Below are 72,089 nucleotides of genomic sequence, written 5' to 3'. Positions count from 1 at the left end.
TCCAGCTGCTCCAGTATATCCACAAAAAATACTCTCTGCATTCTCCTCTCAACTCTACCCTTTCCAGCCTCAGGTAGCCACTATTCTACTCACTATTTCTATGAGATCAACTTTTTAGTGTTCACATGTAATTGAGAACATGCAGACTTTCTGTGCCTGACTTATTTCACTTTACATGATGTCCTCCAGTACCAACCATTTCCTGAAAATGACAGGTTTTCATTCTTTATATGACTGAAGAACAATCCCCTGTGTGTATATACTACATTTTCTTTATCCATTCATTGGTTGATGGACATCTTGGTTATAGTAAATAGTGATACAATAAACATGGGAGTATGGATGTCTCTTCAACATACTGACTTCGTTTCCTCTAGATATATAACCAGCAGTAAGACTGTTGGGTCATATGGTAGTTTTATTTCTTTTTAAAAATTTTTGTTCTAATTAATTATATAAGGAGAATGCACTTTCACACATCACGCATAAATGGAGTATAAGGTCTCAATTTTCTGGTTATACATAATGTTGAATCACACCAGTTGCGTAGTCATATATGTACATAGGGTAATAATGTCTGATTGATTCTCCTATCCTTCCTACCCCAATACCCCCTACTTTCCCTTCACTCCCCTATACCTAATCCAAAGTATCCAAAGTAACTCTATTTTTCCCTAGCACCCTCCCATTGTGAATTAGCATCCACATATCAGAGAAAACTTTTGGCCTTCAGTTTTTTGGGATTAATTTATTTCACTTAGCATGATAGTCTCCAGCTCCATCCATTTACCTGCAAATGCCATAATTTCATTCTTCTTTAAGGCTGAGTAATATTTCATTGTGTGTGTGTGTGTGTGTGTGTGTGTGTGTATGTATATATATATATATATATATATATCACATTTTCTTTATCCACACATTTGCTGAAGGACACCTAGGTGGGTTTCATAGTTTAGCTGTAGGGAGTTGAGATGCTATAAACATTGATGTGGCTGTGTCACTAAAATATGCAGATTTTAAGTCCTTTGGGTATAAACCTAGGAGTGGGAAACCTGGGTCAAATGGTGGTTCCACTCCAAGTTTTCTGTGGAATCTCCATATCACTTTCCCTAATGGTTGCACCAATTTGCAGTCCCACCAATGTATGAGTGCACCTTTATCCCCCCATCCTTGGCAACATTTATTGTTGCTTGTATTCCTGATAATTGCCTTTCTGACTGGAGCGAGATGAAATCTTAGAGTAGTTTTGATTTGCATTTCTGTAATTGCTAGAGATTTTGAATATGTTTTCATATATTTGTTGATCAATTGTATTTCTTCTGTGAACTGTCCAGTTTCTTAGACCATTTATTGATTGTGTTGGGTTTTTTTTATGTTAATTTTTAAAAATTTCTTAATATATCCTGGAAATTAGTACTCTATCTTAGGCGCATGTGGTAAAGATTTTTCTCCCACTCTGTAGGTTCTCTCTTCACATTTTTGATTATTTCCTTTGCTGAGAGGAAGCTTTTTAGTTTGAATCCATCCCATTTATCGATTCTTGATTTTACTTCTTGCACTTGGGAATCTTGCTAAGGAAGTCAGATCCTAGGCCCACATAGTGAAGATTTGGGCCTACTTTTAAAAAAAAATTATTTTGATTTATTGTACACAAATGGGGTACAACTTTTTATTTCTATGGTTGTACACAATGTGGATTCACACCATTAGGGTAATTATACATGTCATAGGGTAATAATGTCTGTCTTAGTCCACTCTCTTTCCTTCTCCCACCCACTCCAGCCTACTTTTTCTATTAGATACAGAGTCTCTGTTCTAGTTCCTAAGTCTTTGATCTACTCTGAGTTGATTTTTGTACAGGGTGAGAGATAAAGGTTTAATTTCATTTTGTTACATATGGATTTCCAGTTTTCCCAGCCCCATTTGTTGAATAGACTCTTTTCTCCGGTGAATGTTTTTGGCACCTTTGTCTAGTATGAGATAACTGTATTTATGTGGGCTTGTCTCTGTGTTATCTGTTCTGTATTATTGGCCTACATGTCTGTTTTGGTGCCAGTACTATGCCATTTTTGTTACCATAGCTCTGTTGTATAAAGTTTGGTAGTGTGATGTCTCCTGTTTCACTCTTCTTGCTAAGGATTGCCTTGGCTATTCTGGGTCCCTTATTTTTCCAAATGAATTTCATGATTGTTTTTCCTAGTTCTATGAAGAATGTCATTGGCATTTTAATTGGAATTGCATTAAATCTGTAAAACGCTTTTGGTAGTGTGGTCATTTTGACAATATTTATTCTACCTATCCAGGAGCATGGGAGGTCTTTTCAACTTCTAAGGTCTTCTTCAATTTCTTTCTTTAGTGTTATGTGGATTTCATTGTAGAGGTCTTTCACCTCTTTTGTTAGATTGATTCCCAAGTATTTTATTTTATTTTATTTTATTTTTTTGAGGCTATTGTGAATGGGGTAGTTTTCCTAATTTCTTTCAGTGAATTCATCACTCATGTACAGAAATGCATTTGATTTATGGGTATTTGTTTTATATCTTGCTACTTTGCTGAATTCCCTTATGAGTTCTAGAAGTTTTCTAGTGGAATTTTTTGGATCTTTTAAATATAGAATCATGTCATTGGCAAATAGTGATAGTTTGAGTTCTTCTTTTCCTATTTGAAGCACTTTAATTTCTTTCTCCTAATTTCTCTGGCTAGAGTTTTGAGGATGATGTTGAATAGAAGTGGTGAAAGAGGGCATCCTTGTCTTATTCCAATTTTTAGAGGGAATGCTTTCAATCTTTCTCCATTTAGAATGATGTTGAACTTGGCTTCAGAACAGATACATTTTACACTGTTGAGGTGTGTTCTTACTATCCCTAGTTTTTCTAGTGTTTTGAACACAAAAGGGTGCTTCACTTTGTCAATTGCTTTTTCTGTATCTATTGAGATGATCATATGATTCTTGTTTTTAAGTCTATTGATGTGATGAATTATGTTTATTGATTTCTGTATGTTAAACCAAACTTGCATCCCTGGGATAAACCCTACTTGATTGTGGTGAACTATCTTTTTAATATGTTTGTGTATGTGATTTGCTAGAGTTTTATTGAAAATTTTTGCTTCTATGTTTATCAGGGATATTGGTCCGAAGTTTTCTTTCTTTGATTTGTCTTTGTCTGCTTTTGGTATCAGGGTGATTCTAGTCTCATAGAACGAGTTTGGAAGAGTTCCCTCCTCTTCTATTTCATGGAATAATTTGAGGAGTATTGGTAGTAATTCTTCTTTGAAGGTCTTGTGGAACCTGGCTGAGAATCCATCTGGTTCTGGGCTTTTCTCAGTCGGTAGATTTTTGATGGCGTCTTTAATTTTATTGCTTGAAATTGATTTGTTTAAATCATGTATGTTCTCCTGATTAAGTAGTTCATATGTCTCTAGAAATTTGTTGATGTCTTCAATATTTTCTATTTTATTGGAGTATAAATTTTCAAAACAATATCTGATTATCTTTTGTATTTCAATAGCATCCATTGTGATATTTCCTTTTTCATCACATATTTTAGTAATTTTAGTTTTCTCTCCCTCTTTGTTAGTGTGGCTAGGGGTTTATTAATTTTATTTATTTTTTCAAAAAACCAACTTTTTGTTTTATCGATTTTTTGAATTGTTTCAATTTCATTGATTTTGGCTCTGATTTTAATTATTTCCTGTCTTCTGCTTTTGGTGTTGATACACTCCTCTTTTTTTCTAGGGTTTTGTGATATAACGTTAGGTCATTTATTCACTAACTTTTTATTCTTTAATGAAAGAGTTCAATGCAATGAACTTTTCTTTCAGTACTGCCTTCACAGTGTCCCGGAGATTTTAATATGTTGTGTCAGTATTCTCATTGACCTCTAAGTATTTTTTAATTTCATCCTTGATTTCTTCTGCTATTCATTTGTCATTCAATAGTGTATTATTTAGTATCCAGGTGTTAGAGTAACTTTTATTTTTAATTCTATCATTGATTTCTAATTTCATTACATTATTATCTGATAGAATGCAGGTTATTATCTATATTTTTTGCATTTACTAAGAGTTGCTTTATGGCATAAGATATGGTCTATTTTAGAGAAGGATCCATGTGCTGCTGAGAAAAAAGTGTATTTGCTCATTGATGGATGAAATATTCTATATATGTCTGTTAGGTCTAAATTATTGATTGTATTATTTAGTCCAATAGTTTCTTTATTTAGTTTTTGTTTGAAATTGAGAAGGGTTTGTTTGATGTACATAGATGCTACATTGTTTAGGACATAAATATTTACAATTGTTATGTCTTGCTAATGTATAATTCTCTTAAGTGGTATGAATGCCCTTTTTTGACCCTTCTGATTAACTTTGGCTTGAAGTTCACTTTATTTGACATGAGGATGGAAATCCCTGCTTATTTATGTGATCCATATGAGTGACATGTTTTCTTCCCATTCTTTCACCTTCAGTCTTTGGATGTCTTTGCCTATGAGGTGAGAGTATCTTAGAGACAGCGTATTTTTGGCTCTTGTTTTTTAAGTCAGTCTGCCTGTCCATATTTTTTGATTGATGAATTTGGGCCATTAACATTCAAGGTTGTTATTGAGATGTGATTTGTATTCCCAATCATTTTCATTTATTTCTGGTTTTTAATTTGACTTAGTTTCTCCTTTGAGTGAGTATTCCTTCAGTGTAGCTCCTCCCTTTGGTAGTTTTCACTTTTTTTTTTTCATTTTATTGTCATGGGATATTTTGCTGAGAATGTTCTGTAGTGCAGACTTTCTCAATGTAAATTCTTTAACTTTTGTTTATCATGGAAGGTTTTTATTCTTCAAATCTGAATCTTAATTTAGCTGGATATAAAACTCATGGTTGGCATCCATTTTCTTTTAGAGCGCGAAATATATAATTCCAAGACCTCCTAGCTTTGAGAGTCTAGGTTGAGAAATCAGCTGAGATCTGAATTGTTTTTCCCCTATTTGTAATTTCACTTTTTTTTTCCTCTTACAGCCTTTAAGATTCTATCCTTATCCTGTACATTAGTTATTCTCATTATAATGTGCCTTGGGGTTGGTCTGCTGTAATTTTGTACATTTGGGGTCCTGTAAGCCTCTTGTATTAATTTTTCATTTTGTTCTTTAGGTTTGGGAAATTTTCTGATATCATTGAAAAGATTGTACATTCCTTGGGTTTATTCCTTCCTCTATCCTGATAAACCTTGAATTTGATCTTTTCATGTTATCCCACAATTCTTGGAAGTTCTGTTCATGGTTTCTTACCATCTTCTCTGCATGGTTAACTTCATTTTGAAGATTATGTATTTTGTCTTCCTTGCTTGAGGTTTTGTCTTTCAAGTGGTCTAGTCCATTGGTGATTCTTTCCATTGAATTTTCTTTTTCTTTTTTTCCTTAATTTTATTCATGTAGGTCTGAGAATTGAACCCAGTGCCTCACACATGCTAGGCATGTGCCCTACCACTGAGCCACAACCCCAGCCCTCCATTGAGCTTTTAATTTGGTTTATTGATTTCTTTATTTTGAAGATTTCTGCTTGTTTTTTTTTTAAGAATCTGCCTCTTTATTGACATGATCTTTCACTTTATGTATTTTCTTTTTCACTTCTTATACCATCCTTTACTTCACAGATCAGTTTAACTATGTACATTCTAAATTCCTTCTCTGAAATGTCTTCTATTGTGTTGTTTATGGATTCTATGCTTCAACAGGAGCATCTTGGTTTGTTTGAGGTGCTTCATTTCCTTGTTTTTTCATGTTGTTTGTGTGTTTTCCCATCTAACAGTATGGATCTGAGGCAGTACAGATTCTACCCTATAGATTTATAGTATCTCTGAAGGTTTCCAGTACCTTACTTTTAAGGGTAAAACCAATATTAACAGCACCCAATGTAATCAATATACAGCCTTAAACTTACTAGCTCCAGCAATAAAAAGAAATGATGTGTTCAATTATTGTCTACTATATAAAGAGTAAATTTGCTAAATGGGTTTACAATTTCAAATGATGGATAAAGAGAAAGCAGAAGTGATGTAGATATGATGCTTATGAGAGAAAGTAGAAATAAAAATTTTAGGAAGAGTGAAAGAGAAATTGATAGAGATCGACTATTAGCAGGAAAGAGAAAGAGACTCCAAGGAAACAGATAAGTGAGGGAAAATTATATACAAACTAAAAAAAAAAAAAAAATACACAACAAAACTGTAAAATACTATTCATGTAGCCTAGTCCTCAATACTTGGTTTCAAATGTGGTAGAGATGTTAGAGTGTAATAAATCTTGATGGAAAATGTAACAATTGTTTCCATTGATTTTCAAAATTTTCTCAGCTTCCCTTCTCCACCCATAGGTGGGGTTGTCTGGAATGTGATTGTAAGCTCGGATGGGCTGGGGGCGGGGGGGGGGGGGGCGCTCAACGGAGGGACCAAATGTAAACTCGGCGGGTCTTGGTGGGCACAGTTAGCAGCCAAATAAGAGGGGACAGAAAAGTGGCCAAAGAGAGCTTTATTGAAATTTGGCTCTCAGGTGAAATTCCCAGACCCCCGGGGGTATAGGGACCCAGAGAAAATTGCGTGTGGCCCTGGCTGTCCAGGGTTTTTATAGACTGGGATGGGAGGGGGTCCTGTTGAGTTATAGGTGGGTGTAAAGGGTCAGTGGAACTTTCCGTCCACCTTGCTGCAAACTTTCTGGTCACCTTTGGTGGGCTGGTCTTTGTTCCAGCTGCTCAGCTTTGCCCCCTACAGTCGCCTAATTTCCGACCTAACAGTGATGATTGCTCCAGTCTAGAAGGTGCTGGGCTTGCTGGCTGGGCAAGCTGGTAGCAAGATGCCCTCACATCCTCTTCCAACCTTTGAACCTAATGTAGCCAGCTCTGTTTGTCCCCATGCACTTCAGGACTTCCAGCTCTCTCCAGCCTCCAACCTGTGTACCCCACTGAGAAAAATCCTTGTGTCTGACTTTTCCCAGCATTGCTAGACCCAGACTGGCCCATGCAGACCCAGTCACTGTCTGATGGATCTGGGATTTAGATACCCCAGGTTTGGCCATGATGCGGTCCCAAGATCTCAGTTCCATTTCAACTTGCAGAGAGATCACCAGTGATGTGCTCACACAAAGGTGTGACCCTGTGAAGAAGCAGTAAGATGGCAGCCACCAGCATGCCAAGCAGGAAGATTTCCAGTGCAGCCAAACCCACAGGCATACTGACACTGGACCTCTAGGTCCTGGCCAGTGTCCCCAGACAGAGGCGGCTATGCCCTGAGATGGCAGTGGTGGCAAAACTGTAGGCACCCTGGTTCACTAGGCCCTGACCCATTCCCAAGATGGAGGTGGCTGTGTGCAATCAAACCTGCAGGCACCCTGATAATGGACCTCCAGCTGGTGGCAGCAGTGGTGGTGTCAGGGTAGTGGCGGCTACAACTGACTCTTCTTTTACCTTTTAAAACCTGCTAAAACTCTCTCATGAAATGTTATTCATTTCAGATATTGTACTTTTCAACCCCAGAATTTCCATTTGAGTCATTTTTATAATTTCTCTTTAAAGGCATTCTGTGTATTTATACATTGGTTTCCTAGTTTCCTCTACTTCTTTGTGATTTACTTTAGATCTTTGGGAATATTTAAGTCAGTGGATTTAAAGTCTTTGTCTAGTAAACCTACTGTTTACCCAGGGATGACTTTTGTTCATCTCTTCTATAGTGGGCTATGCTTTCTTAATTCTTCCATGCTTTGTATTGGAGAGAACTGGACATTTTGAATGTTATAATGTGATGACTCTGTAAAGCAGATTCTTTCCTATCTTTAGCACTTGTTTTTGTTGCTGCTATAGCCTGTAGTTGTTTGTTCAGTGAGTTTTCTAAATTATATTTCTCAAGTGTGTATTTGTGTTTGTTTTTAATTTTTGGAGAGAATGAAGGGCAGTGACACTAGTAACTACAACTTCTTAGGATCTATAATGATGAGATGACTCTATTGTCCATTCATTTTAATTCTCACAGCAAACACTTTGCAATGAACACCATTATTTGTTTTACAGATAAGAAAACTGAGACTCAAATAGGTTAAGTCCCTTGAACAAAGACAAGTCTAAATAAAAGTCCCATCCAACTCTATTTGACTCTAAAGTCTAGTGCCTCTGTGTTATGCTATCTTTATTTTTGAAAAATTCTTAGTAGAGAAGCCTATTTACTTGTGAGCTAACAGGAGAGTGGGAAGCCTATTTGGTTGTGAGCTGACAGCAGGTGGTCAGCACCAGGGACAAATAACCTTTGGTGTGTTTTTTGTACTATGCAGTTAGTTTTCTGTCACTGTGACCAATATATCTGACAAAAACAACTTAGAAAAGAGAAAGTATATTTTGGCTCATGGTTTCAGGAGTTTAGTCCATGGTTTTCCAACTCCATTGCTCTGGGCCCAAGATGAGGCAGAACATCATGGTGGAGGGGCATGGTAGAGGGAAGATGCTTACTTTACTGCAGACTAAAGCAAAGGGTGGGGATGGGCTGCAGGGAAGAAGGCCTTTGTTGGGCATGCCCCCTATGACCATCTTCCTCCAGTCACACCCCACCTGCCTGTAGTTAACACCCAGAGCATTCAAACTAGGATGTAGCTTTCACAATCCAATCCAATCATTTCATCTCCAAACATTCCTGTATTACCATAGGTGCTTTTGGTGCTTTCTTTATCATGTCCAAACCATAGCATATACATTCTTAGGGACTGTACTGAATTCTAGTAGAATTGATTTCAGAGATAAGAAGAGTCAGTGTAACCTTAGATAGGAGTTTCTTCATTTAGCCTAGGTAATGGGAACAGTCAGAAGGATGCAGAGGGGAATGGTTCTGGCATATTCCAGAAGATGCCCTGTTGACTTCACCTACATATATTATTTAATGACTCTCACCAAGGTGGACCAAAAGCATAGAACTCAGGTCAACATTCCCATTTCCTTTTGGAATGGAGGAAAGCCAATTCTTCCCAGATTGTCCCATAGAAACCTCATTTTCATCTCCACATTCCCCTGGGAAAGACTTTGTCGAAGTAGCTGAGATGATCAGAGAACTTTTCATGAAGCTGTCTTCCCTTGGAGGTTTAATTGCCAGAGACTGGGGACAAAGGTTTGGCAAAGGAAGGGTCTCCAAGGATTTGTGAAAACAGAAGTGACTTTGCTTAGTCACAGCAGAGGAGATAACAATGGATGGGAGTGAGGGGTGGCAGTGAAGAAAACTTCTTGGCCAGGCCCTGGACCTGACCCAGCAAAGGGTCTCATCAATAGGTGAGAAGCTCTGCCCTCAATCCCAGAGAGAGACTTCTCCCCTCCTGATCCAGCTCACTCCCACTCTGCTCTCAACATAGATGGGATTCTAGAGTAGTTATGAACATGAACCTTTCTTTCTCCTACAAATTTCTCTTCTTTATTTCTCCTAAGTCCCTCCTGCTTTCTTTTCAGATCATTTTGATTCAGGGATATGGAGGTACATTGACTTTCCTGTGCTCAGAGTAATCTTGCAGATCTAACTTATTGATCTTGGGTGGTGCTGGACTCTGCTCACCATCGATTAGGCTGCCCACCTCCTGATTCCCAGTCCATCCTGGTGTCATTGGTTCTGTGATTTCAGGTAAAGCTCTCCCTCTTTGTGTCTTATATCTTCCCTCTGTTACCAAATGCTTAGTAATGTTTGCCCGCCTTACAACTATCTTGATATTATTTTGCTTATTATTTCTTCAGGTAGAAAACTCTTGTATGGTTAGATCTGGCTTTTAAAACATTGAGTTAATCCTTTATTCTTTGGGCAGTAGAGAAGATTGGAAGCATTGTTTTTCCCATCCAGAGAGAGAAAATTATTTCCTTGGGGTCTCTTCATAGGTTTTGGTAAGAGTGGGCACTATTTTTTTCTTTTCATGTATAGGGAGGATTGAACAATGATTGGATTCTCCAAAATTGATGCATGTTTTCCTATATCCCAAAGGGTACTGGGAGAGTTATCTGTCCCTGTTAATACATGGTTATTAGATTTAGATTTTGCCTGAAAAACAATAATTCAACTCACTCCCGTCCATCTACCACATCCATCTACATTTCTTTTTCTTGGAAATAAGTTGCTGCTTGCTATTCTTCTGCTACCAAGTATTTTTCTCTTATATTCTCTTCTGTACCCCTTCTTCTTGAAAGATAGTCAGGGTTCTGCTCTTATTTGGAAAAACATGCTTTGGTGTTTCTCCTGTCTTCTTTTCCACTTTATAGGTTTTTTTTTTTTTCCTCTGTGGGAAAGTTCTTTTGTGGACCTGATTTCCCTCCTTTTTGGTGCAGAGTTCTCCAACAAAACTCCCTGTGCTTCTTCAGGGATCTCTATGTACCTTGGGCTTTGGTCTGGTCCGAAGGATGCAGGAAGATCTTCCTGCCATAAAATATCTCCTACTGGTGCCCAACTGAATGTATGTGTGTTATAGTTCCCTGGGAAAGCTTTGATGGTGGAAATTTGTGTGTCATCTGGTAGCAAGGGATTAGATAAAACTAGATAAATTTATCTGACCTCTTGATTTAAAAGCATTTATTGAAAACCAATCATTTCATCAGATACAAGTCAGAATAAACAGTGTCCAAGTTCCTTTTCAACCTGGAAATTCTGAATACCTATGCAACATTTTCAAAAAAATCCCCTCATGTTTTATAGAATTCCTGCTACCACCTTTTGCAGAGTTTAATGAATTTGATGGGAGGTCATGATATATTGGGTACGTACTAGGTAGCAGGCTTGCAGGAGGGCCTTTTACATACATTATTTATCCTTAATTGCCATCTAAGGAAATGCTTTTTGTTCAGTTATTACCCTAGTTATATAGATGATGAAACTGAACAGCAGAATTGGTTAAGGAATCTGCCTAAGGTTACACAGTGAGTAGCCATCTCCTGCTTGGGCCATCACAGCTGCTTCCAGTTTCTCCTCAGGCTCCTCGTCTGTCAGTCATTGTGTCCTTTGACCAAGTCTGAAAATGGTCCCTGTTTGTTGAGCTTTTTGTATGGGAAGCAGGCAAGTGTTTGGAGCTTTTGAACACAGTAACTATTTTAATCTTCATAACAGCCCTGGAAAGTGATTGTTCTTGTCTTCATTTAGCAGATGAGATGAAAAGCTCAGTAAGCACTTGCCCAAGCCCTCAGATCTAATAATTGGTAAGCCCCAACTCTTAATCATTTCCTGGTAATGTTTTAAGATCCCAACTCCTAAGCCTGGCATTCAGTACCAGGTGCCCTCCACTGTTCCCTGTGTAGACCCTCTGCTGATTGATCCAGTTGGCCTTCCCATCCCATCAACACTGAAAGGGTCAAGGGTTACACAGGAGCGAGAGGGTTTGAAGGCAATGCAGGCTTCTCTACAGCCCTTCCCAGCAGGATGGGAAGAGGCAGAGATGCCAGCTCTCACTGCATCCCTGAAGTCATGGGGCTCTTTACAATATTGACAAGAGGAGTGCTCTGTCCCTCTGCCTGGCTGCCCCTTCAGCCAGGTACCCTTTCCTTTTTTTTTCCTTTTTTGATTTCTTATACCATCTTTATTTTGCATTCAAAGTTTAAAAGTCAAGCTTGGGTGATGGTAAATTACAGAGGCCTTGCATTGAACATCAGTGTTAATACACTAGAAATGGCATTACAGGGTGAGTAAGAGAGAATGAATTCACACAATTTATATCATATTAAGGGGCTAAGGAAAGTCTTCTGTAGAAATCATGTTAGTCCTCACATGCTAATCAGCATCAGTGTCCAGGCGGGCCATCACAGTCTTCTGACACTCATCACTGACAACCTCCTTTGTCCAATGGGACCATGTGAGGGAACACACAGTAGAGTGTATTTGTAGGGGTGTGTGCCAGGCTGGCTCAGTCGCAGGTAAGAGCCAACGGAACCATAACCCAGGCCCCGGGAGTTGGGTAAATGTAGGCTTGTGGTGAGCAACCTGCAAACTCGTTTATAGCAAGAGAAACCATACATTTTATAGACTTTTAACCCAATCACAATGTGCCATGGGGGATCAGACCACCAGGCCCCAATACAGGTTCCCTTGGTAACACTAGGTAAATTTGGGGACAGTTGTTTACTTTCCTAAGTGACCAGAGCAGAATGCTCCTTTCTGTAGGTATTCCTGACTGGCGTGAACGTGTGAAGGTTTTCCTTATACACTTGAGACATTCACAGCTGCTAGCCAAGACTTAGGATTTCTCCCAACAGTATTAGAGAACCAGGAAGGCCCCGAAGCACCTACAGCCTTGTCTTTGTCTTTGACCTGCTCTAGGCAAGACATAAAAGTGGGAAAAAAGCTGAAGCAAGGAGAAACAGTATTGCTACTGTATTGCTAATTGCTGCTGGTTATAGGGAAGCCAGGCCTATTGCTGATTCATAAAAATTTCACTAAAACTCTATCCTTTTTTAAAAACCCTGGAAAATTTGAAAGAAAAATGTTTCATCTGGCTGGAAGTTTGGATCTTTGCCTTTTTACAAAATTTACGCTTATGTACAAAATTTTTGCTGAAACAAAAGCAAAGTCACCACTTTGTTTCTGGGACACAGACAAGAGGTTTGGTTTCAGGATAAACTGCTGCTGCATCTTTTGGGATACTTCTTTCATGAAGAAGTCTCTAGGCGTTTGGAAGTGGTGGCACAGTTCGTTGATCCCTGAATCAGGAGTGCAGTGTCTTAAAGATGCTCATCTGTATTCCTTAGGGTTATTCATGCACTTGGTTTCTGGGTCACAGCCAGGAGGCTTGGTCCTGCTGCTGCATCTTTAGGGATACTTCTTCCATGAGGAAAGCTCTAGGAGTCTGGAAGTTGTGGCACAGTCCTTTGATTCCTGAATCAGGAGTGCTGTGTCTTGATGATACTCATCTGTATTTCATAGGGATATTCATGCTTTGGTTTGTATTAATTTTATCTTCATTGTTCCCTTGATTCATAACACTGACCAATTGATAATAGAAATTGGATGTAAAAATGCTTCTAGAAATATGGCATAAAAAAATCCCCACGCAGCTCTTCAAGGAGACACGGCTGCCGCCATAGCCCAAGCACAGAACCGCATCACCTGCAGCTGGGGCTGCTGCTGTCCCCGCTGCCTGCCGCGGATTGGTCACCCTTTCCCTTCTTGTCTCTGGTCCCATCTGTGTTGTTCTTTCCTCTGACCCTTCTTTATCAGCATGTTTGCTCTCCTTTCTCATGATGCCTATGTTTCTGCACTCTGTCACTTTGTCCCTTGTTTTCCTTCTGTTTCTTCTGGGTAAAAGTAATTTCTGATATTTTAACATTTTCCTTCTTTTATTTTTCTCCATTGCTTCATGTCTCTTTCTTTTGTCTCCTTTTCCATTTACTCTTTTAAAAATCTCTCCCTTCCCCTCTTGATGTAGTTAGTGCTTCTCCTCTTTCCTTTCCATTCTGATCCCTCCCTTCTTTCCCTTGTGTATTCTCTCTTAATTGTGTTCTGTCCTGTTGCTCTCTGAGGTTCACCATTGTTCCCTAGGATGGTACTCTTGATTTGCTTCTAGGGACTATGACTGGTTGTGTGCGCCCAGGCTGCTTTGGCAACAAAGGGATCACCTCCCTACACTCCAGAGGTGACACTTGGATTAGTATGCAATCAATGTTAACTTTTCCTATGAAAATATGAACTTATTAAGTTTACTTTTCCCAAGATATTTTCTAAGCATTATTTGTTTTATGTGCTTACAGGATGGGGATGTAGATCAGTTGTAGAGTATTTGCCTAACATGTGCAAGGTCCTGGCTTTTATCACCAACAAGAAAGAAAGAAAGGAAGGAAGGAAGGAAGGAAGGAAGGAAGGAAGGAAAGAAGGAAGGAAGGAAGGAAGGGAGGGAGAACAGAAAGAGAAATGAATGTAGCATTATACTGTATTTTGAGAAGGTAATTTCCCCAAAATTATTTTAACCATTTTTTCAGTAGATATTTACTCAGTAACTATAATGTGCTATCTATACATGTTGGTTGTTACCTTACCAATTTTTACAACAAATTCTATTGGATATCATGTCAACATTATATTTATTTTATTGTTCTACAAAGATTAAAATTCTAAAGGTGAAAATGTGTATACCATCTAGACTCTCTTTTCTTCCCTAATCATAGTAATCTGATTCTTCTGATTCTTTCCTCTGAGGCAGTTTTATTAGCTTCTTCTATTTTATTTCAGAAATTTTTATTTATGGAAACATGTATATATACATATACACACACTTTTTTACAAATATATGTGTAAAATATATTATTAATAGTACATGATATATTAAAGATATATAATTTAATATAATTATATTCTCTTTGTGGTACTAGGAATGGAAACCAGGGCCTCATGCTTGCTACACTTTACCACTGAGTTACACCTCCAATCCAGTACAATTATATGATTATAATTTGTATAACAATGTGTAATCTGTAATTGTGATACATAACTATCGTGTATGTATCGTGTATGTATAACATGTTATGTAAATTGTACATATATACCTGTTACACACACTTCTGTGTATTGCCTCTTTCATATCATTATATTTTTAAACAATATTAAGATTCTATATCAATACATAAGAAGTAATTTCATTCTGTTTCTAATTTGCATCATTCCATTGTTTATTCAGCCTTTCCTCTGTTGGTTAGATTTTTACAGTTTTTTCTACTTCGAGTAGAAAATAAATCTATGCCTCGTAAGGCAATATATCTATATCTATCAGATATATATCTATCAGATATATTTATAAATATATACAATTATATCTATCAGATATATTTATTGAATTACTGGAAGTAGAACTGCTCAAAATGTATATTTTGAAAATAGTTCGTTGTTCTCTGTACACTGCCTTTTCTATAGGATCTTTTTTTAAAATTTATTTTTATTGTAAACAAATGGGATACATATTGTTTCTGTTTGTACATGGAGTAACAGCATACCATTTGCATATTCATAAATTTACATAGAGTAATGATGTTTGATTCATTCCATTATTTTTTTCTCCCCCCCACCCCTCCCACCTCTCTTTTCCCTCTATACAGTCCCTCCTTCCTCCATTCTTGTCCCCCTCCCACCCCCATTAAGTGTCATCATCTGCTTATCAGTGAGATCATTCCTCTTTTGGAATTTTGAGATTGGCTTATCTCACTTAGCATGATATTCTACAATTTCATCCATTTGCCTGCAAATGCCATAATTTTATTATTCTTTATAGCTGAGTAATATTCCATTGTATATATATACCACAGTTTCTTTATCCATTCATCAACTGAAGGGCATCTAGGTTGGTTCCACAGTCTGGCTATTGTGAATTGAGCCGCTATGAACATTGATGTGGCTGTATCTCTGTAGTGTGCTGATTTTAAGTCCTTTGGGTATAGGCCGAGGAGTGGGATAGCTGGTCTATAGTATCTTATTCTTGTTTTTTAAAATATTATCTTATCTCATTCATGTGGAAAAGAATTTTTAAAAAACTTCATTTCCTTGAAGATTCTCATCTTCATCCATATTGCTTTTTGATTTTCCTGAAGTGTGGGAAATTTTCTGGTTGTCTGCTGCCTGTTTTTGGTTGCTGTCTGGTTATGTGCTTATATTAAAGTATGGGGTAAAAAAAACTAGGGTTCTCTGAATATGTGGGTGGGGCGTGTTAATTAAGGCTTCACTTCGAGTGATATAAGCTTTTTACAAAGTTTTCCAACATTAGTATCTTTAGATATTTCCTGGGCCAGATCCCCGGCTGTGGGGAACAGTTCTTTTAATTTCCCTCCAGAAGGGAATAGATCTGGTAATGAGAGCTAAGAGGGATGTGCGGCATCCCACATTTATCACCTTTCCACTAATGTTCAGGGCATTGCCACCTTCCCTGAGTCTCCTGTGGTCTTGAATTCTGTTTCACCTTCCCTGGGGAATCTGTCTTGTTTTTTTTTTGCCAGGGTAAGGGACGGGCAATATCTGCCTGTGTGGAGTGGGAAGAGATCTCTACATCAATGTGTTTCTCTAGTAGACTTTCAAGCAATCCATATTTTGGTCTCACCTTCACCTCTACTTATATCGGTGCCTCCTGCCACCGGTTCTTGAGCCCTTGTATCAGTTCTGTGGTTACTGTTCTTTTTGGCCACTGTCAGTGTAGAACTTAGCCTTTAACAGTTTGTAAGTCAGTTAGCACATGTCCAACTGCTTCTAGAATATAAAAGAATGTTTTAATTATCTTTTCATTGTTATCTGTGGTTACCGTCACTCTAGTGGTATTTTTGGAGGTAAGAATGACAGATATGTCCAATCATTCATCCTAGAACTGGAGTTTTTTTAGACCCTTAGTATTTAGGTTAACTGTTAAAATTCTCAGGCTAATGAGATGGGAAACTCTAGGGTTATCCGTAATGCAAGTTCTCTCTCCTGCCCTGCCACAAAGATAGAATTCTTCCTGCAAATATTGTTTTGTCTGTGTGATTCTTTGCTCTATTTCTTCTCCTCTGCTGCTTGGAGTAAATCAGGTCCTGAGAGATTTCTTGCAGTAGACTTTGCACCTAGTATAAAACAGCAATTTTCACTTTGCCCCTCTCTTTGGGGAAGGTGCTGTGGTGTCCTTTTTCCACTTTCTCCTCCACCCCTGCTCAGTCTCTACTAGTTTTGTCTCTTCCAGATATTTTGGGTGTTCAGTTTTAAGTATTGCAATTTTGTGCAACAAGGACCATATGTCTGCTCTTGATCTCCTTACTGCTTTGGGGGAATTTCTGAAAGAACTTCAATTCTATCCTTCTATTTTCAAAATATAAATGTCTTATTAGTATTTTAAATGTGATCACATGAATTTTACAAATTAATTTTGTGAAAAATTTAAAAACACACAGTGTTGAGTCAGGAATAGGCATAGTTTTTTTTTTTTTTTTTCTTTTTCGGTTCTCAGCCCAGGCATAGTTTTCTTCAGCCCTTTAAAATTGTTTTTCACCAAGGTTTCATAATGTTTAACTTTAGGGTTCTTTCCTACATACATTATAGCTTTTATAGTTTTTGTTGCAATTATGAATAAGATCTTACTTTTCCAGCATTTGCTAATTGGTTGGTGGTATTTATGAGAGAGCAGATGATTTTGTATGCTGAGCCTATGTACAGTGTAATTTTATTTTAAAAGTTAAACGATACATCTGTGTTCTTAGAGAAAATATGTAAAGAACAAATAAATTAAGGGGAGATAGACTTTATTTACTACTTGGAAGAAATCACACTGTTAATAACTTGGCATATTTTCTTCCAACCTTTAGAAACACTTATGAATATTCAATAAATTTTTTTGTGATCTATGAAAATGTCATATATATTCCATTGACTAAATATTATTTTGCCATGTGACTATATTATAATTTACTTAGTTTTTTTTTTATGTTGGGCATTTGGATTGTCTCCAACTTTTTATTTACTATGTTTCTTTAAAAATACTTTAAGCTTTCATATCTGAAAAAAAAAAACTTGCTTTTGCCTCAGTTTCCCCATTTGTGAATTGAAGATGATGATCATCTCTTTATTCCAGGGTAGTTATGAGGATTAGATGTGAGGATGTAGCAGTGTGCTCATCTTGGTGTCTGGCATGTGAGAAATGCTACAGTAATGTCAGTTGTTATCAACTTTAAACTACTAAGCATTGCTTATGTTCCAATTCAATTTTTACTATCATTCTATATTATAATTTGTTATTTCAATTTACGACAAGTAACCTGAATTGCCCAGAACATGTGGCTAATAAATTTTGCTGCTTAAGTACTTTTTTCTGAAAAAAAAAAAAAAAAAAACAAACAAAACAAAACAAAAAACCAAATCCTTGATTGTGTGCCAAAGAAAAGAATAATTCCCAGCAGAGGCAGAAACAGTTTCCCACAGATTAAAAAGCCTAAAATGAATTTCTTAACTATTGTAGAAAGTCCTCAAACTTAACAACCACCGTCACCTGCATTTTTCTTAAGGACCCCACACATTTTTTTCTAAACGAAGTCACATTTAAAAAGGACAATATATTGGGCAAAGTTGAAACTTCCTTGATAGTGTAATTCTAAGTGTAAACCTTCTGCTTCCAGATCCCTACCATCTCTCCAGTGCCTTGCAGGAACAATGGCCTGGGCGGGAAACCAGACTCTCATCTCCCACTTCATCCTCCTGGGCCTCTTCACCCACTCGCCATTACACCTCTTCCTCTTCTCCATCATCATGATCATGTTTCTGGTGGCCCTCTCTGGCAATGGGCTCATGATCCTCCTCATCAATGTAGACTCCAGCCTCCACAGTCCCATGTACTTCTTCCTCAGCTGGCTGTCGCTCATGGACCTCATGCTCATTTCCACCATTGTGCCACGGATGGCCGCTGACTTCCTGCTGGGCAGTGGTTCCATCTCCTTTACAGGCTGCGGACTCCAGATCCTCTTCTTCCTCACCCTCCTGGGGGATGAATGCTTCCTGCTGGCCTTCATGGCCTATGACCGCTATGTGGCCATCAGCAACCCACTGAGGTACTCGGTGGTGATGAGCCGCCGCATCTGCTGGCTCATGGTGGCGGGGTCCTGGCTCTTTGGACTGGTGGATGGGCTGATCCAGGCTGTCTTCACACTCCGCTTCCCCTACTGCGGTTCCCAGGAGATCGACCACTTCTTCTGCGAGGTTCCCTCAGTGCTCAAGCTGGCCTGTGCTGACACCTCCCTCTATGAGACCATGATCTACGTCTGCTGTGTCCTCATGCTGCTCCTGCCTTTCTCTGTCATCTCTGCCTCCTACCTGCGGATCCTGGTGGCAGTGCTCCACATGCGCTCTGTGGAAGGCCGGCAGAAGGCCTTTGCTACCTGCTCCTCCCATATGACGGTGGTCTCCCTCTTCTATGGGGCAGCCATGATCACCTACATGCGACCCCAGGCCTACCACTCCTCCAAGCAGGACAAGGTGGTCTCTGCCTTCTACACCATGATCACCCCCATGCTCAATCCTCTCATCTACAGTCTGAGGAACAAGGAAGTGGCAGGGGCTTTGAGGAAACTCCTGGGAAGGTGTCCCTGTGGTGGAGGACATTAAGTTGATGCTGCCATCTGATGATGTGGGCTCTGCAGCCAGGGGACCTGGGTTAGCCAATTGTAGTTTGATTAGAGGAGAAACAAATGTGCCCTACTGAAAACAAAACACCTTTCTGACCAGAGTTAATCAAATTAACAGGTCAATTTAATCCATCATGCTCATGCTGAGTGAAAGGCTGGGCTTATCAGGTTACAAAGAGTAGAAGAGAGTAGTCTTCATTCCACAGCTACTGGGAGAGTCAGCAGGTGAGAGCTGTTTTGTCCCTCTCCAGGAAATGCCCATTACTAAGGAAAGTCAACTTGCCCCAAGTCCTGCCCTCTTCTTTGGGGCTTTCTGCATTCCATTACTTTAGTTCCTAAATAACTGGAATTACAGGCATAAAATGCTATGCCTGGTGGAATCTATTTATTTTTGATAACACTTTCTGATATTAAAAGTCTCACCAAATTTTCTATGATTTATGTTTGCAAAGTGTATCTTTGTCTTTCTATCCTATTATTTTTAAAGTGAGTTGTTTATGATATGTAGCACATAATAGTTTTTTTTTTTAAAAAAAAACTTGGTCTGTCAATCTCTTTTAATTGGACTGTTTAGTTCATTTATATTTAGATTAACTATTTCTGCTTGGATTTAAATCTATCATTTTACAGTTAATTTTCTACTTTTATTATTTGTATTTGTCCCCAAATACTATTTTTCCTATTTACATTTTTTGGGCTAATCAATCAAAATTATTTTGTATTTCATTTTATCATCTCTGACAACTTATTTTTCCTGGTACTGGGGATTGAATCCAGGGATATGCTACATCCCTAGCCCTTTTTCTTTTTTATTTTGAGACAGGATCTAAGTTGCCAAGACTAGGCTCAAGCTTGAAATCCTCCTGCCTCAGCCTGCTGAGTCACTGGGATTACAGATGTGGGCCTCTGCACCAAGTCCTTTATTAACTTTTTAGGTATACATCTTTCTTTTCTTACTCACATTTTATTTAATTACTTAATTTCTTATGTGGAGTTTATACTATGCATTCTTACATGTACTGTAGTACATGTTTGTTGTAATGATTCACAATATAGAAAATTTAAAACATCATAAATCCTTTTATGTTTCTTTCTGGCTCTTTCATCATATACTCACTTCTATGTGATTAAATCCCCAATGCATTTTTAATATTTTTGTTTTAAGCAAGCAATAGTATTTTAATCCATTTAAGGAAAAATAGTATTATATTTATTTATATATTTACTATTTCTGCTGCTTTTTACTCCTATTCTTCCACCTTGTATTATTCTCTTTGGCCTGAAAAACTTTCAAGTCTGGTTGAAGCTACTGGAAATAAATTCTCTAGCTTTTGTATGTCTGAAATTTTATTTATTTATTCTTTTTTGGTACTAGGGATTGAACACAGGGCACTCTAACAATGAGCTATACCCTGACCCCTTTTTTTCTATTTTTAAGTTTATTTTTATTTTTGGAACTGGGGATCGAACCCAAGGGTTCTTTGCCACTGAGATACATCCCAAGTCTTTTTTAAAAATTTGAGACAGGTTCTTACTAAGTTGCTGAGGTTCTTACTAAATTTCTAAGGCTGACCTGAACTTGTGATCCTCTGCCTCAACCTCCCAAGCTATTGAGATCACAAGCATGCACCGCTGTACCTTTTTCTTTCATTCTTGAATGATTTTTTTTTCTGGTTATAAAATAGTTGGTTGATTTTTTTTCTTTCAGTACTTTAAATGTCTTTCCACTGGTTGGTTCTTTGTTATTTCTGATGAGAAGCTGGCTGGCTATTTTAAGGGATACCCTTATACTTACATCTTGTTTTCTTAGTCACTTCAAAGATTTTATCTTTTGTTTTCAATAACTTGATAATGATGTGCCTTGGTGTGGTTTTCTTTTTATCATTCTGAATGAATTTCCCTAAGATTATTTAAATCTGTTTGTTGGGGTATCATAATTTTGGAAAAATTTAGGTTTACCAAATTTTTTTTAATCATCCCTTTTCTCTTTCAAAGACTTTTTAGACCCATATGCTAGATTGACATTGTCACATAGGTCTCTGATGCAGTTCTATTTACCCATTCATTTGTCTTTTTGTGCTTTAGTTTGGGATTTTCTATTGACTAGTTTCCCATTCAGGGATCAACATTCTGTGACACACAGGTCAAATCTGGTTCACTGGCTGTTTTTATAAATAGTTTTACTAGTACATTTACATATTGTGTAAGGCTGCTTTTGTGCCCAAACAGCAAGAGGTAAGTAGTTGTGACAGAGAGCATATGATTTACTAAGCCTTAACTGTTATTATCTAGTTTTCTACAGAAAAGATTTGCCTATCTCCATTCTAGGTCACTGAATTTCTTTTTTTTATGTCCAAGATACTGTTGATCCCATTCAGTGATTTCATCATTTCACATATTGCATTTTTTAGGTCTAGAATTTCAATTTTATTTTTTTCCTAAGGTTTCCATTGCTGTGTTGCAAGTCTCCATCTGTTTGTCCATTCTGATAGTCTTATCCTCTAAATTCATTAAAGTAAAATCTATTTCCAAATCTGTGTCATCTATAGGTCTATATGTATTAATGATGTTTTCTTTTGCAGGTCACATTTTGTGGCCTTATTTGCATGTTTTATAATTTCCTGATTTTCTGTTGGACATTTTCAATTAAAAAAAAAAAAACCTGTAGACTGAATTAGATAATTTTCTGTTTATTTTGTTTTCCAAGAGAGGGAATACCCTTCCTCTGTCAGGCAGCTGGGATAAGATCACTTAGATCCCACCACTAATAGAGCTGACTTGGTGGCTGGGCCAATTTCAATTCTGCTTTGGTTTAATATGAGATTATTGGTCTTCAATCCAACCTTTAACCTCCTATATTGCCACTCCAACTGAGGATATTATTTACTCATATTAGGATTTGAGGTAGAAGGGGGTTGAATTCCATTATGAGTTCACATATGCACTTACCTATAGCAGGGCTCTGGCTATATTGTGATTAGGAGAGCTCCCTTCATTTCTCAGCTCCATCTCTACTGTCAATTAGCAGAATTTCTCTGGGGAGGAATTTATAGTCAAGGTACTTATATTCATATTTGGGACACTTCCAGATTCTAATCTGACATGCTAGTCCACATTGCCATTAGTAGTTCATCTAGTTTCTCCTGCATTTTATTTGAGAATATAAAAGGTAAGAGAAATTTCTAGGAGGGTAACTTCTTTTCCAATTTTTAAAATTGATTCATTATAATTTTACATAATAGTGAGATTCATTGTCAGATATTCATATATTAACATAATTTGATCATTTTCATTCCTCAGACTCTTTTTTGAGGGAGAGGCTCTTATTTTCCCTCCTAAACCAATCCCCTCCTCAATAATATGTTATAAAATGTGTATAAGAAATATGAGAGGGGTATTGTTTATAGCCAGTGACTTGAGGCCATGGGCACCAATCTGACTGACCTCTGAAGGGATATGTCTCCTGTTTGGTGCCTTATCTCAGCTCACACATTTATCACTAGTACCCTGGATAAGTGAGTTGCTGACTCAATTTAACAGATGAGAGGTGCTGAGGGTATAGTTCTGTTGTAGAGCACTTGCCTAGCATGCATGAGACCCTGAGTTTGATCCCCAGCATGCCCACACACAAAAGAAAATTATGACACAAGTGAATGATTTCTTTCTGGGGTCAGTGTGTCAGTAGGGAAAAAGCACCAGAGGATAGAAGGTCATTGATTTAAGCACCTGTTGCATGTCAGGCATTTCACACATATTTCATTTAATCTCCCTAAAAGTTTTGTAAAGTTTTAATCCCAATTTGACAGACAAGAGAAACTAAGGCTCATAGAGGTAAGGCAACCTTTTTAAAGTTCATCTGCTTACGGTTGCTGCCTAAGAAGTGGCACAGTCATGGCTCATGGTAACTCTCCAAAATCTCTGCCCATTCTGTGAAACAGGACCATCTGGTCTCCAGGACAAGTCTGATTTGCAAACTGAGCTCAGCCATCCATTCCTCAATTTTCAGAATAGAAGACAGAAGGGAACTTTCTAATTTTCTAGTCCTCATTTAAAGAAAACATCTTGCACGGTTTTATAGACCTCTGCTCGACAGTTATTGAGGTGACGACGAATTTTCCCTGGAAGCCCATGACGGAGGATGGAGGTCTTCCTCTTCTTTGAAAATTTGAATTTCCTTAAATAATGACTTTGCATCAGATAAATGATTCTGTTTTCACTGCCCTCTTTGAGTTGAAACAGAATTGAGGACAACTTTAGGTACTGGAACTCAAATAACTGAGAAAGTCCTGAGTCTTGAGTCCTCCAAGAGGTGACTCTTCCTCTCTTTTCTGTTGTCCTGGTGACAATATGTATCTGTGGTACTGTGCTGTGTAATGAAGAAAAATCATAGTTATGTCTGGCTAACTTTTTAAAATTTTGTAAAACCTTTGTAAAGAACTCTCCTACACCCACTACTAAACCCTCACCCCTTCCTCACAGCACCACAGCTTGGGAGCTGATAGGTCTGTCCACAACCAGAGCTGGGGAAGATAAATGTCGCAGGACAGCAGCCTCTCCTCTCCAAGACCATATGATCATGTTGTCTTGCCCTAACTGGAGAGAGTAGTCAGATCTGGAAAATGAGGTGGAAATGAAAAGAGAAAAAGGGAGCTCCTGAATTCATACCACTCCAGCTGTCTTAACTTAATCAAAGCTCCTTCCCACCAAGAGAGAAGTGATATTAGACAAGGAATATAGGAAGTTTCCCATGGTAGGGAAGCCTGGAAGCTTGATGCATAATTTCCATCTAATCTCTCCAATAAAAAACAAGTAAACCTCCCAGCCTGCTGGACCAACATTCTTGGGGAAGCCACAGCCTCAGCTGCAGATCCTCTCTCCCAGAGGCATCCTACTCACTGGGCTGGAGTTCAGGGTTGGGAATGCATAGGAGATCCCTGCGAGGGTTCTTCAATCCGCATACTGGGGGATGCCGGGTTTAGGCAAGAAGGCGCCTCCTGCTGGAGGACAATAGCAGGCCCTGAGACTCATCCTGGCCTTGGCAACATGGTTCTCCCCCTTTACAGAAGCCGGCAGCTCTCAAGAACCAGTGGCCCGCAGGCCCAGTACGCGCGGTCTTTCCTGTGGGCGCGTTGGAGCTCTGTCCCTAGCGCGCGAGTCAATGCCAGACCGACTCCACCCAGCAGCAGCGATCCCGGGAGGCGAAGGCTGCAGGAGGAAACCCAGAGGGGCTGACACTGTGCCCCAGAGGGACACAATGCAGAGGACCGTGGGTCTCAGAATCACAAGACTATGTTCATTTCCTCACTACCTGTCACAATTCTACAGAATTGTGGCATTTGTCAGTCACCAGGGCAACAGAAAGAGGGAGGAAGTGGTCAACTTTTCTTGGAGACTTAGGACTTTCATCCTCCATTATATTAGTCCCAAAGCTTAATGGTTGTCCCCCATCCTGCTCGACTCAAAGAGGACGTTGAAAACAGCAAAAACAACATCTAAAGAGAACCAGATATTCAAAATAGAGAAAGATCTCCACCTCCTGCCCAGGCCTCCAGGGAAAATTCAGAATTCCCTCAACTGCTGACCAGAAGTCCCCAAAATTATATGGGGAGGGAACTAGGGCTAGTGTTAATTTCTTCGTCAAAACAACATTACTATGGGTCTTGCAATTGCTTTCAGGGGGTAGTGATGGTGGTTTGTGACTCTGTGATAGAGTGCTTGCCTAGCATGCTTGAGACCCTGGGTTTGATTCCCAGCATACACACAAAAAAACAAAACAAAACAAAAAAAAACTGCTTTTCTTAGTTCCAATAAGCATTGGGTCATTTCTGAGCTTAATCAGACCTAGCTTTACACTATGGTTGCCCATGGGTATATATGACTCTCTCATGACTAGGAATAAATGGTTTAATTCACACAACTTTAATAAGACCTAGTAAGATCTCACCTCTTTCTTTTTTTCTTGGTAGCAGATTTGGTGAGTGATAGTAAAATATAAAAATAAGAGGGGAAAAAAATGAAAAGAGCTGGATTATGGTGTTACCCTGGCACACTAAAGTCAGGCTTTTAATCTCATACTTTATTTAAAAAATTTCAGATGAATCTGGGATCTGGAATTTGTGTTAACAATGAAACAGTACAAGAAAAAGAAAGTGTTATGGGCTGCAACTTAAGAACAGACCAATCACCACTGAGAAGTCCAAATTTGAGAGTCTTTATTAAGCTGGCCAGCTGATTGTCTCACACAATGTCCCAAAAATGGCTATTGGGAGAACAGCCCTGACCACAGGGTTGTAGGGGTTCTTATACCAAAAATCACATTAATCATAAGTGTCTGTTGCTATGATTCGAAATTACACATTAACATCATGAGATCATCGACAGAGGGGGAAGTGGGTCAAAATGACTCTTACCTAGTACAAACTAAAGAATGGTTGCTAACATCCACACAGTCACTATTCACATGGTACATTGTTTAGGAGCAATAGGAATCAAAAGAGAGCAATTCTTCACTACATAGGAGTTGCCATTGTATATTATTAAACATGTCACACTAAGTAACTGATGATGGGCACAGAGGTGGGGTGTTCCCATGGGAGAAATTTCCTATATAACATGGAGTCTCAGAGCAAAATGGAGTCTGTTTAGTCATTTCCCTTAGAGTCTGGCCTATAACATTTTCATGGAGCCAGATCTGTCAGCCCATCACAAAAGTTTTTCTTAAAAAATTTTCAAATTTACAGAAAATTTGGAAGAATACTGGCGAGGTGCAGTGGTGCATGTAATCCCAGTGATTCTGAAGGTTGAGGCAGGAGGCTCACAAGTTCCAAGTCAGCCTCAGCAAATTAGTGAGACCCAAAGCAATTCAGCGAGACTGCTTCTCAAAATAAAAAAGTCTGGGAATGTAGTTCAGTGGTAAAGCTCCCCTTGGGCTCAATCCCCAGTACCAACCCCCCCACCCCAAAACAAACAAAACAAAACAAAACAAGGAAAAACACAATAAAACCAACCAAACAAAAACAAAAAACAAAACCCCCAAAACCTGGAAGAATAATATGAACAACTACGTATTTTACCCAGCTTTACCATTTTGGAGCTCTTGTCATATAACACAATACTTTTTCTAATCTACAGTTTATAATTCAATATCCCAATTGTCTCAGCAATTTTGTTTTTTAGAAACACCAGTCCTTCTCAGCATTTCTTTGTCATTATGTAGTGTTAATCTTTTTTTTTTTTTTTTTTTTTTTTTTTTTTTTTTTTTTTTTAATTCTGGGGCTTAAACCCAGTCCTTTTTATTTTAAATTTTGAGACAGTGTCTTCTTTTGCTGAGACTGGCCTCAAACTTGCAAGCTTCCTGTTTCAACCTCCTGACTCACTGGGATTACAAGTGTGCTTCTGTGTCTGTGCCACTGTGCCCAACTGATGTTGATCTTTTTGAAGAATACAGGCATCTTAGTTTATCAAGTGCCCAGCACTTAGGTTTCCCTGATTCCTTATGATTATATTCAGACAATGCAGCTTTCTTAGAATACTGAACTGTGTAGGTGATGGTTCATTCTCAGAGAATGGAATTCTGAGCAAGTGACTTTTGCCTCTTTACTATTGAGGGTTAACTTTGACCACTTGCTTAAAGTGTTCTCTGGTTTCTTCATGCTGTGTTTTCTCTTTCTTTATTATGTAATTATGTACAGATATTTTGAGGCAATGTTAATATCTTGTTTTTTTCTTAAGCCTTCTACAGTTAGATCTAGAATGTCTCCTCAAAGCAAATGTGTCAAAGGCTTAGTCCCCAGGTGTGACATTGGCCAAATTATATAGCTATATCCTATGCACAAATCCCACCATTATGTATAATTGTATTGCACCAATAAAAAATATGGGGGGAAAAAAAAAAAAAAAGGTTTGGCCCTATTGGGAAGTGGTGGAACCTTTAAGAGGTCGAAACTGAGAGAAGTTTTAGGTCACAGGGAGTGTGCCCTCAAAGGGAATCGTGGGACCTACTCTTTCTCTTCCCAGTTTTTTCTGTTTCCAGGACGTGAAGTGACAGTTTTGCTCCACCATGTACTTCTTTTCATGATGAACTGCTTCACCACAAAAGGACCAAAAGCGACAGGACCAACTGACCGTGGACCAAAGCCTCTGAAACTGAGCCAAAATAAAGGTTGGGGATGTAGCTTGGAGATGAAGTACTTGCCTATCATGTGCAAGACCCTGGATTCTATTTCTGTACCAAAGGAAAAAATCTCCTTTCTGAAATCTTGCCCAGGCATGCGTATAATCCTAGTCCCTCAGGAGATTGTGGTAAGAGAATCACAAGTTCAAGGCCAACCTGGGAAAATTAGCAAGATCCTGTCTCTAAATTTAAAGGAAATTAAAAAAAATACTGAGGATGTAGCTCAGTGGTAAAGCACCTTGAGTTGAATCCCTAGTACAAATATTTATATTTGAGCCAAATAAAACTTTTCTCTTTCTTACTATCTCAAGTAATTTGTTTATGGTAACACAAAGATGACTAACACACCTTCCCCTATCCTTTGCCATATCTGGCATTCATCGAATCTTCCCTGATTCACTGTTAACTGATGTATAGCTGTATCATTGCAGGCATAAAAAAAAAATGGCAAAGATGATTTGGAAGCTTATGTATGTCAGTTAACTGAGACATACAAGGAAGGTTGGCTGTGTTTTTGCTCCAGCTCCAGAAGGCTAAGTGCTGCATTAGACAGTGGCATTGAGGGAGGGAGGCTGGAAGGCAGCAATAGATACAAAGCAATGGATTATTGAATACAGAATATTTTATGATTTTTTTTTTTTAAATTACAAAACAACTTTTAATACCTTGGGACATGAAAAAGAGTACTAAAGGGAGAAGGTGCTCCCTAAGGGGAAGGAAATACAAAAGGGACCCTGAAGACTCAGGGTAAAGGGAACGCCATCACTGCAGGCACATGTGAGCCAGTGGAAGGAAACACGGACAAAAGGGGCCTGGCTCCAGGCAAATAGCGTGAGCCACAATGTTACGCAGGTTCCTCTTCTCATTGGCCTTTGCTTCTGATGCATTATCTTCAAGTGCCTCTGCTTGCAAGGCAATAGGGGCAAGCCAGTCATCTCAGCCCTTTCCCTTGACCTAGCTGCTCTGCTTTTTCCTATTCTGGCAGGAGAGCTCACCCTGTTTACCTCTGACACAGCAATCACTGACTCTGGCTTGCCTCCATTATATCCCTGGTACTGTCCCACTGTGCTGGCCCCTTGCCCTTCATGAAATGTAACTTAAGCATATTTTTATTAATGTGGTCTTATTGATTAGTCTTATATGGCTATTGTACTTATGATTAATGCATCCTTTTATAGACATGTTCTTATGAATATTTTCTTTTTTTAGCGGGAGTACTGGGGATTGAATCCAGAGGTGCTTAACCACTTAGCCACATTCCCAGTCCTTTTAAAAAAAAAATTATTTTGAGACAGGGTCTCACTGAGTTGCTGAGGCTGGCTTTGAACTTGTGATCTTCCTGCCTCAGCCTCCCCAGTTGCTGGGATTACAAGTATGTGCCACTATGTCCGATTATGAATATATTCTTATAATAAAACCAGGAAAATATATATTATTGAAGAACACATTTTATTTATAATTCATTTATTATGCAATTGGTTTGTGTTCTTTTCTGAGACCTTTGCAAATATTGATAAATTTACTCCTCATGATAATCCTTATGAGTTAGATGCTATTATTATAAACCCGCTTTACCAACAAGGAACAGAGAAGCCAAGCAACTTGCTTAAGTTCACACAGCTGGTAATTGGTGACAATCCAAGTCTGACTCTAGAATTCTTGCTCTTGATCACTCTTTGATGCTGCTTCATATTCTCATGAATGTATTTTTCCCATGACTTTCAGTCTTCTCCCTCTGAGCTTCGGGATGACTTCCTTCTTTTCTCAAGCAACAGTGATACCAGAAAGATGAAGATGACATAAACTGAACATTCCTTTTAAATATTTTATGAAAATAGATAAAAATTGTTAACTCAAATGAATCTTAGGTTCAATGACTTTGAAAATCAATGTTTGTAGGGTCCTCAGATCTGTCCCTTCTCTAAGAACCAGAAAGACCTGAAGTCAGGGGTGAAATGAGAAAGCTATTCTAGCTGAAATTTAGTTCTCTGCAGGTTCCATCTGTCTGGGAAGAAAACTTCTGAAAAAAATGGGGAACCTAGTGGACTGAAGGGACTCAAATATCCCATGTGCCGGGGTGATGATGGGGTGTTGAAATTCACTGATATCAGCTAATGGGAGCCCAAACCCCATGTAAATAAAGAATTCTCAGTCTGTAGGAAATAGTTCAGATCTACTAGACTCAGCTTATTCATTCCACAAATATGCAACAGGCATAGAGCAAATAGCTAGGGGTAAAGCTGTCAACAAGTTGGACCATGTCTACCCTTGCGTTTGTAGTCCAATGGGAAGAGCAGACATCAGACAAATAGTAGTAATATTACTTATCTATTATACTTCTGATATCTAAGATGAGCTTGTGTCCTGAGGGACCGCTCTAAAACTGTTAGAACTCTTCTAAAATGTTGTGCTTTAATCTGCAGGGAGAGAGCTGTTGATGGAGGTGGGCGAGGTGTGTGATGGGTTCCAGGGGTTTGGAATTGTGTGACTCAAGGTCCCAAGGTGAGAAGGAGTTTAGACCATTAGGAGAACTGGAAGAATTAGTGTGGCTTTTGGCTACAAGGGTTTCCACTGCCTCAGGGATCCCCGTTTTCCAAAGTGGAACCCTGCTCAGAATCAAGCTCCACCCTTCCTCTGAGGGCACAGGTCAGTGAGGAAATGAGCTTCACAAAGTTGTAATTGAGGGTGAGGCCAGCCTTAGCATTAAAGATGGGTGAGTGGATGTACCCAAGGAGTCCATGGAGACCACCTGGGTGTCAGAATTTCAAAGATAAGAGTGGGTGGCAGAGCAAGGACTTCCAGGAGCTCAGGTTCCAACTCCTAGGCACACTGTCAATTCATTCATCTGTAATATTTGATGGAATCCTACTGTGTCTCGGGACAAAGTGTGACAAAAGCAGATATGGACTCTGTTAGTGGGGGACTGACAAAGGACACAGACAACAAACACTCTAATGGTGAACCAATAAACATCACTTTCTGGGGGAGAAAAAAGAAAGAAATATAACTGTCCTCACTTTGCCTTAGCCCTTTCCCTTAAACTAGCTGCTCTGCTTTAAGAGACAGTCTAAGGAACTTGAAGGGTCTGGGGAAGCCAAAAAAGGCAGGGCCTGTGGAATGGCATTCCATGTCAAGGGACTTAGAATTTTTTGGTCATCTAAGGTCAATGGTACCACCTGTGGTAGACTGAGTAATGCCTCCTCTCAAGTTTCCACATTCTAATCCCCAGAATCTATGAATATTATATGATGCCGTGGGTTGAATTTCATCTCTCCACCTCCCCAACAAGATATGTTGGAATCCTCTACTACCTCAGAATATGACTTTGTTTGGAAATAGGGTCTTTAAAGATGATCAAAGTAAAGCCTAAGGGCGTGCTTGGTATGCCTGGAGAAAAACAGGAAGCTGTTACAATTGGCTACATGTATGCTTGAGCTCGTGATTGCTTGACCTTTAACAGGATTGGGTGGACATATCTGATCGAAATTGCTTATGCATGAGACTGCTTATATATATAGAGGGTGTTATCTGAATTAAAAAAAAAGCTCCTTCATGACAATCTGAGGTGTATGTGTCTTTATGTACATTTGGTGACCCGTATGGGGAACGGTGAGTGCTCAGGTAAGTAATAAAGGAGAAAATTTTTCACTAGCACAGTCAATTAGCAGTCAACTAGCAGGTTTCCCTATTTGAGGAAACAGTGGCCTTAAGGCTCCCCTAGTGAGGGAACTTAACAGAAGGCTGTCCCAAGAGACAGCAAAGGACATCCTGTAGTAAATGAATGTGTGTAAGGTGTTAGTTGTGTTAATATTTTTGTTACTTTTTCTTGTTTGGTTTCTGTTTGTTGTTGTGGTGGTGATCAGAGAGGCCATATTATAGCCATGGGATCGGAAAATTCATGGATTCACATGGAAGGCTCTCTTAAGGCATTGTTAAGAGAAAATGGAACTCCGTTAAAGTCTAAAACTGTGCAGATGTTCCTTAAAACTATAGAAAAAGCCTGTCCTTCTTAGAAGGGCTCCTTACTGTGGGAGTGTTTGGGAAAGGACCTCCATAAACAAAATGAAAAACGCCTCTCCCTCTTGGTACTTTGCCTATATGGACATTAGTTTGTTTCTGTCTGACTTCCAAAAAACCAAAATTTCAAGAACAGCTAAGAGAAGGGGCAGAGATATTAGAAACTGTAAAAGCACAATCAAGTCGAGCTTCTGAAAGAGAAAGTAGATGTTCAGACTCAGAACAGGGATGTGACTCTGAAGAACAGGAACTATCTGAGACAGAGCTAGAAAAAGAAGTTCTCTCAGTGGCATTTAGCCCCTACTGCGCCGTGCCCTCCAGCGTATAATCCAGGTCACCACTCTTTTCCAAGTTGTAGGGGTGCATGTACTTGCTGCACAGGGGTGGCCCCCAGACAGTGGGCTGATGTAGCATCTCGATCAGTGTTCCCAATATTCCCAGTATTTGAAGATCAAAACAATCAGAGATATCATCAAATATTAGATATAAAATTAGTGAAACAGTTAAAAGAGGCAGTTATGTCCTATGGAGTACAAGCTGCATTTACCATTTCTTTAGTAGAGAATGTTGCAAGCCAAAATCTTACTCCGACCAATAGGGGTAATTTAGCAAAAGCATGTTTATCTGGTGGACAATATCTTATGTGGAAGGTGGCCAACCAGGAGTTATGTTCTGATACTGCCCGACATAATGCAGTTGAGGGCAATCCTCGAAGTTATAGACCCTGATTTTACAGAGAAATAAAAATCCTTGCTTCTTCACCAAGAGGTGTAGCAATAATAGCTCAGGGTGATCGCATAGCACAATTGTTGGTCTAAGCCAGCTGCCATGATCAATATCCAGCAAAGAATATTATTAGGGGAAATAAAGGGTAAGGTTCTACTGGCCAAAATATGATCATGTTAACATCGGATTTAAAAGATAGACCTATGACAAAGTTAGTGATGGAAGGCAAAAGTTTTGAGGGCTTATTAGATACTGGGGCTGACAAAAGTATTATCAAAATTTCAGAATGGCCCAAAGACTGGCCACTTCAACAGGCAGATCAGACTTTAAGGGGATTGGGTATAGCTTCCAATCCTAACAAAAGCGCAGCCATATTAAAATGGAAAGATGAAGAAGATCATAGTGGTACCTTCCAACCTTACATCCTTGAACATCTCCTGGTAAACTTGTGGGGGAGAGATATCAGGGAACAGATGGATTTACATCTCACATCTGAGATCCCATACAGTAATCTAAAAGCTAATCAAATGATGTTAGCCCAAGGACACATATGGGGAAAAGGTCTTGGGAAAAATAGTCAAGGACCTACTTCACCCATTTTAGTTACTCCAAAACAAGACAGAAAGGGATTGGATTTTCATTAGGGGGCCGCTGAAGCAATTAAAATAACATGGAAATCTGATAAACCTGTCTGGGTCCCTCAGTGGCCCCTCTCAAAAGACAAATTAGAAGTGGCCCAACAATTGGTTAAAGAACAACTAGAGGCTGGACACATCAAACCATCCACCTCTCCTTTCAACACACCAATATTCATAATAAAAAAGAAATCAGGAAAATGGAGGCTATTACATGACCTAAGAGCAGTAAATTCTATAATGGAGCCCATGGGACCTATTCAATTAGGATTACCTACTTTATCAACTATTCCAGTTAATTGGCCCTCCATTGTAATTGACATAAAAGATTGCTTCTTTTCCATTCCGTTACATCCCTCAGACACCAAAAGTTTCGTATTTACTGTGCCCTCACTTAATAACAGTTCTCCTAATAAAAGATATGAACGGATAGTTCTCCCACAAGGCATGGCCAATAGCCCCACTATGTGTCAAATATATGTAAACAAGGCCATTGAACCCATACACCTAGCAAACCCTCAACTTTTAATCTATCATTATATGGATGATATTTTGTTAGCTCATAAAGAAAAAAACGTCTTGGAAAATTGTTATAGTTCCTTAATAAAGTCACTAAAAAGGTGGGGCTTACATATTGCCATTGATAAGGCACAAATGACAGACACCAAAAACGTCCTGGGATCTATCATAAATGCAACTATGGTTAAACCCACAAATTATTCGAGTAGACCAACTTAAGACTTTGAATGACTTTCAAAAGCTATTAGGTGACATTAACTGGATTAGACCCTACCTTCACTTACCCACCTCAAGTTTGGGCCCCCTGTTTGACACTCTTAAAGGTGATTCTGATCCCCTTTCTAAGCGAGTGCTTACCTCTAAGGCTTGAACAGCTCTCAAGCTTGTTGAAACAGCTATGGAAAAGATTCATCTTGATCGTATTGACCTAGCTAAGCCTTTATCATTCATTGTCTTGGCCACAAATAAGTTACCCACAGGAGTGTTTTGGCAAAAGGGTCCTATTCTATGGGTTCACATGAATTATGCCCCTAAAAAGTTCTTATCCTTGTTTACTGGATCTGTGGCAGAATTAATCCTTAGGGCATTAAAAGCATCCCTTTCCACCTTTGGGTCACATCCCTCAACAATAACTACTCCTTATACTACTGATCAGATACAATATCTTATTAATAATTCAAATTCATAGGCTATAGTCTTTACTAGTATTTCTGCTGTGTTTGACAATCATTTGCCATCTGATCCTCTTCTCCAATTTTGGAGTCAACATCCTGTAATTTTCCCCAAAGTCACCTGAAAGAACCTATTATAGGAGCTACCCTTATATTTACTGATGGATCAAAAAATGGTACGGATGCTATTACTGTAAATAATGTTACAGAAACATTGCTGTTTAATACTCTATCTGCACAACAAACAGAACTATTCGTAGCTATAGAAGTATTCAGAACCCACCATGAGCCCTTTAACCTATTCTGTGATAGCAAATACGTTGTTGATGCTATTCAAAATTTAGAAATAACTGGTCTGCTCTCCCTCACTTCCACCATCACTAAATATTTACAATCTTTACAAAAACTTATTTGGGATCGAAAAAGCCCTTTTTTTATTGGGCATGTTCGGGCTCATACTGGCCTTCCAGTTCCTCTAAGTTTACACAATGATTTAACAGACATGGCCACCAGAGACCCACATATCTTTGATGCACTTGAAAATGCAAAAAATTTTCATTCCAAATTTCACGTAAATGCTTCTACTCTATGTTTACGCTATCAGATTACTAAGGCAACAGCTGGGGACATAGTCAAGTCTTGTGCTAAATGTGCTACACTTATTCCTAACCCCTCTTTAGGAGTAAATCCGAAAGGGCTTCAGCCCAATCATATTTGGCAAATGGGTGTAACTCATTATTCAGAATTTGGAAAACTACAATTCATCCATGTGTCAATAGATACCTTTTCAGGATTTATTATGGCCTCTGCTCATGCTGGAGAAAAAACCAAAGATGTAATAACACACTGTTTACATTCTTTCTCCATCCTAGGGGTTCACAAACAAATTAAAACAGATAATGGTCCTGGATATACGTCCCAGGCCTTTAAACAATTTTATTCCACCTTTGGTATTCAACATGTCACAGGAATTCCCTATAATCTTACTGGACGAAGCATTGTTGAGCATGTCCATTTAACACTTAAAAACATGCTTTGTAAACAAAAAGGGGGAATAGGGGCATAATACAGATCCCCAAAAGACAAATTATCTGTTGCCTTGTTCATTTTAAATTTTTTAAATCTCAATTAGGGTCAATCATTCAGAGCCTAATAAAAAACATCTACCTCAAGTGCTCTGAAAGGACATTCTATTGGGACAATGGAAAGGCCCGGATCCAGTATTAATCTGGACCCGAGGATCTGTTTGTGTTTTCCCGCAGGACGCACAATCGCCAATTTGGGTGCCTGAAAGATTGGTCAAGGCCTCCTCAATAGAAAACCAAGAACAACAAGAAGATGTGGAAGTTCCTCCAACTGCTGTTGTTGATGATCCCTCACCATGTTAATGGAGGAGCCGTGTGTTACCTATGGGGGATAGTAAAGGCGTGGCCTTGCCCTTTGCCCCTTACTAACTCTTCCAATCTATATCCTCCTAATTACCACTAATTCCACATTAGGGTTACCTACTGTACCCTTTTCTCCTGACTTAGCACCCTTCCCAAACGGCTCCTACAACTTAGCAGGTTATGTGGGAGCCTCCCCCCAAGTTTGGCTATGCTAGACCGGTAGTCAGAGATGGGTAAGATTTGTGAAGAGCTCATACCAACCTAAGACAAGGAATGAAGATATAAGCTTCATTTTCCAATGATGGGTAAGGATGTTGCTCTGTCATAGACAACCTAAGACAGGCACCATCTCTTTATAAACAAACAGGGGGAGATGTGGGCTGGCAGGGACCCAAAGGGCATGCTTGGTATGCCTGGAGAAAAACAGGAAGCTGTTACAATTGGCTACATGTATGCTTGAGCTCGTGATTGCTTGACCTTTAACAGGATTGGGTGGACATATCTGATCGAAATTGCTTATGCATGAGACTACTTATATATAGAGGGTGTTATCCAAATTAAAAAAAAAAAAAAAAAACTCCTTCATGACAATCTGAGGTTTACGTGTCTTTATGTCCCACTGGATGGTGACAGTTTCAACCATCAGTTCTTGATTCTGCCAAAAATCCAACACAAATGTGGAGGTGAATTAATATAAAGGAACTTTTATTTGGGAATAAACAAAGAATAGGATTATAATCCAGGACATTCATGCATAGGCTGGGGTGGACTTTTGCATATCTAGGAAACAAAAGGAAGTTTGGAGTTTTATTGGAGAAAAATAAAAGTTTTCAAAGATAGCTCATTGAATGATTATGCTTTCAGAGATTGTTTCCATAATTTGTTACTAGAAGTTTCTCAATGTGTACAATATTGGAAACCACAAGGTAGAAACAGAGCCTTCTGTTGTCTCCTGAGCCTGCAGCGACCATTTGCCATTAACAATGGTTCCTCTCTCCCTTTGAGGAAAGTAAGAAGGAAGGATACAGTCACCTGAGTCATATCTGTATTAAAAAAGCTCATTGGCACTGGTGGGCTCTGATTAGGGCTATTTACTAGGTAAAATTAGTCTTAAAGTTATAGCTTGCTATTCCATTGAAATTGTTTTAGGATATAGTTCCTGGAGTACTTGTCTATGACCTGCCTGTTTTTCCTGAGGCCCCTTAATTCCATTTTAGTGGGGTGTAACAGAAATGAATCCATTTTGCATAATTTTCATAGTATTTGTAATAGCAGCTCCAAGAAACTGATAAATATGACAAAGAAGACTTTGCAGATGTTGATTAAGATAAGGGTTTTGAGAAGGGAAGTTTATCTTGAATTATATGACCCTAAATATAATCACAAAAGTCATTGTAAGAGGGTGGTCTGGAGGTGTAGTTTAGTGGTAAGACATTTGTCTAGCATCAATGAGATGCTGGGTTTGATCCCTAGCACTGAAGAAAAAGCAGGGGCAGGGATTGAGGAGATTTGGACTAGAAGTAGAGACAATAATAAATACAGAGAGAGATTTGAAGATGCTATTCTGCTGGCTTTAAAGATAGAAGTGGCAGGCAGAAGCCAAAGGATACAGGCAGCCAGAGGAAGCTGAAAAGGCAAGAAAACATTCTTCTGAAGGAATCAGCCTGCCAACACTTTGATTTTAAGCCAATGAAACTGATTTTGGACTTCTGACATCCAGAACGGCAAGAGAATGGATTTGTGTTGTCTTAGATCACTAAGTTTTATAGTAATTTGTTATAGCAGCAATAAGAAATCAAAGAAGAAACCTGAAGGCATGATAGGACCTACAGGGGCAAAGGGAAATTTTCCTCTTGTCCTCTGAACTCTGAAGGTTCACTGGAATAAACTGACAAAGGCAGATTAAATGGGAGAAAAAGCACACACATTAACATACAAAAGGGGGAAGACTACAGCATGGTGGGGATTACAGTAGTGAGATCACCTAGTAGACCAACATGATTCAGCAACTTAAATATTCCTTTTTTTCCATATGAGATGAAATGAATGGGGAATGTAGGTAATTTTTACAGCACTTGTAAAGATTTTTAGGGGAATTGTACTTGGAGACAAAAATGGACCTGAAACAAAATTTGTTTTGCTCGCAGGACAGAAGATGGATTATAAATGATTCTGTATGACACCAAAATAGAGGATAATGGTGTGTGTGACAAAATTCTGTCAATGACTGACTTTAGTCTTTCTTTCTGTGGCATAAGTCTAGTTTTTTCTGATTAATACAATTTATAAAAAGACTAAAGACAATTGTGTTCCTCTTTTGGTGGATTCAAACAAGTGAATAAAAGAACTTTACAAAAATCTTCTCTTTGCACTGGGAGGGGGAAAAGGTGTGTTAATCAGTGTCCTGTTGCTGTGACAAAATACCCAAGATAATCAACTTAAACTAAGGAAATATTTATTGTGGTTCATGGTTCAGAGGTTTCAGTCTATTATCACTTGACTCCTTTGTTTTGGGGCCTGTGGCAAGGCAAATCAACATGGTAGGGAACATGGTGGAAGCAAATTTGCTTAACTCATGATGACCAGAAAGCAGAGAGAGGAATGGACTCTAATATCCCCTTCGAGGGCATGCCCCCCCCTCCAATGATCTATCTTCCTCCCACTAGGCCCCACCCCCTAAATGTTCCCCACCTCCCAAACAGCACCATCAACCAGGGACCAAGCCCTCAACAAATGGGCCTTAGGGAACATTTAAGATCCAAACCATAAATAAAGGAACATCATGGGATTCTGAATTAGGAATTTTAGGAATTCTCAGTATGTCAAAGCACCAGTTCTGGGGGTATCATTTTCTGAGCAGTTCTTCATGTCAAAAATATAATGACACCCCTTGGAAACAGCATCAGCTGTAAGGACAGGAATGGCCAGTCAGTCCCAGGAAATCCAGCAGCTCCTGAAAACTGAGAAGTAGGCTGCTGAGAAGGTGGCAGATGCCAGAAAGAGGAATGTCCAGAGATTGAAGCAGGCAAAGGAGGAAGCACAGATGGAGGTGGAGCAATACCGCCGAGAGCGAGAGCCAGAATTCCAGAGAAAGCAGCAGGTGGCCATGGGCTCCCAGGGTAACCTGTCAGCTGAACTGCAGCAGGCCACAAGGAGCCAGGTACAGGGCATGCAGAGCTCCCAGCAGAGAAACCAGGAGTGCGACCCGGCCCACCTTCTTAGCATGGTCTGTGATGTCAGGTCCCAGGTTCACCCCAACTACCGGATCACTGTGTAGGATCCACCATAGGATCTGACTCCTCCAGTCGGTTCTCTTTCTCAAGGAAATCTCCCAAATCAAATTACCTTCCCTTGCCTAGCATGCAAGGCCTTGGGTTCATTTCCCAGTGCTACAAAAAAGAAAAAAAAAATTACACCTCATCCCTGGAAAATCTAGGAACCAGGATCCAATGAATCCTGTGAAACTTGTAAATATTCTGCTTGAATCTGAATTTTGTTTAATTTTTTGAATTTATGTTTTTTGATCTTCACTGAATCCTTGTAAACACCCAAGTCATTCTCTTCCAACCCTTCATGTGAAGGATGGAACATGGAAAAGAAGGGACATGGAAAGCACTGTGACTTCAGAGCATGGCAGATCTGGGTTCCTTTCCCAGCCCTACCATTTGTTGACCATGCAACTGGGACAGGCTACTTAATCTGGAGTCCTCAATGTCCTCCTCCATAAAAACTGAAATTGTAATGTACAAAGCTGCTGTCCCCACCTTTCCATTGCAGCCATTTCCCCACCTCCCAACTACTGTCAGTCAGTGAACATCCTAGCTAGCTATTGGTTCATCAGTCAGCTTGCAAGTATTCTTCTCCATTATTGGTCCCCTGTTAGCCCAGTGGAATTCAACTGCTTCACAGTAGCTACCCCGCCATCTTTTCTCTTGCTTTTCTCTCCCCCTGACTCACTTTCTTTCTCCTCCTCACTTTCCACTCTCTGTAGCATGCGCCCTTTCTCTTTCCCTTTCTTTTCCTCTCATTTTCTCTCTTACCCTGCAGGGAGATACTCTGTTTACTTAATAAACTCCCTTATGTGATTTCTCGTGTCCGGCGTGGTTTTCATGGGATTCCTTACATTGGTGCCATGACTTGGGATGGGTCCTTCCATTGTGTCTTAAGCAAGTGGAAACCCATCTGACACCCCAGTGACCCTGGACACAGCCCCATCTTCCATTTGCCTGGACGCTCAGCTTTTTGCATGCAACACCAGACTTCAGATTGGTGAGTTCCCTTAGACAGGTGCCCACTCTAGACCACTTAAACACACCTCTGCTGACCTGAGAAGTGACCGTCAAGTGTCCTGGGCTCTCAAGGCGTCTGAGGTGTGAGGGTACCCCCAGCCACAACTTTTATAATTATGGCTGGCCCCTATAGTTGGTCTTATCTGCCGGGTGGATTCCTGATTTTATGGTGGAGATTCTCTCTCAGGGTTGAGGCTCATCTCGCGCTCCCACTTGCACTCGTACTTGAAAACCCTGACATCAGGTCCTCAACTCTTCTCAGCTTTTGCCTGGCCCCACATTGATGTTTGTGTGACGACACCATCTATGTGCTGCCTTCTCATCTCCAGTCAACTACTCTGACCTCAGGACGCCCTGGTCACAGACTCAGCTGTATCAGTCTCCACCATGGGATCTGGGTCCTCCATTCCAGCAGATTGACCCCTGGGAACATTTCACCTGACCCCCGGCTTAAAGCCATCAAAACTTAATGATATTTGGTCATAGTACCATTTAGATAATCAATCCAAAATGGCCATGTAATGGCACACAGCTTCCATGAGCTAGCGGGCAGATGGAAAGGGATTCCTTATCTTCAAGTCTCTTCTTTCTTGTGCTTCAATGCTCTTCCTGCAAACTCAAAAGCCTCCTTCTTCTCCCCCTCTTAATCCCTCCTCCTCCTCCAACTTTGACCCAACTGTTTCTGCTTCCATTCCCCGGCCCAGCCCACCTAGTCCTCCTACCCCGATATGGAGGGAGTAACCAGCCCAACCATCAGTGGCATGTCCCAGTAAGAAGTATGATATAGCAGCCCCATTCCCCACAAGTAGTGGGAGATAATGTTTCACAATTTTCTGCATCTAAACTTTAATTGATTACTAACCAGGAAAAAGGGTTAAAATGTCCTAGGCATCAAGTTTCTGCTAGAACATGTTAGCCCCTTTCAGATCTCAGTCAAGGCTTACATTGAAATGTAAATGGAGGAAGGCACAGTGGGAGACCTGTCTCAAACCCAAGGAAAAAAAAGTGTCCATTTTAAATTTCTCCTGGGCTGCAACACAACACTTTATCTCTCCCTTTTTCTCTTCTCTCTGCCCTTCTCTTTCCCATTTTTTCATGCTATAATTAATGGCCATTATCATTTTTCTTCTAGGACTCTTGTTTTTCTTAAATGGTATATTTTTGAGCTCACAATTTGGATCCTACATACCTAGATTAATGATTTTTTGATCAGTTCTTTTTATTCAACTCTAGAGTTATTTTTGAACATGTGTTACATTGCAATGGAGATAAACATTATAAGGCCTTTGCTTTTGTGTTAAATATAAGCACGCATAAAAATTAAAATTTAAAAAATGGAACCAAATACTTTTAATTCACGTGATTTAAAAAAGGTTCAATTTAAATTGGGTAAACTAATAGAAGTAAAATATCTTTAAAATTAGCTCATAAGTCTCTAGGTGGTCAAACTAATAAAATGTTGATGTTTATAAAATGTCTAACATCAATTTTTCTAGGACTTTTCTTCAATAGGAAAGAGACAGCAAATACTGTTGGTACACTTGTCTGATATCTTGGTTTTTTTACAATAAGATGAGTGAATTAGAGTCGACATGTATGGGATTACTCAAATGTGTTTGTTAGAGACATCTGATTAATTTATAAAGTTATTCCATGGAGTAACATACTTAAAAACATTATTCTTTGTATATTAAATGTGTTCATATTCTCCAAGTATACAAGCCTTTAAAGCAGAAAATTTATCAAGCTGCTATTCTCCAAATTAAACTTGTCTGTAATGGTAATGTTCTATTATAGGACCTGTCATCAATAGGATATATGTAAAATTTGTTACACTGAGATAAAAGAAATTTAAATGCAAATGTATTTCTAAAAGTTATTGAGAGCCCGATATGTTTAAAGGTTAAACATGAAAGCATTTTGCCATTTTCCAACACAAAAGGAAAGCTAAAAGCTCTCTCAGACTTTCTTTAATTCATGTTTTAGATATAATGTTAAATTGTGTTAACTAATGTTCATATGGACTCAGGAGTCAATACATTTAAGAAAGAATGTAATGCGCAGTAGCAAAAATGGGACAACAGTGATTCTTTTGCTAGATAACCAGTGTTTCATCAGCTCCCTTCTCTGGTTCCTGCCCAACTGGCATGCCTGGTGCCTGGGAGTGCTTCTGTCAGAGGCGCAACAGTAACTTTGGACAGTGGACTTCCTTGAGAGCTACACAGAGCTCCTAACATTGCACTTTGCAGCTCTGAAAAAAAGTTATGTTAATGTCCTAGTCTCTGTAACTTTTCTGAAAACAAAGAATAATGCTTACATACATATATAAAGATTGCTGACATAACTCTTTAGATCTGCATTTCCATCAGAGAATAGCGCTCCATCTGATCTCAGCTTAATCTTCAAACTCTGTGTATAAACCTGTATTTTCTAATACTCCTTTGCCCCTCACTGAACTTATTTGCCAAAAGAGGAAAAATTAGCTTCAGGATTAGAACATTTTACCTAAGATTTGTGAAAAGCCCTGCCTTACCTGAGATAAGGCTCTGCCTCACAACCCTGCTGCACTTTAGAATGGCTCCAAAGTAAGCCAGACTTAAACTCATTTAAAGTTGTGTTCAAAAGGTTGATGTTTGTTGTAAAGAGTACTGTGATCTCAAACAGGGGATATAATGAATAACTCAGCCAAAATTCAAGATAGCTATTGCACAAACTGAATGTTTTACTGTTGGTGATTCCATTTGTATTTCCTTGTAAAAGCTAACTGTTGCCTGATATTTTGCAGCAGTACACCATAGATTAACTTGAAAAGTCATCACCTATAGGACAGATAATGTAGACCCCAATTAGATAAAAGGGGGTAAATAACTGTAAAGTTATAGACATTGAAGTTAAAGCCCAGTACTCTTACTTTATGACTGGTGAGACTGGCTTGCTTGATGGTTAAGATCAAACTTAGAGATTGAGATTAAATACAAAAGTCAAGAAAAGTCCATATTTGGGTCTTGCCTTCAAAGTCAGCCTGAACCCAGGGAACAAGAGGACTTCTCTAAGGAGCTCTGGGACTCTGGGTGGGTCACACAACCTCCTGATCAAGGAGATTAATGAGGCCACTAGAGGATGAAAAGCCACTCAGTGCACCTGCTGCAGAGGAGGGTCATGGAAAAAGGGAGACACCCCTAATGCTTCCAAGGGAAGCCACCTCATGGAGGAGACCCTGCCTAACCAATGGCACTAATGGAGCTAAGAAGCTGCTCTTAAGTTCTCTATGAGTGACCCCTGTGGAAACTCAGCTGACTCTTTAACAGACAGGAACAGGTCACTTTGACCAGCTTGATCTTAAACACCTAGCAAAACAGTTAAAACAAAAATATAGCCATTCTTGGGCATTTAAAAGAAATAATAGTTAAATGTAACTTAAGATGTACACTTGTGTTAGCCCACTAGAATAAAGACTAAAAGCTACAAAAGAGAGATTCTTAGGCAAATGTGCCTGATAACTATCAAGAGAAACTGCCAGAGTCAGAAGTTTTAGTCAGTTTAATGCCTACAGACACAGGTAGGTTTAATCTATGTTTGCTAGTATCTCTACTAAATGTTGTGTTTACATTCCTGATAACCTAGACAATGGTAAAGTTCCCAAATAAAGGCCTTGTCCTCTCCAGCCTTTTCTAGGCCTTGTTATGGGAGCAACTCAGTTCTTCCACCCCCTGGTGAGGAATTATTGACTTCTGTCAACTTTATGATATTCATTGGCATGTTCCAGATTCTGCAACATTTATTTTGTATTAATCTCATTTCAGTATTCATGTCTTTTTGTTCTTCACTCCCATCCCCAGATGCCTTTACAACTTGCTCTTCCCCAACCAGACTTCTACCGTGGACCCCTCGATTAACCCAATTTCTAAAAAGGGAACTCCAAACTGCTTGCCCCATGCTGCCCCCTTCCAGCTCGAAGAAGCCAGAATGGTCATAACCCCCTTTCCCTACAGCAGTAAAGGAGTTCCTAAAATTAGAAGGGTGAATGAAGCCAGAACTGGGGACAGGCAGTTAGTGTAGAAATAGGGGATCAGTCAAATTGAGGAAATGAAGTCCATGAGAACCATCTGCCTCTGGAAGTCTGGAAGTTGAAGACACCCCTGGGAGAATGGACTTTTTACATCTCACCTGCAAAACCAGCCCCAGTCACTTAGGCAGGAAGGAGAGAGAAGGCTTTGGAAAGAACCGGAGAACAAAAGATTTTCTTATAAAAACAGAAATGGGGGAATGTAATGTACAAAGCTACTCTCGCCACCCTTCCCATTGCAGCCATTTCCCCACCTCCCAACTACTGTCAGTCTGTGGACATCCTAGCTAGCTATTGGTTCATCAGTGAGCTTGCAAGTATCCTTCTCCATTATTAGTCCCCTGTTAGCCCGGTGGAATTCAACTGCTTCACAGTAGCTACCCCGCCATCTTTTTCTCTTGTTTTTCTCTCCTACACACTTGCTTACTTTCTCCTCCTTGCTTTTCACACTCTTTCTTGCACACACCCTTTCTCTTTCCCTTTCTTTTCCTCTCATTTTCTCTCTTACCCTGCAGGGAGACACTCTGTTTGCTTAATAAACTCCCTTATGTGATTTCTTGTGTCCAGTGTGGTTTTCATGGGATTCCTTACAGAAATAAGAAGGATTACCTTGTGAGATTGCTTCAACAATTAGGAATCATTTTGTAAAGAGTTTAACATAGTTCCTGGCAGGTAGTAGTTGTGATTCAATAAATGGCAACCCTGTGACATTATTGCCACCCTCTGTTCACCTGCCAAAACCTAAATACTGCTGTTTACTGATTTCTGTCTGTGGCTCTTTAATTTCACTCATTCATTCTGTGACCCTCGTAATTTTCGGAAGAATTTGTTCTTCCTACCTTAATTTCCCAGAGACCTTATGATCTCTGAAAAGATTAAATGAACTGGGTCCAGTGGCCTGTAATCCCAGATACTTGGGAGGCTGAAGCAGGAGGATTGCAAGTTCTAGGCCAACCTCAGCCACTTAGTGAGACCTGTCTCAAAAAAAAAAAAAAAAAAAAATTAAAAAGGGTTGGGGATATAGCTCAGGAGTAGAGAGCCAGTGGGTTCATTCCCCAGTTTGGCCACACACACACACACACACACACACACACACACACACACAAGACTTCATGTAGTCCCTCTATTATATTATTATATTCCAGGTAGATATGGCATCTCTTGGTTTCTCTTTTTCTATCATTTAAGTTGGTCTTTCTCTTTATTGGATTTCCCTCTTTTTCTGTTTCCTCAAAGATACACCAGATGCCTACTGCTTCCTGAGATCTAAAATGATATGTATCCTCCATGTGCATGACTTCCTCTTTATATCCTTAACACTTTGCCCTCCCTTTGTAACAATAAAAAATGTCAATAAAATAATTATGGGCAAATCAAAAAAATGTAAACAGGTCAATGTAAACATATATTGAAACATCATTGATATGATATATATTTATATATGTATTAACAGCTCAGGGTTATGGGTTCCTCATTGGCCTAAAGCATTAAGCTAATGTCTGAGCAGAAGCCATTCACAGAGGAGCTTATGTTAAGTATGAGAATTATTGACCAGACTGACTTTGATGCACAGCATTGAGGTGTTTCCTGCCTGGTTCTGTCTGGCTTATCCTGTTGGATGCTTCTCTCCATTGTCCACTTCAATGGATGTGACACTTCATAGATGTTTCAGCTCACCCAAGCCACCCTTCAAGTTGGGAGCACTTTCTCATTAATAATAATGAAACTACTAGAAAATAACCAGAGTGCTTAATTGGAAATTATGATGATTCATCTTGGATGTCAACTTGACTAGATTGACAGACACTTAGAAAACTGGTAAAGCACACTTCTGCATGTATCTGTGAGGTTGTTTCCACCAATGATTGATATTTGGATCAGTCAAATTAAGGGGTAAGACCTGCCCTGAATGTGGATCACATCATCCTATTAGACCAGAAGCCTAGATGAAACAAAAAGGAGGAAGAAGGAAAAGCAAGCTTCCATTCTTCTTGAGTAGGTGTGTTTTTGCTGCTGCCATTGTCACAAAGGCATCAGACTCTATCTTCTCTGAATATGGATTCACATCAGCCACTTTCCAGGGTGTTTGCAGATCTTCAGTGTTGGACTGGAGCTGGTCCCTCTGGTTTTGAGTCTTCCAGTTTCTTGAACAGAGCAGCTACTAGTTTCCCTGGCTCTCTAGCTTGCAGATGGCCATCATTCAACTATCCAGCCTCTAATTATATGATCCAAACTAACAAATCCCTTTTTATAATTATATATACATCCTACTGGTTCTGTTCCTCCAGAGAACCCTAACTAATATGGAAATTAAAGAATACAGTTTTGAATAACCTATTGTGATGGGCTGACAGATCTGGCTCCATGAAAATGTTATAGGCCAGACTCTAAGGGAAATGACTAAACAGACTCCATAACATGAGACTCCATGTTATGTAGGAAATAAGCTTCTCCCCTGGAAACACCTCGCCTCTGTGCCCATCATCAGTTACTTAGTGTGACATGTTTAACAATACAGAATGATAATTCCTATGTAAAGAAAAATTGCTCTCTTTTGATTCCTATTGCTCCTAAACAATGTACCATGTGAACAGTGATTGTGTGGATGTTAGTAACCATTCTTTAGTTTGTACCTAGATAACGGTCATTTTGACCCACTTCCCCCTCTGTCAATGATCTCATGATGTTAATGTGTAATTTTGAATCATAGCAACAGACACATATGATTAATATGATTTTTGGTATAAGAACCCCTACAACCCTGTGATCAGGTCTGTTCTCCTAATAGCCACTTTTTGGGGCATTGTGTGAGGCAGTCAACCGGTCGGCTTAATAAAGACTCTCAAATTTGGACTTCTCAGTGGTGATCAGTCTGTGCTTAAGTTGCGCCCCATAACACTATGATCAGTTGAGTGCAATGGCGTGCACCTATACTTGCAGCTACTTGGAAGGAATTGGGAGAATTGCTTAAACTCAGGAGTTCAAGACAAGTCTGGGCAATGTAGCAAGATCCCCCGTATTATGGTTTGGGTCTGGAATGTTTCCCAAAGGCTCATGTATTAAAGGTTTGGTTCCTAATGTAGCAGAGTTCAAAAGTGGGAGTTTTGGGAAGTGATTGGATCATGAGGCTGCTAACCTTATCAGTAGATTAATCCATTAATCCTTACCAATGGATTCATAGCTAAATGGACTACTGGGGGTGGTGGAAACCACAGGAGGACAGGAGGTGGGGCTGAGTTGAAGGGAGTAGGGGCTTGGGGGCATGTGTTGGGGACTATATGTTTTTCCAGATTTCTTCTCTATCTCTCCTTCCAGGCTACTATGAGCTAAACAGCTTTGCTCTGCCACACTGTGTCTGCCATGAAACTGCCTCAACACGGGCCCAGAAACAATAGAGTCAGCCAACTGTAAACTGAGACCTTTGAAACTGTGTGCCAAAATAAATTTTTTCTCCTTTAAGTGGTTTTTCTCAGATATTTTGTTATAGTAACCAAAAGCTAACACATTCACTCTCAAAAATAAACAAATATATAAATATCCAACCCATGATCAAAGAAGCAGCTACAACTTATTTTTAACTAACTAATAAAAATTACAACATTTAGATGGGTAAAGTGCAGTTGTAGTTGTACTTAGAAGAAATATGGCTTTTAAAAACATTTTAATTGACATATTTGCAAATATTTATGGGTATGGTTTAATAATTTAATATATATACATATGTACAATGTATAATTATCAAATCAGTGTAATTAGCATTTTCATCTCTTCAAATGTTCATCATAGAACTATCATATATGTGGGAGCATGTATTAGGTACAAGAATATGTTACTGGAATTCTTCCAAGCACTTACAATACCAACATTTAACAAAATCTTCTGTTATGGTTTAGATATAAATTTCCCCGCAGACTCACTTGTGGAAGCATTGGTCCCTAGGCTCTTGAGAAGTGATTGGATCATGAGGACTCTGAGCTCATCAATGGGTTAATCCACTTAGGGATTCTTATTTGATGGCAGTATTGGAAAGTGGTAGAAACCATAGGAAGTGGAGTCTAGTTGGATGATCACTGTGGGGTTTGCCCTTGGGGACTGTACAGTTTCCTCAGCTCCTTCCCCCTTCACTTCCCTGCTGCTAAGCAGCTTTCCTCTGCCACACCCTTTCCCCATGATGTTCTACTCACTCCAGACCCAAAGCAATGGAGCTGATTGACCATGAACTGAAACCTCTGAAACTGAGACAAAAACAAATTTCCCTTCCTTTAAGTTGCTTTCCTCAGGTATTTTGGTTATAGTAAAGTTGACTAATATATCTTCTGAAATTCCAACTCATTAGAACAGTCTCTCCTTGACATCATAAACTAACAAGGATATTACTAGAAAGGAAAATGACAGGACAAGCTCCACATGAATAAGAACATAAATCACAAATAGAACATTAGTAAATCAAATCCAGTAGTATGGAAGTAGGTATTATATCATAAACAGTGAGATTTATTTCTGAAACTCATCAGTGCTATACTATACAAAAGTCAGCCTATGTTATGTGCATGTATTAATATGCCACAATGAAACTCAATATTACACATAATCATTATGCACTAATAGACAATTTTTAAAAGACAGTCTTTGCCAGATGCAGTGGTGAATACCTGTAATCCCAGGGCCTCAGGAGGCTGAAGCAGGAGAATCACAAGTTCAAAACCAACCTCAGCAGCTTAGCCAGGCCCTAAGCAACTTAATGAGACCCTGTCTCAAAATCAGAATAAAAAGGGCTGGGAATGTGATCAGTGTTCCTGGGTTAACTACCCGGTACCAAAAAAAAAAAAAAAAAAAAAAAAAAAAAAAAAAAAAAAAATCAGTCTTAGATATTTACATTTATAGGCACTGAGAAACTTTAAATATAAATAGACAATGGATAGACCATGTATAAAAATGAAACTCTGACCACAGTCTGCAGCAAACTGCTCAGGAAACCAAGTTCCATATTTGCAATAAAAAGCTCAGGAAACCATCTTTGTAGGAAATCAGATTGCTATCTTTAGTAATAATGTAGGAAGTTAAACAATAAGTTCTGCAACAACTGGCACTAAATGGCCAGGACTTGACTACTAACTGACAGCTTTTCTAATCATTCCCCAGCTTCCAACTTAGAATCAACCAGAGAAAGCCCAATATTGCTCTAGTCAGTTATGAATAGGACAACTTGTTTCTAGTTAGCCTATCTCCAGCTTCTCCAGGCCAACAGCTTCCAGTCAGAATACACTTTCTCTTGTTTTTTTTTCCCCCCACTTTAAAATTTTCCCACCCCAGCTTTCTGTAGTAGCAGTATCAAAGCCAGTGAGGTTTATCTGAGGCATGATTATTGCTAATTGAAAGCTTTCCCACATCTCTATCTTTCAGTCTCTGCAAATGGTCAAATGATAGTGATTGACCCTTGCTATAGAAAACTCTGGATAAACAGGTTTTTATTTTATTTGGATTTCCATGGTGCTCACTTGTTGAGTGAACAATGATTAACCATATAGAAGTATAAGATATAAACTGAGAACAAGGGTCATGGAATATCTCACCAGGTTCTACTTCCTGATATCCATTACCAAAACTCCCAGAGTGGGGCTGGGGTGCGGCTCAGTGGTAGAGCACTCACCCAGCACGTGGGAAGCCCTGGGTTAGATCCACTGTACTGCAAAACAAAACAACAAAAACAAACAAAAAACTCCCCAAACTCCCAGCGGATAAATAGATATTCACTCTGACATTCGGTGCCTAAGGTAAGGCTAGAGTTGGTACACCTCTTAGGGAGCATACATTGGTATGTCATGGAATGTCCCCTCTTTCTTCATTTAGATGGAAGTATAGGGTACTTTTCAGAGTTAGGGATATGGGGAATGAGTTTTGTCCTGAAGCCAATTCATTATTTTGGTTTCCTTTATGATACAGAGTGTCTATCTATTCCCTAAGCTCATTAAGAGTTGTGTTTGGTGTCCCAAGACATCTGCCCTGTAATTAGAGGTATGAAGCTGGGACATGAACTCATTATCAATTTTGTAAGAAACAGAACATCTTGGGTGGTTACCTCTATAATTTGTGCTTGGAGCCCCTGGAGTTGGGGGAAGAGTGTGTGTAAGGAGCCTTCACCAGGTCACCACTGGCTGACACATTGCCAAGGATTTGCAGGTAAAGTAGAAGGTGAATATCGGGGAGCTGAATGGAGTTGATAGACAATGAGGAGGTGAGAGAGGACCTGACAGATGAGGGACTTGAAGGTGACTGAATTGGAAGGAGTTGGTCGACTTCAGGCTCTCTGCAGAGAATCAGGATGGATGTGGAGACTACTTCTTGTGGCCAACTCACGAAGGTTGTCAGCATTGGAGACCAGGAAGATGTTAATCTTAGTTTCCTAGGGCACATTGCTATCATCATTCTCCAGGCTCTCAACTGATTTTCAAAGCCAGCAGGAAGGCCTGTTGCCTCTTGGCCATGTGTTCTGTGTATTTTGTCCTATACTGATCTTAGATTCTACCTCTCTGTGCCTGCTCTGACTCCCTTTACCGACATATCTCTGAAACTTGTTAGGTCTGTGTTCTATGCTTTTTTATATTTGTTTTCAATCTTTGACTCCAGACAGCTTTCTAACCACTTCCAAGAAGAGAACAGAGTTATGTGCCCACATTGCTCTAAGCCAGTGTGTGTGAACCTATTTCCCCATCAGAATCACACAAAATTTTTTTCTTTTCCTCTCCTCCTCCTCCTCCTTCCTTCTTTCTTCTTTTTCGTTTTTGGTACCAGGGACTGACTGAACACAACCCCATCTTTTTTTTTTTTTTTTTTTTTTTTTAAGTTTTGAGACAGGGTTTCACTAAGTTGTTTAGAGACTTACTAAGTTGCTGAGGCTGGCTTAGAACCTGTGGTCCTCCTGCCTCAGCCTCCTGAGCCTGTGGGATTACATGTGTGCACCACAGTGCCTGGTGACACAAAGAACTTTTTTTTTTTTTTGGTACTAGGGATTGAACCCAGAGGTGCTTAACCACTGAGCCACACCCCTAGCCTTTTTTTTTTTTTTTTTAATATTTTATTTAGAAACAAGGTCTTGCTGAGTTGCTTAGGGTTTTGCTAAGTTGTTGAGGCTGGCTTTGAACTCATGATCCTCCTGCCTCAGCTTTCTGAGCTGCTGGATGAAGAATTTTTAAAAACAACTAAAGACAGAGTCTCATCCAGATCCAGTGAACCAGAACCTTGGGGGAAGGGGGACAGACCAAGGAATTTGCACTTGTAAAGATACTTCCAGGTTTTCCAGAGATATAAGCATATCTGAGAATACGGGCATGACTATAGGACCCCAGGTATCTCACTCTTGCTTCCTTCTGTTCATAAACACCCACCTATCATCTCTGTTTCAATATTCTTTGTCTCTCCTTGATAGTCTTTCCAATTTCTATTAAGGGATTTTTAAATTTTATTTATTTTCAAGCATCAATAATGCTTGATGTGATATTATGATATGTACATACATTACAGAGTGATTTGATGAAGCTAATTAACAAATCCATCACCACATACTTATCATTTTTTGTGGTGAGAATTTTTTAAATCTACTCTTACAGAAATTTGGAAATATATAGTACTTATTAAATGTAGTTACCATGCTATTAAATACATCATTAAATCATAACTCCTCCTAACTGAAACTTTGTCCAACATCTTAGGGGAAATTCTTGAATTCCATTATTTTTTCTTTTTTCTGAATTGGGGGTCTTATTTTGGGAGAACACCAGTCATCTTTTTTTGTGTGTGTATATACTGGGGATTGAACCCAGGGACACTTAACCACTGAGCCACATCCCCAACCCTTTCTATATTTTTGATTTTGAGACAGGGTCTCGCTAAGTTGCTTAGGGCCTCCTTAAATTGTTGAGGCTGGCTTTGAATTTGCAATCCTCTGCCTCAACTTCCCAAGCTGCTGGGATTACAGGCATGTGCCATGGAACCTGGCTTCAACACCAGTAATCTTGAGAGTGAGAAACTTTGGGGGTAAAACAACAAAGTGCATTCAAGGGAGAATGTGAACCATCTCCAGAAAGAGATATAGCAATCTCTTAGTCCCAGATATAAATATTTATAAAGGGAGAGTAGCTAAGGGTCGAACTGGATATAGAGGCAGGGCAGAGTTTTGTTACTTCAAACCAATTTCTCCAGTGCTTTCACACTACTCTCCTACGGTTACTTGTAGGAGGACCAGGGATGGTGGGGGAGGATCTGGGTTGCTTATGAGTTACTTGTACTCTAACTATTCATGGATACTTTTCCTTTTGAGACTCAGCTTATTTTTCTGTATCCTCAAATTCCTATCTCAAAAGGAACCGACATCCATTTATCATACATAATTTATCTTAAATTCACTTGACATTTGGAGTGACAATCTGCTAGTTAATTAGCTTTATCCAAAGGAAAAATAAACTTCTCACATCTTTCTGATAGGAGGTAGTTCTGCATCTTGGAGGAAGATACCTGGCTGAATTTAGGTTCTTACTCTCCCATGGAGACTGAGAGATAAAGGCACAATATTTCTTAATGGGGCCTCACACATGCTGGGCAAGTACTCTACCACTGATTTTTATCTCCAGTCCATAAGCTTCCTTTACTTGATGGTAGAGATTGAATCCAGGGCTTTTCACTTGCTAGACAAGCACTCTACCACTGAGTTATATACCTAGACCTTTCTAAAATTTTATTTTGGGACAAGGTTTTGCCAAGTTACCCAGGCTGGTCTTAAACTTGTCCTCGTTCTGCCTCAGACTCCTGAGTCACTGAATGACAAGTGTGCACCACCATGTCCTGCTCACAATCTTTCTTTCTTTTTATAAAATTTAAAAATATCTTTATTTTACAAATTTATTTTTATGTGGTGCTGAGGATCAAACCCAGTGCCTCACACATGCCAGCAAGCACTCTACTACTGAGCCATGACCCCAGTCTCTCCACAATCTTTCTTGATGATCACATTTGGAAGAGATCTGGCTCTCAGGTCCTTGAGAAATTAGACATTCCTGGTCAGAATGCTGGCAAGAAATTTACTTAATTTTAAAAGCTTTAAAAATATTTACGTACATTTCAGAAAGAATTTATAAGTGGTCAAATTAAATGTTCTAAGTAGGAGGGAAGGAGTCTCCCATTATATTTAACAAGAAGAGTAATGTCTCTTATTTTTAATTTGTATTAGCCTTTAAACCTACCATGCATCTCTCTTCTCCCTTATCTTTTCCTCCAACAGTTCACTTTCCCTACCTCTTAAATCTATTTGTCCTTTTGCAATATCTACATCTATTCTCCTGGCATTTATTCACCACCCTTCTCTCTTTCTTCACCCTCTGATTTCCCTGCCTCTGCTTGCCTTATCCTTCATCTTTCAAAATTAAAACAGGATCAAAACTGGCTTAGTAACACCTGAGGACAGTTGAGAGAAAATGGGCTTTCAGTTTAGGAAGAAAGGGTGGGGTAGTGTGAAAGGGCGTGGGACTCTGTTTTTTGAGAGCTTATTTGAAGGTTCTAGCCGGGGAACACAGCCACTAGCATATTGGTGACCAAAGAACCAGTCTCTACTGGGAAGGTGGTCCTCCTTCACAGAGTGCAGTTTTGGGAGGGAAGCACATGGAGCGTTGAGGGAAGAAGGGGGAACACCAGCTTCATTGGCCAGATAAACCCCTATGATCAATGAGGTTGCAGATAGCATAGACAGATCACTCTCACATGCAGGGTCTATCTTTTGGAAAAAATGAGTTTATTTCCTGGCTCCATGGAGATGGCAGGAAAATAATTTTATTTTTTCTTTTTGTCTGTTTCTTAGGGTCATGGCCATGGAGATCTGGAACCACACCTTCCTATCAAACTTCATCCTTAGAGGTCTGCTCAGCCACTCATCATATGACTTCTTCCTCTTTTCCCTGGTCCTTTTGGCCTTTGCTGCTGCCCTGACTGGCAACATCCTTCTCCTTCTGCTCATCCAGGGTGACAGGCACCTGCATACACCTATGTACTTTTTCCTCAGTCAGCTCTCCATCATGGACTTGACCATGGTTTGTGCTGTGGTGCCCAAGATGGCAGCCAACTTTCTCTCAGGCCATACGTTCATCTCTTGGGGAGGTTGTGCAGCTCAGATCTTCCTAGTGGTCATGGTAGGAGGAGCTGAGTGCTTCCTTTTGGCAGTCATGGCCTACGACCGGTATGTAGCGATCTGCCACCCCCTACGGTACTCTGTGCTCATGAGCTGGAAGACCTGCTATCTCCTGGCCATGGCATCCTGGATAGGGGGAGTGTCTGACAGTGTGATTGATGTTGGGACAGTCTTCAGCTTCCCCTACTGTGCCTCTCTGGAGGTGGACCACTTTTTCTGTGAGGTCCCTGCCCTTCTGCGTCTCTCCTGTGCCGACACCTCACTCTTTGAGGACCTCATCTACGCATGCTGTGTGGTCATCCTGCTGCTGCCCCTTGGAGTCATTGTGGCTTCCTATGCCCAGGTCCTCACGGCTGTGATTAGGATGCCTTCCACCGAGGGGAAGCAGAAGGCTCTGACCACTTGCTCTTCTCACCTGGCTGTGGTGGGCCTCTACTACAGTGGAGCCATATTTAGCTATATGCAAAGGGCCTCCACTCGGACACTAGCGGGAGACAGGGCCACCTCCATCTTCTACACCATTCTCACTCCAATGCTAAACCCACTCATCTACAGCCTGAGGAACAGGGAGGTTACCAGGGCACTGAGGAAGATGCTGGGGAGGTGGAGAGTGTAGGCACTTGTCCCTCCCTCTTGGGGCTTCCCTTCTTGGTCTGTCCCTTCTTCTGCTTCCCTGTCACTCCCATTCTTCCTCTCTGCCCTCACTGGCTCCCTGGCAGTTTGGGGCAAGACTGTGAACTAAGTAATCTGCTAACATGTAGGATGCTTGGAAGGAAAATGACAGGGTCACAGATGGTACTTGATTAGCTTCACAATGAACCCCCCCCGTTCCCCACAAGCACCACTATTTCCAGGAATTAAAGCCCACCATAAATTTCGAGACCAGCAGATACATTGTTTAGGTGGCCAGTAAGGTTGGTAGGTCAGCCTTGCTTCTGAATTTCATTTTAAAAATGAACCAACAGCCAACAGTGGTGGTGAAGAATACTTGTAACCCCAACTACAGGAGATGCCAAGGCAGATGCATGTTTGAGGCCAGACTGGGCAAATTAGTGAGACCCTCATTCAAAATAAAATAAAGTGGTAGAGTGTTGCATGGCATGTGTGAGGTCTGGCTTTGATCCCTACTATGGTAGAAAAAATAAAATAAAATTGTGAACCAATAGTGTATGAGTTCCCCCTACACACTGTAATAAGGGTTCACTTTATGCTTCAAACATAACTCTTGCTGCTCTGCCACTCAGCTTATTTTATTTTAAAACTGACATATTTTTCTCCTTTTCTCTTCCCCCTCTCCCAATCCCTAACCTTGGGGGAAAGAAGATTACTTCCCATGCTAGGCCCAGTTATCTGTCCTTAAATACACAGGACAGAGATAAACTAATTCGACCCTGAACTGTCCTGTCACCAGAAGTTCTAAGAAATGACTTTCTCAGGGCCACAGGTGAATTCATACCCCTCACAAGGCGCACCTGGAATGTAAGCCTTTGAATCACCTCTTTAAAAGCTCTCTGCACAGCCCCCCTCCGGGAAGCTCAGCACCAGGAGGCCTGGGTGTTTCTTCTTTGCTAGCAAATTAAACTTCTTTTCCTTTCTTTCTCAAAGTCTTATATTCTTCTTGGATTAGCACTGGGGACAAGGACTGAGCTTTCAGCAACAGTACCAGAATTCTTATTTTGTGTGTATAGTATAAGGGATTAAACCAGGGATGCCCTACCACTGAGTTACATCCCCAGTCTCTTTTTATTGTTTATTTTGAGATAGGGTCTGGCTAAATTGCTCAGACTGGCCTTGAATTTAGTATCCTCCTGCCTCAACCTCCTGCATCAGTGGGATCTGTACTTCTTTTGAGAAATATCCATTTAACTCATTTGTTCATTAATTTATCAGGTTATTTGTTCTTTTGATGCTAATTTTTTTAATTCTTTATATATTCTGGATATTGACCCTCTGTCAGATGAACAATTGTACAAGATTTTCTGCCATTCTGTAGGATATCTCTCAGTTATTTCCTTTGGTCTGCATAAATTTTTCAATTTGCTATAATCCCACTTGTCAATTCCTGTTATTACTTACTGAGATATGGAGATCCTATTCAGGAAGTCATTGCCTGAACCAGTATCTTAAAGTTTTCCCCTATGTTTTCCTCTAGTAGTTTCGAAGTTTCAGGTCTTTGATCCACTTTGACTTTTCCCCCTTTTTTGTACAGGGTGAGAGGGACCTAGTTTCAGTCTTCTACAGGTGGAATCCAGTTTCCCAGCACCATTTGTAAATTAGTAAAGTTCTTTGGGGAAAATGGCATGAAGATTCCTCAAAACATTAAAAATGATCTACATATTCTAGCTGTGCCATTCCTGGGTATATCTGATAGAATCAAAGTCTGCATACAAAAGAGTACTTACATACACATGTTTATGGTGACACTATACAATGGCCAAGTTACAGAATTAACCTAGGTGCCCATCAACAGTAAATGGATAATATATACAACAGAGTATTATGTAGTCATAAAGAATGAAATCATGCCATCTTCAGGAAAATTGACAGAACTGGAGATTGCCATGTTAAGTGAAATAAGCCAGCTTTGGAAGGACAATTATTGTATTTTTTAAAATCTTATATGTGGAATGTAAAAGAAAATACAATTGTAAAAAGATATGAAAATAGAAGGAGGCCTATTAAAGAAGGGGAAGAAAGGGTAGTTAGGATTTAGTTGAAAGGGTGGTACAAAGCATATTATTATGTTTGTATGGAAATGTCCCAGTGAAACTCATTGATGTGTATAATTACTGTATGCTGATATTATTAATAATAATAATAAAGTGAAACAAAATGGGTAAGGGGTGTAGCTCAGTGGCAGTACATGTACTTAATATGTACAATGCCCTGCGTTTGATCCCCAAGCAACATACACATGCATACACACACACACAAACATAAAAGCGAGACAAGAATGGGAACCAATTCAGAACACATTTCTGCACTGTAATATGGCACACAGGGTTTGAGTATGACATGTAGGAGGATCTTTGTAAGATTATTCTCTAGACTTCACTTTATTAATCTATACCATCATAGCTACTGGTAAAATTAAATCCAATATTTCTTGGCACTTACTAATTGCAAATTATTTTTGTGATAAAAAATTCCATTTTTGTGTGTTTCATGTTATTTAGAAATTTAAAGAATTTTGTGCCTGCTCACAACTGTACTTTATTTATTTATTCTTTTAGGAGACAGGGTCCTTTTATGCTGCCAAGGCTGGCCTCAAGCAATCCTCACTTCTCAATCTCTAAAATAGTTGGGACTACAGGCCTGTGTCACCAAATCCAGCTTCATACTTTAAATACAAGTATCAAGGTATATAATTTCAAAACAGCCAGAATCCTCTTTATTTACTTTCAGCTCTATAGAGATATAAATGACAAGTAAACATTGTAATATTTAAAGTATATACTTTGTGCAATGTTTACCACAGTAATTTCAAACAGCCAGAGTTTAGACCACAGTAGGTATAGAGGTTATAATGCCTCACTCCATGTAATCAGGGAAGTTTAGGGGCTGATTGTGTTTCTTTTTCTTCTTCTCCCCTGTGTTTCTCCTTTGCTAGCAAAGCAATAAACTCCTTTTTCATTTTTCTCATAAGCATGTCCTCATTATTAGATTGGCATCAGGGACAAGGATTGAACTTTTGGCAACATTGTCATCCCATTTCAGTCACCCAACAAATGTCTGTAGGCCTAAGTGAAGAGTCAGTGTTTTCAGCAAAAGTGGCCTTCAAACCCCTGAAGAGAAACCTAGGCAAATGTTATTATCATAACCCACATGTCAAACTATTACCAGCAGGAGTCAGAATTGGGTTTGCGTTCTACTGAGTTGAAGAATGAACCCTGACAATGCAGAGATGAGCAAGTGAGAGGAATTTTACTAAAGAGAAAGGTGAGCTGGGGGTGGTGGTGTATGCCAGTAATCCCAGGAGCTCAGGAGGCTGAGGATGGAGGATTGTAACTTTAAGGCCAGCCTCAACAATTTAGTGAGGCCCTAAGCAAGTTAATGAGAACCTGTCTCAAAAAAAAAAAAAAAAAAAAAAAAAGGACTGGAGAATGGGGTAAAGCAACCACCAGATCAAAAAAAAAAAAAAAAGTGAAAGAAAGAATTCCCAGCACAGTGCTCCTGGGAGGGGCAAGAGTGCTATTTAAGTCTTTTTTTTTTTTCTTAATTTTAATTTTTATTCCACTTTTACATAGTCAAAGATTTTACTCTTTTTTTTCTTTTTCTTTTTTTTTTTAATTGTAAACAAATGGGATACATGTTGTTTCTCTATTTGTACATGGAGTCAAGGCATACCATTTGTGTAATCATAAATTTACATAGGGTAATGTTTGATTCATTCCGTTATTTTTTCCCTTCCCCCTCACCCCTCCCACCCCTCTTTTCCCTCTATACAGTCCTTCCTTCCTCCATTCTTACCACCCTCCTTATCCCAAACCCTAAACCAAACCCTAACCCTAACGCTAACCCCTCCCACCTCTCATTATATGTCCTCATCTGCTTATCAGCGAGATCATTCGTCCTTTAGTTTTTTGAGATTGGCTTATCTTACTTAGCATGATATTCTCCAATTTCATCCATTTGCCTGCAAATGCCATAATTTTATCATTCTCCATGGCGGAGTAATATTCCATTGTATATATATATGCCACAGTCTCTTTATCCACCCAGCTATTTAAGTCTTAACAGCATTCTGTCTTTTAAAGGCACATAAGGAGAAGTTGATAAGCTCCTCTTGATGGGTCCTTGATATTTCAAATGTCTTGTGTGAGGGAACTGCCCAGATTATGCAGTTGCTCTTTGGGAGATAGAAACTTATACCCTTTTAGAAACAGGAACTGTTTTTTTTTTTTTTTTTAAACATGTAGGGACATGTTTAAATGACCGTTCTACTGTTGGCCCTCTTATCGACCTTTACTGTCCTTTTCATACTCTTTTTTTTTTCTTAAATACATATTTAACTTTATTCACCATTATCATTTAAAGTTTGATTTATAAACCTTTTGAACTGTTTCAGAGCTCTGTATTGTAAGAATTAAAGAGTATAATTATCCATTGCTTCATGAGTTCAAGTTTTATATATTAAAAACCAAACAATTTCTAGAGAAATATGATCTACCCCCCTGCCATTTTGCCTCCCCCCCAACACCATATTACAACCTAGATTGCTAGCCTGCAAACTTCCTCATCAGTCATTGGTCAGATTGTCATTACCCCATGAAATTCCACTACTTAAGAATAGCTCCCCCACCATTTTCTCTTTCTCTCACCTTTCAGGGCAGATGCTCTGCTCATCTGCTTAATAAAAGCTCTTGTGTGAGTTTCCGCATCCAGAGTGATTTTCAGAGTGATTTCATTGGTGCTGTGACTTGGACGGGCTCTCCTACCACCACTTAGGTGAGTGGAATCCCATCTGAGCCCCAGACGCCCAGACGGTGGTCTCACCTTCCATTCACCCGGATGCTCAGTTCCACATCCACCACAGGCCTTCAGATTGGGAGTCTCCCCCTAAGTCAACTTAAGCACTCCTCTACTGACCTGAGACCTGACTGTTGATCATCTGGTACCCTCGCGGTGGTTGAGGAGTGGGGATTCCCCCAGCCACGACTTTTACAGTTATGGCTGGCCCCCTTAGTTGACCTTTATCTGACAGGTGGGTCCCTGATATTTATGGTAGAGATTCTCTCTCTGGGTTGAGGCTCCTCTTTATTTTTCCTCTCGAAATTCCTGGCACCAGGTCCTCAATCCCCTCGGCTTTTGCCCAGCACACACTGACGGGGAGTGACAACTCCCATCATTGTGCTGTCGTCTCATCTCCAGCCAACTAGTCTGTGACCTTGGGATGCTTTGGACGCTGAGTCAGCTGTTTATCAGTCTCCCCCATGGGATCTATGTCCTCCATTCTGACAGATTCACCACTGGTGTGCCTACTAGACAATCTTAAACCCGGCTTAAAACCATCAAAACTTATTCACTTGTGTAATGATATTTGACCATAATATACTTTATATAATCAAACAAAATGGCCTATTAATGGCACCCTGGACCCCCAATGTTTTACAGGACTTATATGACTTCTATGAGCAAGTGGGCAAGTGGAAAGAGATTTCTTATCTTCAAACTTTCCCTTTCTTGTGCACTAAACCTGATTTTTGCTCTTCCTGCAAACCCGAACACCTCCTTTTGGCTTCTTCTCCCCCTCTTAATCCCTCCTCCTCCTCTGGCTTTGACCTGGCTAACAAACCATCCCCATATCAGTCCCCTGTGGGACAGGCCTCTCTGATCCCTGCTCCTCCATCTCCTTTGCCCCATTCTGTTTCTGCTTCTACCCCCTCCTACCCAGCCCACCCAGTCCTCCTGTCTCGTGGTCCCATGTACATGTTCTAGCCCCCTTACAGGAGGTGGCCAGTGCAGAGGGAGTGATCAGAGTCCATGCTCCTTTCTCACTCTCCAATCTTTCCCAGATAGAGAAGCGGCTAGGCTTCTTCACCTCCAACTCCACAAACTTCATTAAGGAATTTCAGTATCTTACCCAGTCTTATGATCTTACCTGGCATGACATTTATATGATCATGCCCAACACATTGACCCCTGAGAAGAGCAAAAGAGTCTGGGAACAGACATGCAATTATACAGATGAGGTTCACCAATTGACCCCACCCCACCCCATTGGGGCTGAAGCACTACCAGATAGGAAGCCCAAATGGGACTATAACACGCGGACTGGCATCTGTGGTGGGATGAGTTCCAAACTTACATTTTTGTAGGTCTCCAAAAGGCCACCATTAATTATGATAAATTATCATTAGTTATGATAAATTTCAGGAAGTAATACAGAACAAAACTGAAAACCCATCTGCCTTTCACTCAAAGTCATTGGGTAAAGTAGAATGAACAAACTTTCTTTAGAATTTCACCTTGACTGGGTTAAACTCCTGCCTCTTTCTCTTCTGCATCTTCACTCACTCCCAAAGAAACCCCCCAATGTCTCCCTTTTTGAACTGATGTACGGTCGTCCCATCCTTCCCCCTGGGATAATGTCCCTTCCTTTCCCTCTTCCTTCTGTATATTCATTCCTCTCCTAAACTACATTTGGGCATTCCTACGGGGTCATTCCAACTCCTCCCTGTCTACACCCTTGTCTGGCCCCCTGGCTCAATCTCTTCAAATAGGAGACCAAGTTCTTATCTCTCCTCTGTAGGAGGCTACAGCCCCTGTATCTCCCAAATGGCAGGGACCCCATACAGTGATCCTGGCTAAGCCAACAGCTGTCAAGGTGAGAGGTTTACCAGGATGGCTACACATTTCTTGGGTTAAGCTCTACTCTTAATCCACAAACCACTCTCCAGCTTCTAACCTTCAAGTTTCTTCCAACCAATGCTTGGCCACTCCAGTGGGACCACCTCAAGCTGAAGGCCATCAAGCCCTCCACCCTTCTTCCTGTTCTGGAGGCCAAGGACCAGAACACTGAGGCACCAGGCAACCACACCCAGTCATGAGGACTAGACCACAAGCTACATTCTTGCCTCACCTGCCATTAGCCCTGTCTGCCATTTTCCTATTGGATTTTTTCCCAACAGATCTGTCCAGGTGCCAGCCATTTCCTTCCTCCCAGATTGCCCATGGGACTGCTGGAAGACCTACTGCTACTGTCCCCAGGGATGTTTTACCCATTTTAGATGTGTTCACAGCTGATGCTCAGAGGATCTACTCTTAACACAGATATTCACCAGCACACACCACATACTCAATTTAACCAACCCTCTTATGATACAGAGATGTTGGATGTGCATGAGAGCAGGGTTCTCTCATCTCCTGGCTAGTGCCCTAGACTTTAACATCTCTTTGACTTTCAACAGCACCCAAAATTATCAGGAGTGCCTCTCTTTCAATTTGCTTCCAGGTGCATATCTTCCAATGGAAGCCACCCTGTGGGTTCACTAGAAAAAGGAAAGAGCTCGCAGTTAGAGTGCTACTTTTATGTCAACCAATCAGGTGTTGCTAAGGACAAGATCAAACAGCTGCAAGAGGACTTGGAGAAGAGAAGAAACAAACTTACCTGAGGATTCTCATGGCCCATTTTGGGCCAACTATGGCAACTTATTTTCCCATTTATGTCCCTCACTCCTTATAATTGCCATGATACTGGCATTTGACCCTGCACACTGAAATATGCACAAAATCAGATTAAAAAAATTTTTTTTCTAATCAGACTATTAATAAGCTTGTATTACAGGATCATCAGGACCTCATAAAGGAAGAATCGGTTCCTGGCTAGAAGTGCACTCCCCAGGAGAACTATCCAGTCCCCAACCCCCAACTGCTGCAATGACATCTCCATCCCCTGAATCAGCTCTACATTCATGCCCAGGAGGAAGCAGTTACTGAAGCTAGATCTTCCCTCATACGCCCAAAAAGGATCTTCTCATAAAAACAAAAATGGGGGAATGAAGGAACAATTGGTTAACAAGGCTGCAGTCACCTCTCCTCTGCCATTTTCCTGCTGCCATTTTTCTGCCACCCAACACACCATTTTACAACCTAGATTGGTAGCCTGCAGACTTCCTCGTTAGTCATTGGTTCAGATTGTTAGCCCAAGAACTTCCTCATCAGTCATTGATCAGATTGTTATTAGCCTGTGAAAGTTCACTACTCAAGAATAGCTCTCCCACCATTCTCTCTCTCTCAGGGCAGATGCTCTGCTTATCTGCTTAATAAAATCTCTTGTGTGAGTTCCTGCATCTGGAGTGATTTTGGGGTGCTTTCAGACTTAAAGATAAGAATCAAGTGATCATCTCAATAGGTGCAGAAAAAGTATTTGACAAAGTGCAGCACCTCTTCATGTTCAAAACACTAGGAAAACTATGGATAGTAGGAACATACCTCAACATTGTAAAAGCTATCTATGCTAAACCCAAGACTAACATCATTCTAAATGGAGAAAAATTGAAAGCATTCCCTCTAAAAACCGAAATAAGACAGGGATGCCCTCTTTTGCCAATTCTATTCAACATAGTCCTGGAAACTCTAACCAGAGCAACTAGACAAACAAAAAATATTAAAGAGTTATGAATACGAAAAGAAGAACTCAAACTGTCACTATTTGCAAATGACATGATTCTATATGTAGAAGATCCAAAATATTCCACCAGAAAACTTCTAGAGCTAGTAAATAAGTTCAACAAAGTAGCAGGATATAAAAATCAATACCTATAAATCAATAGTGTTCTTATATATCAGTGATGAATCCTCTGAAAGAGAAATTAGGAAAACTACCCCATTTGCAATAGCCTAAAAAAATACTTGGGAATAAACCTAACAAAGATGTGAATGATCTCTATAATGAAAATTATAGGACACTAAAGAAAGAAATCGCAGAAGAACTTAGAAGATGGAAAGATCTCCTATGTTCTTGGAGGGAAGAATTAATATTGTCAAAATGGTCATACTACCAAAAGCATTATACAGATTTAATGCAATTCCTATTAAAATCCCAATGACCTTCTTCATAGAAATTGAAAAAGAAATCACAAAATTCATTTGGAAAAATAAGAGACCCACAATAGCCAAAGCAATCTTTAGCAAGAAGAGTGAAGCAGGAGGCATCAAAATACCAGACTTTAAACTATATTACAGAGCTATAGTTATAAAACAGCATAGTATTGGCACCAAAATAGACAAGTAGACCAGTGGTACAGAATAGGAGACACAGAAAAAACCCACATAAATAACACTTATCTCATACTACACAAAGGCACCAAAAACATACATTGCAGGAAAGATAGCCTCTTCAACAAATGGTGTTGGGAAAATTGGAAATCCACATGTAACAAAATAAAATTAAACTTCTATCTCTCATCCTGCACAAAACCCAACTCAAAGTGAATTAAGGACCTAGGAATTAGATCAGAGATCCCGTGCCTAATAGAAGCAGAAGTAGGCCGAAATCTTCATCATGTCAACTTAGAATCTGACTTCCTTAACACTACTCCTAAAGTATAAGAAATAGAATCAAGAATCAATAAATGGGATGGATTCAAACTAAAATTTTTCTTTTCAGCAAAGGAAACAATCAATAACGTGAACAGAGACCCTACAGAATGGGAGAAAATCTTTACCACGCACACATCAGAGAGTACTAATCTCCAGAATTTATAAAGAATCCAAAAAACTTAACACCAAAAAAAAAAACCCAATCAATAAATGCACTAAGGAAGTGAAAAGACACTTCATAGAAGAAGATATACAATCAATAAGTAAATATATGAAAAAATATTCAACACCTCTAACAATTAGAGAAATGCAAATCAAAACTACTTTAAGGTTTCATCTCACTCCAGTCAGAATGGCAATTATCAAGAATACAAGCAACAATAATTGCTAATGAGGATGTGGTGGAAAAGGTACATTCAAACATTGTCGTGGGACTACAAATTGGTGCAATCACTCTAGAAAGCAGTATGGAGATTCTTTAGAAAACTTGGAATGGAAAAACCATTTGACCAGCTATCCCACTCCTAGGTTTTTATCCCAAGGACTTAAAAACAGCATACTGCATTGATGCAGCCACACCAATGTTTATAGCAACTCAATTCACTATAGCCAAGCTATGGAACCAACATAGGTGACCTTCAACAGATGAATGGATAAAGAAAATGCGGTACATATACACAATGGAATACTACTCAGACATAAAGAAGAATAAAATTATGGCATTTGCAGTAAATGGATGGAGTAGGAGAATATCATGCTAAGCGAAATAAGCCAATCTCAAAAAACCAAAGGCCAAATGTTTTCTGATATGCGGATGCTGATCCATAATTTGGGGAGGGTTAGGGAAGAATGGAGGAACTTTGGATTGGGCAGAGGGGAATTAGGGGAGGGGAAGGTACCTGGGGGTGGGAAAAATGGTGGAATGAAATGGACATTATTACCCTGTGTACATGTATGATTGCACAAATGGTGTGATTTTGCTCATGTACAGAGAAATGAGAAGTTGTGTTCCAATTGTGTACAATGAGTTGAAAAGCATTCTACTGTCATGTATAATTAATTAGAACAAATAAAAAGAAAAAAAAACAAATAATAAACATTTTTTCTGTGTGGTAACTATACAATATAATAAATGTCAAGGACTCATCAAAGCAGTTTTTCATTACTCTCAGGATCTGAACAAAGATTCTGAATATTCAGAGTTATTTTGCTATATTATTTTATATTCCAATGTCTCTCTACCTATATTGAGTCAAGTTACATGACCAAAACAAGTTAGAAGAGTAATTACCTTTGTAGCAAAAGACTTTCCATCTACATTATCATGTTCAAAGGAATTCATGTTGCAATGCTGACAAAATCTGCTGACTGCTCTGGCACAATGGGCAGTGAACTCACTACATGAACCCTGTGGCAGGTCACATGGGTACAAACATGGAATAGTAATGCACAGTTCATCCAGGATGGTGCTGGCGCCCCAGCTAAAAACTAACCAATGAAACAACACATCAACTGCAGTTGACTTGGTTACAGGAAAACCACATTTAAGAATTATAATAGGGGATGGGGAGATAGCTCAGTTGGTAGAGTGCTTGCCTTGTAAGCACAAGGCCCTGGGTTTGATCCCCAGCACCCAAAAAAAAAAAAAAAGAATTCCTCATCTCATCCTTAGTCATTAACAGGAAATTTTTAGGCCATCATGCTGTTTACTTTGTGGATTTTGGTAGTAAATGAGCCAAGATGGACTTCCTAGAATTAGCAATGAACTGTAGTAGTTCCTACTCTTCCCATTTGTTGGGTACATCCAAATCTTTGTATAAATCAAATGAATCCAAACTGGGGATAAGAGTGTTAAAATACACTATTTTTCCAACGTAAAAATACCTTCCCTCTCTCTCTTACAGGGTTACATTCTGAACTATCCATTGTTAGAAAAGATAGTTTGGCATGGCCTCTAATCACTCATTTATTTCCCTCAGTGGAAATTGATTTCTGCACAGATTACAGTCTTCTATTTTACCTTATAAAAAATATAGGGCTTTTAAATTTTGCAAAAAATCATTGAACATACAACAAGCTCATAATCACATGAGAATTTCTAAACATAAGCCACAGGAGAGCTAACTTCTCCGTGTCACCGCAGTGTTCCAGTGCCCAGAAATATGCCTGGAACCAGGAGGCATCTGGCAGACCTCTGCCAAACGGAGCGACTGGGCTTGAAAAACAAGACACACACTGCACACGGCAATGTGCAGACAGAAGGGCACTGGAGGAATCACACCGCAACATTCAAGAGGGTCTGCGTGCTTCTTCGGCATTTCCCAGTGTTCCAGAATACATGCCCACACATACACATAGACACCCAGGGAACTGTTGCCTTGTGATGCTCCCCAGCTTACATTACACATTACAAACCATTTAAAGTTAATAAGGGGGCAATTCTGCAAGCAGTAGCTCAGTCATTCCCCTGAAAACAAAACTCAGTGTGAAGGTGTGTCATATGTACAAGAAACTTCCAACGGTGGTAGAAACATCACCGTTGCCATGATCTGTCAGATAGACTGAGCAGCTTTCATCCTGAATAGCTTTGTGAGACTTCTCTCTGGGAGCACTATCAAAGACACAGAATCAATCAATTCATTTTAGGTTTTAACAAGTGATTTAAAACATTGGCAAGTAAGATTACTTACTTGATCAAATACTTCCAAAAATCAAATATGTAATTCATCAAAAGATTAAAAAATAAATGAGTAAAGGTGCCCTTAGGACCTAAACCTAGTGGGCACAATACATATCTTGATTTTGTTTAGACATCCAATCATCATTCAGGGCTGGTCTTGGATTCAGGTCATTTAGTATGAGTTGACTAGAAAACCTGCCAACCACATCAAATTAGGAAAACTTCAACACCTGTTGTCTTTTGCAGTCAAGTCACACTCAATATCAAATAGCCACTTTTCAAGTACCTCCCTGTTTTTGACGCTCAAGATGACCACCACCAGCTTCTGAACCGAGCATTGTACAGCCAGTCTTTTAACTGTTCCACCACACAGTTGAGGTACTTGATGAGCTCAGGGTCAGTAGTTATCAGCAAGGTGAGTCCATACTTCTGCACTGGAGTGAGGGTTTCAGAGGGGATATATGTCATGTTGACACAGAATAAGAAGAACTTGCCCACGATCTCTGCTCTCCTGCTCAGGGTGACGTCCTGCTCCTGGAATAGCTTTTGAACCAGGCAGTGGAAGTTGTGGTCTCTCCATGCATGGAGAGACAACTTCCACTGCCTGGTTCAAAAGTCCCATCCCTGTTCTTGAATGCCTTTCCTTTCCTATCTCAAAAGGGGGTACTGACAGCAAAGCTATGGAAGACATTGTATTGCCCATTGGTGTGATCTCCAGAATTAGTGATTTTTAAGTCAACTAAGTCAAGTGAAGCTAGAGACTGTATTTTGTCACCCTCTTTCCCAACAATGGCAACTGGGACCTGGGTGGAAATAAAGTGGCCAGAAGTGAACAGGTTCTGGATATATGTTGAAGTTCAAATCAACAGGACATTTTTTTTTCTGGTTGTTTTGGAAATGGATCCAGGACCTCACACATAGTGGGCACAAACAGGATTTTCTACCTTAACATCGTCAAGAAGAAAAAATAAAAATAAAATTGCACCAGCACTGGTTCAAGGCACTTAAAATGGAGTTGGGAGGTCATTGTTAATCAAATCTCAGACATATCTGCAGCTGAACCTTTGAATTAGGCTGCAGACTTTCTCACTGGTGATGCAAATGGACCTTTGAAACATTGTTAAAAATCTCTTGTGCTGGTGCAATGGAGTCCCCTGAAATCCCAGCAACTGGGGGGGGGGGGGGGGGGGTAGCTAGCCAGGAGCATTCCAAGTTCCAGATCAACCTCAGGAATTTAGTGAGGGCCTAAACAATTTAAAAGAACCTATCTCAAAAAACATAAAGGACTGGGGATGTGGCCCAGCTGGTTAAGCCCCTCTGGGTTCAATCTCCAGTACTAAATAAATAATAAATAAATAAATAAATCTTTGTTAACCTTTTGTGCAATGGGTCTCTCTTCCCTCAGAATACCCAGAGACAGTCTGCAGCCAATCCATAGCTTAGAAACATTTGCCTGCTGGGAACACAATTCCTGATTAACAAGTGATGTACCTTCCAAATCCCTGGGTTTAAAGTTATAAATATCGCTGCTATTTTATAAAATCTCTGAGAACATCTTTTTCTTTTCTTTAATTTTCTCTGAGAACATTTTCAAAACTATTTGAATCTGTGTGTTCCTGGATCACATTCCTAATTAGGCACCAATAAATATAATTTTCTTCATTCTCAACTAAATTGATTTTAATCTTGGTCAACACCATAGAGCCGATATTACCACTTCACAGATTTTTAATAGGAATAAAATGAGAAACTGCACTTAACCTGCTTGGCACTGAGTTTTTTTCCATTAAAATGTATGAATGTTTATACATGTGATGAATCTTCAGAAAGAGAAATTAGGAAAATTATCCCATTCACAATAGCATCGAAAAAAATAAAATACTTGGGAATCAATCTCACAAAAGAGGTGAAAGACCTCTACAATGTGAACTATACAACACTAAAGAAAGAAATTAAAGAACACCTTAGAAGATGGATGCAAATCAAAACCACCCTAAGATTCCATCTCACCCCAATTAGAATGGCGATTATCAAGAATACGAGCAACAACAGGTGTTGGCGAGGATGTGGGGAGAAAGGTACACTCATACATTGCTGGTGGGACTGCAAATTAGTGCAGCCACTCTGGAAAACAGTGTGGAGATTCCTTAGAAAACTTGGAATAGACCCTCCATTTGACCCAGCTATCCCACTCCTTGGCCTATACCCAAAGGACTTAAAATCAGCATACTACAGAGATACAGCCACATCAATGTTCATAGTTGCTCAATTCACAATAGCCAGACTGTGGAACCAACCTAGATGCCCTTCAATTGATGAGTGGATAAAAAAGCTGTGGTATATATATACAATGGAATATTACTCAGCCATAAAGAATGATAAAATTATGGCATTTGCAGGCAAATGGATGAAATTGGAGAATATCATGCTAAGTGAGATAAGCCAATCTCAAAAAGCCAAAGGAAGAATGATATCGCTAATAAGTGGATGATGATACATAATGGGGGGAGGGAAGGGTTAGTGTTAGGGTTAGAGTTAGGGTTAGGGAGGGGGGCAAGTATGGAGGAAGGAAGCACTGTATAGAGGGAAAAGAGGGGTGGGAGGGGTGGGGGGAAGGGAAAAAATAACAGAATGAATCAAACAACATTACTCTATGTAAATTTATGATTACACAAATGGTATGCCTTTATGCCATGTACAAACAGAGAAACAACATGTATCCCATTTGTTTACAATAAAATAAAAAAAAAATAAAGTTAAAAAAAAATGTATGAATGTGTCAGTAATCAATGCATTTCTTAAAAAGGTTATAGAAGGGTGTGGTGGTGCACACTTTTGTAACATGTTATTCTGGAGGTTGAGGCAGGAGAAGTCACAGGTGGAGGCCAGACTTGGCAATTTAGCCAGACTCTATCTCAAAATAAAAAGGACTGGGGATGTAACTCAGTGGTAGAGCACCTCTGGGTTCAATCCCCAGTTCTGCTAAGTAAATAATAAGTAAGTAAATAAATAAATAAAATTATGATAGACAATTGTATGTCATTTAAGGAAGCAGACCTTAAGGTTGTTTTCTAGAACTTCTATGGGGTGTGTTTTTGGTTTTTTTTTTTTTTTTGTAATGTACAAAGCTGCTCTCCCCACCCTTTCCATTGCAGTCATTTCCCCGCCTCCCAACTACTGTCAGTCTGTGAACATTCTAGCTAGCTACTGGTTCATCAGCTTGCAAGTATCCTTCTCCCGTTATTGGTCCTCTGTTAGCCTGGTGGAATTCAACTGCTTCATGGTAGCTACCCCGCCATCTTTTCTCTTGCTTTTCTCTCCTACACACTTGCTTTCTTTCTCCTCCTCATTTTCCACTCTCTCTCTAGCCCGCGCCCTTTCTCTTTCCCTTTCTTTTCCTCTCATTTTCTCTCTTACCCTGCAGGGAGACACTCTGTTTGCTTAATAAACTCCCTGATGTGATTTCCCGTGTCCAGCATGGTTTTCGTGGGATTCCTTACAGTTTTTGTTACTGGGGACGGAAGCCAGGAGTTCTCTGCCGTTTAGCTACACTGTCAGCCTCACTTTCCCCTTTTTTAAAATTTTCATTTTGAAACAGGGCCTCCCTTAGATACAGAGGTTGGCCTGGAATTTGTGATCAATCTGCTTCAGCCTCCCAATGCAGGGATTATAGGCATATGCCATGGCACCTGGCTTCTAGGCGGATTTCAAAGTAGATACACTATATAGCACAACACAAGCTTGCCCAACCTTAATTCAGAAACCTTCTGGGATCCTGTCCAGGCAGGGAGGTCTGTGACAGTACCACCCCTCCCCTCCAGGCCCAACCAGGACTCAGATCGCCAGGTCCAACTGGGGGGTGGGGAGAGGAGCCCAGGAGGTGGTGACCCAGCACCCAAGCCCCACCCTGATCTCCTCCAGTCTGGGAGGGCTTTTTGTTTTGGTTTTTTTTTTTTTTTTTTTTTTTTTTAAATGGAGAATATTTGTAGATTAAAGTTTCTGGCAGCTTCCAGGCTCCAAGTACTAGGGGAGACTGCCAGTATTCTTAGTATGACATCGCCAGTCTTGGTGGAAGAGAAAACTTTGAGGACAGCGGAGTGGTAAGAATTTGGCTTCTTTACTTGCTTTCCCCTTTCCTCTTGCTTTCCAGCTGGTAGACTGGACCCTATTCATTCTTTATTTCTGATTTTATGCATTTTTGAATATGATATACCCACTTCTTTTGTTTTTGTTTTGGACAGGGTGGGCATTTGCCTGCTTAATGATTTTTGAGCTTCCTTTGTTCCTGGTTTGATATATATCATTATTCTTATAATCCGTTATTGATTCAACTATTTTTTCTGTTCCCTCTTCACCTTCTGGAATTCATATTGAATGTATTTTATGCCTTTTAAAGTTGTCTCACATTTCTTGGATATTCTGTACCTCTTTTTTGTCTTTTTTTCTTTCTCTTCTTCCCCCCACCCTTCTTTGTTCCTCCTCCTCTTCTTACTTAGGCAAGCACTCTAACACTGGGCTACACCCCAAGTCACTTTTCAGTTTTATTTTATTTATTAAAAGTTGGTGTGTTACTGAAAGCTTGTTCCTTGTGCCTAATGCCAATTCAATAACGAGGACAGGGGTTTGGGAAAAAGGAAGAAAAAGGTTTTATTGCTTTGCTAGCAAAGGAGAAATACTGGAAACTCAGGTCCCAGCAGCTGTTATAATATAATATAAAGCTGCTCCCCGCCCTTTACACTGCAGTCATTTCCCCACCTCCCAACTTACAACCTAGCTTGTCAGTCTGTGACCATCCTAGCTAGCTATTGGTTCATCAGTCAGCTTGCCAGTATCCTTCTCCGTTATTGGTCCCTTTAGCCCATGGAATTCCACTGCTTAAGAATAGCTCCCCTGCCCTTTTTTCTCTCTCCTCCTCACTTTCATGCTGTCTTCTCCATTTCACTCTCTCTTGCCTGCTCTCTCTCTTTTTACTCTCATTTTCTCTGTTACCCTGCAGGGAGACAATCTGTTTGCTTAATCAACTCCCTTATGTGAGTTCCCGAGTCCGAAGTGGTTTCTGGGTTCATACAGTGGTTTATGGGTTCCCATCAGTGGGAACTGCAGACTTCTAAAGAGGTGACTCAAAGGCTACATTCCATGTGTTCTCTTTTGGAGTTGTAATTCATTTGTTAATTTGGGGGACAGTCATTTCTGAGATCTTCTGGTACTATCCCCAAAGTCTGGATTACTTCTTTCCTGTAGTGGGTGTGTACTCAAGGACATAAATCTCCTAAAATGGGGAAGAAAAGTAATCCTGTTTCCCCTGAGATTAGGGAGAGGCAGGAAGTGAGGAAGAGAAAGAAACATGTTCATTTTAAAAATAGTTGCAGTGGCAGAACAGCAAGGGCTACTACATCTAAAGCATAAAGTGGACATTGTTTACAGGTGTATTTTTTCCAGTCTGGCCCCCAGACCTGTGGTACTGGGGATTGAACCTAGGGGTACTGTACCACTGAGTTGCATTCCCAACCAATTTTATTTTTTATTTTGAGATAGAATTTTGCTAAATTTCCCAGTCTGGCCTTGAACTTGTGATCCTCCTGCCTCACACTCCCAAGCCACTAGAATTATAGGCA

At 39.8% G+C, this 72,089-nt stretch overlaps 2 protein-coding genes across 2 annotated transcripts; both read left to right on the top strand.

The window, feature by feature from the left end:
* Positions 1–18,124: 18,124 nt before the first annotated feature.
* LOC306664283 (uncharacterized protein) lies at positions 18,125–54,366 on the top strand (the record flags this gene model as incomplete). Its single annotated transcript, XM_079145127.1, has 2 exons — positions 18,125–19,062; positions 53,424–54,366. The coding sequence occupies 2 exons, from the start codon at positions 18,125–18,127 to the stop codon at positions 54,364–54,366; spliced, it is 1,881 nt and encodes a 626-aa protein (XP_079001253.1).
* LOC306663747 (V-type proton ATPase subunit G 1-like) lies at positions 37,977–38,608 on the top strand. Its single transcript, XM_079144317.1, has one exon. The coding sequence runs from the start codon at positions 38,265–38,267 to the stop codon at positions 38,496–38,498; it is 234 nt and encodes a 77-aa protein (XP_079000443.1). The 5' UTR covers positions 37,977–38,264; the 3' UTR covers positions 38,499–38,608.
* Positions 54,367–72,089: the final 17,723 nt, after the last annotated feature.

This window comes from Sciurus vulgaris (genome assembly GCF_902686455.1).
Source record: "Sciurus vulgaris genome assembly, chromosome: 6".
NCBI classification, from domain to species: Eukaryota; Metazoa; Chordata; class Mammalia; order Rodentia; family Sciuridae; genus Sciurus; species Sciurus vulgaris.
The sequence above is the reverse complement of the archived record's forward strand: the minus strand, read 5'-3'. Positions and strand labels throughout refer to the sequence as shown.

Bases quoted from the DNA above. Each gene is read 5' to 3' on its own strand.
- LOC306663747 (XM_079144317.1), top strand. From the start codon at position 38,265: ATGGAGGTGGAGCAATACCGCCGAGAGCGAGAGCCAGAATTCCAGAGA.